This window comes from Coccinella septempunctata, chromosome 1 (assembly GCF_907165205.1).
Source record: "Coccinella septempunctata chromosome 1, icCocSept1.1, whole genome shotgun sequence".
Taxonomy (NCBI): Eukaryota; Metazoa; Arthropoda; class Insecta; order Coleoptera; family Coccinellidae; genus Coccinella; species Coccinella septempunctata.
In genome coordinates, this window is record NC_058189.1 from 36,238,849 (window position 1) to 36,302,606 (window position 63,758).

Here is a 63,758-nt window from a genome sequence, read left to right on the forward strand (position 1 = left end):
TCCACCAATTACTTCGTATTGATATTAGAGAAATTTGAGTATCTCATGAATGATATATTTTTAGGTTTGCCAGTGGCTTGCAGCGCTTGGTCTTGAACATCATGTGACTAAATTCGTAGAACTCGAAGTAAATGGGCCGTCACTGTTGCTCCTAACCTCGACAGATTTCAAAATTTTAGGCATAACGAGCGACGAGAAAGCTCGTCTGAAGAGAAAAATAAAAGAACTGAAGGTTCAGGCGGAGAAAGAAAGGAAACAAATGGAAAAAGAGAGGAAAGAAAAGGAGAGAATGAGGAGAAAAGCTGAGAAGGCCAGTAAAAAAAATAAGTAACTTGTGAACCTTCGACGAATTGCCATATTGTGGGATTTTTTTCTGGCCTAACTATATTTTTGAGGCCCACTTTTGTTTCCTACTTGCCATTTAAAATTTTCAAAGTTCTTGAAAAATTATATTTTCATGTCAGGTGTAAATATGTTTATATATTTCCTATTTATTTATTTAAAAACAATATAAAATGAATTTACTCTTATTATTTCTTTCTTTTATAAAGAGTACTAACCAAAGTTTTTCAATATCTTTGATATTGTTGGAAATATGCATATAACAAGGTTCAGGATTGACTTCGTACTGATTTATACTCTTTTTTTTTAGATAAGTGTGTATAATAATACTGTGCTCGTGTTACTAGTTAGTTACATAATGTAAATATTCTTACGACGTTGATATATTTATGTGGAAGAATAATTGAATTCCACTAATCGAATTGAATGAAGTTAAAAGAAAAATGAATTAACATTATTGGGGATTTGAGAGAGTATCGTTCTAAGAATTCGTCGTGTTAGTTTATTTGGTTTTTTAAATTTGGAGGAGGTTCTGTATAAGAAAAAATTTTGGATTCATAAGGTACCCCAATCATACTGAGAATAATTTCGACTAAACAGGTATTTCATTAACAATTTTCCAGTTTAGCTGGAAGAAAATAATAATTTTAATTCCTGTGCAGGATGTTCAGGGCAGATTTATGTTTTTGTAATATGCAGTATGTCAGTATGCACTCAATGCAGAATTTTCTATGGTGAAAGAAGCTGTAGATCTTTTGGGATGATTGTAGTGACATCGAAATATACATTCAGCGCTCACCAGTACTGCTGTTGGAATTCGCTAAAAGTCGCTTCTGTCAGTCAAAAACTTATACCTGCCACTGATATCCTGTCAATCTACAGAATTTATATATTCAACACATAGACATAGAGACATGGACTGAGCAATGCCAGCATGAAATTGGCTATTTATTAGAAAGAGAGAAAAGCTCGTCGGGACATACCTTTCTCTTTTTTGTTCACATAGAGGTGAGTGTAGACCAATCAAAATTCTAGAAAAAGACAACTGCATTCCCGACGTGTTTTTCTCTCTGTCACTTTTTTTGACCATATTTCATGCATAGATATAAAGGGAAGGCACAGTCCATGTCTCTATGTCTATGATTCAACATTTCACGCGCTTCTTATTTTCAGGAAACTTTTACATCTGATTTAGATTTATACAGACCTCGATTATCTTCCAATCGATAAAATACCTTGAAATTTTTTGAAATTTTAATCGTCCCTTGGCGGCTGTGAAGAGTATATGTTCAATAAAAAATTGATTTTTATGTTCATCTGCACAGGTGATTCATTACATGCCATCTTTATTTCACGGAAAATGCTCTCGCCATCAATATTTTACAGAATGAACAGTGCCAATAATATTAATATTTGAATAAGAATAATTCATGAAAAATATCTCTGGTTATTACAAGAGATGATTTGTGCAAAAAAATATTCAAACATGTATATCTTATCTGAATAAGGCCCGGTACTTTCACCTTCGAATAAATTTTATTCACTGTCAATAATTTCCTATCTGAAGGATACCTTATTTCGGTGCTTTCAGATGAAATTATTTGACGAATAACAATTCTGTGAAAACACGGTATACTACTTTTCACTGATTAATGTAAAATAAGAGACCGCATTGTAGAAATTGTCATAATTCCAACTAGAAAGCAAATATTCCGTGAAAATCACACAAAAAATAACCATACATCCAGAATCTTAAAAATTCAACCAATAATGACCTACCGACATTCGGTCTATGACAAATAAAATTTTATTAACGAGTTTCAATGACAGATTTATTCGATGAATAACACTATCTGAAAGTGAAAAGACTGCATTTTTACTTATCCTAAGAATAAGACTTATTTATCGAATAAATTCAGTTATTCGCACGTGAAAGTACCGGGCCTAAGAAGAAGTTACCAATTTTGCGGACAAGTAAAATAAATTTACGTTTGAGTCGCCGATCATTTTGCACTTTTTCAAAATTTTTCAGAAGAAAATCCTTAATTGATGCTGATCTGAAAATGGACCAATCAGAGTGCTTCAAAATAAGGCTGCTTCATTAAATCTTATATCTCCCTGCTCGTGTCACATAGAATTTATCAACCATAATAATAGCTATAATATTCGACAGCAGTACTATACATGTCCACGATTGTTGAAAGATTCCATCTAAAATATCTATCTCATTCTCATTAACATCTCATCCATTTCAATACTTGCTGCGACACCTACTGGTGTTTCAAAACTATACAGAACCTTCTTTTTTATGTCGTACTATTGGCATCTCGAAAAAGGTTAAAGAAGATCGAAAAGTCGTATTGAAAATCAAAGAACAACACATCAAAGCACTTTTAAAACTGCGAAGGAAGTTTCTTGAATCCATTTCCATATTCCTAACAACAAAATCGCAAAGAATAAAAAACTGCCATTTCGTTTTTCCCCTTATATTTCAAAAACGAAAACAGTTTTTTAAATTATATTGATCACAACCACAATACACGATCTAAGGTGAATAAAGACGTTTTCGGAAACTTACTCGGGTTCATTCGATCCCTAACCTTTGCGTTCGTTTACCTAACCCGAACATCTAACCCGTGTTCGGAAAGTACGGTGCTGCTACCTCGATCACTGACTCGGGTTGATTTTCCGTAACCCTACACAAAAGCAGGGTCGTTCGAATCGCTAGAGTCACCGCATGCGCACTGCAGTTTAGTTTTGTATCTGAAAAACGCGGGAATAAGCTTTCTACTCTTATTCTCAATATTTATGGAAATAGAAGAGAATTCGGCTCAATGTGAAATGTGTAGTTTCATTAGCTAATTCCACTATAGCTGCAATTTTCTTCTTGCTCCTAATTTTGATAAATAGATATTGATATTGATCACACTACAAATTATAAGATATGGCAAACGCCAATGAATTCAAGCAAAGCATCAGAAAATCCAATTATTAATTGGGAACAGGAACCCAGAAAAACTGACTGGGAATAAAATCATCCCATATTTTGTTATTTATTTATTTATTCTTGAAAATTACAACGCTCAAGCTAGCAGCCCCTCCCGATTTCGGTAAAATCTTGGTTATTGTTTTCTTGAGGTCCTGGGGAACAGCAGATTCTAGGATGATCCAATCCCCAAAAAAACTTCCAGATCTTTACATTTCAACGATCTATTATTGACGAAACACTCAAGTTTTTATGAATTTCTTGCTTGTTCCTGGAGCATCAAGAGTCTTGTGTATCCAATAATCCCAGAACTGCCTCTGGTAATATAAGGTTTGTTCGTAGAGTGGTTTGCAATGGTTGTGAACTGTACAGGGTGGGCAAATTTCGATGTTTTAGCACTACAGCTTTTAAACCAGAGGAGATAGACAAAATCTGATACCCCATTCTCGTTCTCTTTTTCTGAGAAACTTACAATAGTAGTAGTGATTTTTGGCCACTTTCTTTTGTTTTCGAGTTATAAGCAAAAATTGGAAAAATGGCGATATCAAAATAAATTTATATCTCCGCTAATACTGATGATAGAGCTCTGAAATTGAAACATTATACAGGCACTTTTTTACGTAGAATCCAGTGGCGTGGTCGCCTTTTCAGCAGGATTTTCAATTACGAAGCTATGACCCAAAATTATGTTTTTTTAAATGGGAACATTAGATTTCTGTGCAATTTTTTGAAAGCTTAATTTTTACTGATTTCAAAAATATATAACATCATATGGTTTGTATCAATATAAATAATAGAAAATGGTCAAAAACACTTTTTCCCAATATTTCTATGGTTTCAACTTTTGACGAGCACAGAGAAATGGAGTTTCCTATAACAAAAGCAGTCTCCTTCCGGCAATGTCATTATTTCTATGCTTTTTACCAATTTTCACAAAATTTGAATCAAGATATATTTCATAAATTTTCATAATAATGAAAGTACTTATAGAAGGAGACAGTGGTAATCATACGATGCTATATATTTCTATGCTCATCAAAAGTTGAAACCATAGAAATATTGAGAAAAAAGATTTTTGATCATTTGCTATTTTTTATGTTGTTACAAACCATATGATGTTATATATTTTTGAAATCAGTAAAAATTAAGCTTTCAAAAAATTGCACAGAAAACTATTGTTCCCATTTAAAAAAACATAACTTTGGCTCATAGCTTCGTAATTAAAAATCCTGCTAAAAAGGCGAGCACGCCACTGGATTCTACGTAAAAAAGTGCCTGTATAATGTTTCAATTTTAGAGCTCTATCAACATTACTAGCGGAGATATAAATTTATTTCGATCTCGCCATTTTTCCAATTTTTGCTTATAACTCGAAAACAAAAGAAAGCGGCCAAAAATTACTACTACTATTGTTAGTTTCTCAGAAAAAGAGAACGAGAATGGGGTATCAGATTTTGTGTATCTCCTCTGGTTTAAAAACTGTAGTGCTAAAACATCGAAATTTGCCCACCCTGTACAGAGCAAGAGCAATTCCATTTTAGGGTAGCGAAAATTCAATTACGCTTGCTCTGTACAGTTCACAACCGTTGTGAACCATTCTACGAACAAGCCTATAATGTGAACAGGCTCTGTATCGTACATAAATATTCATCCAAGAAACGGAGTTCTAATAGGAATATAAAATTTCTCTGCAAGATTGCAAGAAGATTCTTACGACTTTTTCTTATAAACTCTGTTTCTGCATCAATAAAATGTGTAAGGTTTATAATAAATTTGAATGACGTTTTGGTTATGTTATTCTCACGACTGACACTTCCAAATCCTAACCTGATTCTAACCTGAAGTTCGTGAACTTAGAACCGGGTCAGTGATCCGAGAAGATCCGTCACGTGACCTCAATGGATCGAGTTTGTAACCCTGAGTAAGTTTCCGAAAACGCCTTAAGATACTTCGGAACTCAATATGCCTCAAAAACGATATACCAGAGGTCATTTGAGTATTTGGCTTGTAGGCTTTATAATTTTCTTTCAGTGGATTTAAGGCATTCGGTTTCTTTGCCGATATTCAAGAAAAAGGTGAAGAAGCTCTTTCTGATGGATCAACCTGACATAATATCTAGCCTATTCAAATTTAATTGAATCTCCATTTGCTGCATTGTTTTTGTTTGAATTTGCCCTCCAAGTATACTTGGAGTTGTTTTTTTTTTCTTTTTACTTGTGTGTTACTTGTGATGCCTTGTTTTTTTTTTCATGTTGCTTATAAAAGGAAATTAATTCGATGGTTCACCCCACAGACAGGCTAGGTCTTTGTGGAAATTTTCTTTATTTGTGGAGTGTATGCTTATAATCCCTGCAAATAAATTTTTTATTATTATTATTCCCGATTTGAAAACATGGTTTAATTTTTCACTTAATTAGGCAACTTTTGTCTAATTTCACCAACTTAGGTATAATCTATTGTTTTCGAGATGCCAATAAAGGTACAGCATAAAAAATCCTTCAGACCTACTCAAACCCAGAACCCAGTCGAATTTTCTGTATTGTGACTGAAGAAGTATTGTAAGAATGACATTTGACGGACCATCAATGAATAACGACTCGTAAATCACAAATGATTTCTGAATGTCATAATGCTCCAGGATAGATAGATAGATAGATTATGGTTGCTTTATTCAATCCTCGTAAACATGAGTATAGTATTCAATTAGCATGTTATGATGGCCATAATACACATGAAGAATAGAGTACTTTATCCACTATTGTGACAAGAATGACCGGTGAATAATGGCTCATTAATCACGAGTGGTTGATGAATGTTTCTTAGGAAATCAGTGAATGACGGCTTATTAATGAAAATCGATTTATAAATAGTATAATGTTCAAGGAAACGCATGGATGGTGATCACTTTATGCATCAATGGTGGATAAAATTATTGTGTTTGACAGAAATTATATATTATTGAGTTGGCTTAAATCTTACTCGCATGGATGGTCAGGAAGAGTATCCCTAAATGGAATAGTCTGTTAGTTGGCAGTCCGAATTATGTATGGCACGTCGCAGGTTCGATTCAGCAGGTAACATTGGTTGATATTTATACTATCCGATAGTATCTCTCAAATTATTCGTAAAAATAATATTGTTCTTTGAATTAATTTTATTGGATAATTCGAACAAGGTAGGTGAATTTGAAAATGTAAATTCTATGTTGTCACTACAGTTGGTATCAATAATATAACTTTCAAAGAGAAGTGTCACAAGCACTTTCGATACAGTATCTCAATGTCGAGTTCCTTTAACCAAGAATTTCTACTCAATAAATAATTCATATAATAACGCGAATTTACTGAACCATTGTAAACAATGCAGTCCTGTGCGAGCATCTGCCGCGAACGGTTGATAAAAGCAAGGCAGTGTTATTTGGATTTGAATTAATAATTTAAATTCCCAAAGTAGTCATGAACTTGTCAAGTGACGGCGAGTTTAGTGAAATGGAGATTATGGACTGTGGCGAATGGAAAAAAGTTCGTTACAAGCGAAAAAGAAGCAGTGAACCATCCTCTCCCACACAATTAGGTCCCAACAAAAAAACATCGAGATCCAAGAAAGAAAATCAACCAACAATAATACGTTGTGATTACCGTACACATCTGGATACAACAGCTGCTGGGAATTCCCAGATAAGTAATCAAGGGATTTCCTCACAAACGCTACCCAACACAAATGTTGCCACTGATAAATACCAGTCAACATACGCTACAACCAAAAGAAACTATTCTACAAAAATGAGAGAGATTACAAACAAACAATTTTCCACAAGAATGAATGAAATTCGAAACACAGAATATAAAAATTTATTCTATCTATCAGTAGATGAAGCAATAATCAAAGATAGAATAGAAATGGCAGAAAAATGGAATGAAAAATTCCCAAATTCAAAAGATGTCATATTGAGAACAAAACTGGGATATCTACTTAAATCAAATAGCAAGAAGGAGGAACTACAAAAAGCACTGGAAGAGATGAAAGTCATTAAAATTCTAACTAAATATAATGAAACTAAATCTTACCTAAGAACAAAAGAGAGAAGTGATCCGCAAAAAACATTTTCGGTGGTAATTACAGCAGTAGAGAAAACAATTGATGAAAAAGAGATAAGTCAACACCTTGATAATTTAAATTTGCCTCACAGATATTGCAAAAGGATTGTTTCCAAAACAACAAACAAGAAAACTGGAATCATAAGAATAATAACAGGAGATGAAGCAACATTTGAGAAACTTCTGAATGAAGGTATGTTTTTCAAAAGCAGACACTACTTAGTATTCCCAAGTCACCCACCAGAACCTACACCAGTACCATGCAGCAAATGCCTACTTTTCGATCATACAACTGTGAACTGTAACAACCCATTGAAATGCACTAAATGTCAGGGCCCACACAAAGAATCACAATGCAAGACCAATCTACCACCAAAATGTAGGGCATGCGGCTCCGAAGATCATCAAGCATGGTCACCTAAATGTCCAAACCACCCCAAAAAACCGTTAGAGGGTATACCCAACGTTGCTATTAAGTCCTTAAACAAAAAATCCAGAAACATAGAAGAATTCCACAAGAAACAAAACAGAGTGCACAGCCCAGTTACAATACATGATGAGATAATTAACACCTATATTAGGAAATTGAACAAACCTAAAAATACCAACAGAGAAGAACTACTGGATAAATTGAAACGTAGATTCATAAATCAGTATAATATTGACACTGTTGCTGTTTTCTCGGGAAACAGGGTGTATATCTTGATGTTCGACATTGAAGACCCCGATGAAGCATCCCCTACAGAACCAACAAACAACAATGGCCAATTTGATATCTAAAATAAAATTCCTCTACAACAACATCAACAGCTATATCCCCAAAAAGCATTTGATCAACAACTTTGTGGAAAAAAATGAGATCCAGTGTGCAATGTTTGTTGAAGCGAAAATAACAGAAGAACAGTGTATTTCATACAAAGATTGGGAAACCATCAGGAAAATCGGGAACAAAATGATCAACACCAGAGGAGGTAGCATTGTGCAGTGCCACCCACGGCTGAAAATGGGAAAGGAAAACCCTCCTACTATCAACAACAAACTGAATGAATGCCTGCATTTCACAATACCCTTCCAAGGAGAGAAATTACATGTTTTCCTAGTGTATATACATCCCCATTCAAAGATAGAGGAGACAATCTTAACAAAGGCAGCAGTATATAAATATTCAATGATTATCGGTGATTTCAATGTCAACATAGCAAAACAAAAACAGCTCACTAAATTTATGCAAAATGGGGTATTTTCGAAATATTTGACAGCCCCAACATTTATCATGGAAAATAACCCAGATAGTACACCCGACCTAATCCTTTATTCCTCTAATCTAAAAAACAACATACTGGATGTTGAATTGATCCCAGACCTTGGATCAAACCACTTAGGGATGATGATAAGTCTGGACTTGAAAGAAATACCTGAAGAAATACCCAAGAAGACAATATACAAGTTCCATGCATGCAAAATAAAAAAAGTCAATAGAGAAGTTCTGGACTTCATTAAGGATAATCATACTGTACATATTGACGGAGATTATATAAAGAACTTCAACGACACCCTATCAAATAGCATAAAAAAAAATACTCCCATAGCCAATTATCATACGGTACTTCACGAACTCCCACCATATATTATAAACCTGATAAAACTGAAAAGAAAAATGTACAGAGAATACCTGATTCAACCCCAGCCTGAATTTAAAAGAAACATCAATGAAATCAACAAAAGCATTCATATCATGGTCCAACAATACAGACAACACACTTGGATAAACGCATGCAACAAAATTAACGAAACAAAAGGAAAAACATTTTATCAAGAGGTTAACAAACTCTCGAAATACAAACAATTGCATAAGATCCCTACGCTCAAAGATAACAACAAAGAATATAGGTCAGACAAAGAGAAGGTAGAACAGTTTGCTGCCTACTTCAGAGGTACATTCCAATATGATGGAAATATCAAATATGACTACAGTCAAGAAACCAAAGTAAACACTTGGTATGAAGGTTTTTTCAGGAATGCTGACAGTACCCACCAAAATGAAAATGTCAATATTTTGGAAGAGGAATACTACGATGTCCTTTCCAAAAGTAAGAACAGTGCCCCAGGATCAGACAATGTTCCATGGAGTATTGTAAGGAAATTAGACAAGGAAATACATGCCAAAATTATTCAGATGTATGAATACTGTTTGAGGTCCGGAGTATTCCCAGAAATATGGAAAAAGGGCACCATAATCACCATTGCCAAACACGGTACAGACCATCATAAAATACAAAATTATAGACCCATAACACTGCTGCCTGTATTGGGAAAACTTCTTGAAAAAATAATTAAAAGAAGACTGGAAGAGAAAATTAAGAACGCTATCCCAAAGAGCCAATTTGGATTCCGCTCAAAAAAGTCAACAATTCATCCTCTTACTATATTTGTATCCAACACACAAAACGCCCAAAGAACCCGGAAACAGACAGCTGCTGTTAGTTTGGACATCAACAAGGCTTTCGACAGCGTGTGGCATAAGGGCCTACTTTTTAAGTTACACAAACTCAACACTCCAAACTATTTAATAAAAATGGTGAAAAGTTTTCTGGAAGAAAGGAAACTCTGTGTAAAAATCAATGAGACAACATCCACCTCATTCTCACCAGAACAGGGTACACCACAGGGTTCACCCCTTTCCCCTTTGCTCTTTAATATTTTCTGCTATGACATACCTGTGAACAATAGCAAAGATCAGTATCTCCTGCAATATGCCGATGACACCATTATAATCTCGCATGGAAAAACCGTAGCTAAGTGCATAAAGGCATTACAACTTTACATGGACAGATTGATAACCTGGTTTTACAAATGGAGGCTACATCCCAACCCTGAAAAATCTAAATTCATAATCTTCAACCACAAGATCAGACCAAGTTCTCCTCTAGTTCAGATAGACAGTAGAAATATAACTCCGTCTCCGTCAATAAAGTACCTTGGCATACAAATCGACGGTAAACTAAATATGAAGCTTCAATCAAACCTCTCCAAGAAAAAAACAATTGCGAGAGCGAAACACTTCAAATGTCTCACCTACAAGAACGAAGGATTAAGCATTGAAAATGCCACAAAAATATACAAAACAGTTTGCAGACCAATTCTGGAGTACGGGCATACATTATATGCAAATGCCACAAATTCGGTATTAAAAAATCTAGAGGTAGGGGAGAGAACATCTCTGAGAACAATAACACGAATGAGACACCCCCTCAATAAATTACACAATCCATCCAATGAACTACTCTACAGAAAGACCAAAATACAGCCAATAATAGAACGACTGAAAATTTTAAATGGCAGATTTTTCAACCGGGTCAAAGAACTGGAGGATATATATGGCATGTTCCACAGAGATACAGCGAGCAACCCACTCAGAAAATTTCCAGACCAAACAATCATGGACAGTCTCACGTCCATGGCTATGTAGATCAATAAAAAAAAAATTAACCCAATTTAGTATATAATAGTCTAACCTTTTTTTTTTTTTTTTTGCTACATCGATGTATCTAAATGTACAAGGCTGAAGGACTTTGGTCGATGGCCTTTGACTGTGGTCAATAAATGACAGTTATTATTATTATTATTGTAAACAATGAAGTTAAAGCCATCTCTCCAGTCAGTCCCTTACTTGAAATCTAATCAAATCGCATTGAACTTGAGGGGGATGATATTTCGCCAACTTGAATATTTTATATAGACGATTTTTGTGATAATCAAATCAACACATGTTACGATGTAAATAAATCTAACAAACTACCATCACTCAATCAAAGTATTAACAGAAATACCATTTCTCAACGAAATGGTGTTAGGGGGTGTTATGCCTCTCTATTTCGTTTATTCCAAACACAGAAATGTTGTTCGTTTATGTTAATACATCTGCATTTCGCAGAAATCTGCGATCCGCGAAAATTTTCAATGAAAAATAAAGATTCATAAAAGATATACTGTTTGAATATATTAATTCACAATTGAATATTTTACAGTTTACCTATGGAAATACACTGAACTTATTAGGTTTCTTTTAAACATAAATCATTTACACTGTGATGGTTGATTATTCCAATTGATCTTTAAGATTAATGACTGATCATATACAATATAAGGTATGTGTGAATGAATTCATTAATTACATATTATCAGGTCTTTCAGCAATGTTGTTTTGATTACATATATACCTTTGGTCACCTCTTCAGTCATCAGAGGTTCGCGCTACTGTACTCAATCATCCATTTTCTAATAATAAGTTTTTTCTGTACATATTTCCAATTCTTACCGAGTTTCAGTCTATTTTTTTGGGACCAATAGTTTCAGTTAACATTTCACTCACTTCTCAGACGTTATTTCCAACTGGTATTTTGTATGAACAGATTCATCACCTTATTGTTAGTTGTGATTTTACTTTTTAGACTTTTGTAATATTTGAAAAACTCATTGAATTTATTAAATTAATAAATAATATGTAATTTGTTGAATGACTTTTATTCTACGGTGATAAAGACATGGTGAAATTGAACTAAATGTATGGTGTAAACAAAGAAGAAGGTTCCTCTTTGGTGTAAATCACCACTCTGGATATTTCTGCTTATCAAAACCTTTCCTTCCAGCTTGCTTTATTATGTAGAAAGGTATATAATGAAGATACCTCCCATAATTTATAAAGGTTAAGTAAAAATTTTCTAGAGGTAGCAAATCAATGAATGGAACAAAGGTGTATAAGCTGTGACTAGGGGTGTGGTCCGTATATACACTTTGGTTACTTCTGGTTAGTAAGTGGGCGGTCCGTATATATCGAATTCCTGTCAATTTGGTTCAATATCAGTCACCAGAGTAACCGCTCTGGTAACTTTCGGTTACCAAATGTGTATATACGGACCATACGCTAGAGTCCCGACTCGGGATCTGTGTCCAGTCCCGACTGACGAATTCAAATGACTCAATTACCAAACGAGTCTCTTGGACTTACTCGGAATCCTTGTTCAGTCCCGACAATTGTAAAAGGGTTTTGAGGTTATGTTCGCGAATCGTATAATATTATTTATGAATAGTTGCGACAAAATTCAAGGATTGATTCCTTATCAAAAAATAGTGTGGGCTTTTTCTGGTAAAGTATGCAATTCTAAATGGTGAGAAAGTTGGGAATTGCTTAGTGTAAAGCTACATTCACAATCAATTCACGGGCCGAAGTGCACTTCGGCACGGAAGCTTAGCAGATGGCGTTCTCCGTTACCATTCACAATGAAATTCAAGACAAAATTTCTTGCAAGTTGCAAACTATCACTTCGGCAAGGAATTTCGTGCCGGCTATAGATGATGCTGATGCTTATGCTTTGATCAATTACATTTTTGATTCATTTGAGTATTTGGTACCAAGATTATTGCGAATGGTAAATTTCGTGCCGAAGTGCACTTCGGCCCGCGAATTGATTGTGAATGCAGCTTAAATTGATCCAGAGGAATTGACAGACGTAATTTTTGATTCAGAAGTACCTCTTCCTTAAGGCCATTCTTGACTAAAAAAATGTGATCGAGAAAGGAAGCTGCCAAATATATTTGTGAAATGTATGATATTTCAAACGAAATAATGATACAATGCTGCGGCACCTCAATAAAATGTATTTTTATTTTAAGTGTATGAAAATTTTGCCAAAAAGGTAAAGGTAGTGGTTCTGTTTAAAATGTTCACCTCAGATGTTTCATTTCTATTCTTTTTTCTCTTTAATGTGATGATTTGAAAATAAAATATACTTTAACAACATATTTATCTTTAACTACATGCAAGATTGAAATATGAATTATTGTTTCTATTTGACTGGGTATAAGCTTATGATTTGTACTGAAAATTGAGTGTTTCGCTACTCCTTTCACTGCTTAATAATATCAAAGGACCAGTGCAGTGCATCGTTGAATTAGGGACCGAATATCAGTCACGAATTTAATGACGTCACTCGGGACGGGACTCTAGTCACAGCCATAAACAAAATCAGGCGCGAAATAAAAGAGAACAAAAATTTTTCCCACCATTTCTCCTCAACGAATATCGCGACTGATTATGAGAGGTGTTCTCTTCTCCATGAGTTCATTTCAATTGGGCGTTCAACAAAGTTCAAGCGGGGAAAATTGTTCTAGAATTCTTTCTTTCGTTCAACTGATGCGATTTGCCTTTAACTTTCTTCCCATGGGTTATTACCTATCCCTATATTACCCTTTACTATACCTGTATAAAATAAAAGCCACCAATTTTGTGAGTTACACCATCAATAACTCAAGATTGGCTTGACTGTTATAAAATTTGATTCGTTGAATTTTTCTACGGCCTGTTCATTATAAAATAAATTTGAACTTTCGAAAGATTGTTGAAATAATTGGTGATCAGAAGATTATTTGTCTTTGGAGTAGGGTCATTATGCCTGGTTAATGTTGCCGTAAAGGTTCAATAATTGATACCAAAAAGATATAAAAAGTAGAGGTAATTCAGTTCAAAGCAGGTTGGAATGGTGATGAGGTATTGGGGAGGCCAGGTCAAACCCTATTTTATAATAGCTAGCTAATGCAAGCTTTTATGGCGTAACGAGTAGCAACACTCGAGTGACCCCGAGTACTTCCGATCTCTTTTTGTGCTTCTTTTCTATATCTTCTTGATTGGTACCACGGATTATAGACCAACAGGATGGCTCATTCCTTATCTCCGTACATTGGAAAAATTTCCTGGTGTCTGATGGGGGTACATCGAACTCTCGACTATCAACGACTCAAAATGCTGTTACAAATTTACACCGTTATTACATTTGAGGTAGGTATTATCCATCTCACGATCGCAATCCAATTGCTCCTGCCATTTAGATGGCGCAGTGATAAAGTGATATTTATGAAGTATGTTTTTAACACTTAAAAGCTCACTTCCTCTCAACATCATGTAAGTATACGTTAATGAGAATTAGGAAGGTGAAAAAAATCAGCAAATCTTAGCTAATGCCAACGTTTCACAACATATATTGTCGCTTCTTCAGGGCTAAAAAAAAAAATTATAGTGAATTAAAACGAAACGACAACACACACAGAAGAAAACAAATCAACATGAATATAATAAAATAGACAATTGCAGAGTCACGATCCGCACTGAAACACACTTACCAAAGATTCAATCACTAGTACCGAATGCCGAATTAATACAGAATCAATTTGATTAGCACAGAATGTATACGGCGTAAGAACTTATGGAATGACTACTCAATACAGAATGATGGCCAGGCGGAGGAACATCTTTTGTACGCACCTGCGATGCCTACCGTATGCATTAAGACATTCCGTACATGTATTTGGCACCCAGCGGGGAAAGCGCTGGTTGCCAAATACGTATACCGGGTGTCCAAGAGCTTTTAGGCCAGCAGATATCTCAGTTACCTGCGGAAAAAAAAAATTGAAAAAAATACTTGTCGTAGGAGACCATACGCTCTTTCATGCAGCATAGCAAAATCCACCCCCTGACAAACAACCCCTGAGAAACAACCGCTAACTTTTGTTTTTCAAATGGCACCCCCATGTTTGTTTGGCTTCAACTGACAGCTCTTTTTTAATTCTCAATCAATGATATATCATAATATGTAGTTGTAAAGATAGTCACTCGATAAAATTGAATTCGTTAGTGGGTACTGTTAATTGGACTGATCGAATTAGTCCACATTGTAGAGACAAGAAAAAGTGGATGTTGAAAAAAAAGAGTCAATAAAATGTTAGAACAACATTTTGAACATTTTCTTTAGTATAATGTTTCAGTAACAATACAGCTGAGCGTATAAATTCGTATTTCATTTGTATTTTTATTTTCCATAATTCTGCATGCCATTCTAGCTACCATGATACATCATTGAATGAGAAATGAAAAAAACTGTAAGTTGAAGCACAACAAACATGGGGGTGCCATTTGAAAAACAAAAGTTAGGGGTGGTTTCTCGGGGGTTGTTTGTCAGGGGGTGGATTTTGCTATGCTGCATGAAAGAGCGTATGGTCTCCTACGACAAGTATTTTTTTCAATTTTTTTTTCCGCAGGTAACTGAGATATTTGCTGGCCTAAAAGCTCTGGGACACCCGGTATACATCCTTGGCAATATCCTTGTTAAGAAAAAACATATAGGAAATCTTAGCTAATGCCAACGTTTCGCAACATATATTGTCGCTTCTTCAGGACTAAAAAAATACAGATTATCGTGAATAAAAACATAAGTACAAGTACAAGCAGAGTCTCTTGTACCATCTATTTTTGAAAGCATAATTTGGCTTTGGTAAGTGTGTCTCAGTGCGGATCGTGACTACAATTGTCTATTTTATTATGGCTGTGGTCCGTATATACACTTTGGTTACTTCTGGTTAGTAAGTGGGCGGTCCGTATATGTCGAATTCCTGACTATTTGGTTCAATATCAGTCACCAGAGTAACCGCTCTGGTAACTTTCGGTTACCAAATGTGTATATACGGACCATACGCTATATTCATATTGATTTGTTTTCTTCTGTGTGTGTTGTCGTTTTTATTCACGATAATCTGTATTTTTTTAGCCCTGAAAAAGCGACAATATATGTTGCGAAACGTTGGCATTAGCTAAGATTTGCTATATGTTTTTTCTTGACAAGGATATTGCCATGGATGGATATACGTATTTGGCAACCAGCGCTTTCCCCGCTGGGTGCCAAATACATGTACGGAATGCCTAAATGCATACGGTAGGCATCGCAGGTGCGTACAAAAGATGTTCCTCCGCCTGGCCATCATTCTGTATTGAGTAGTCATTCCATAATTTCTTACGCCGTATACATTCTGTGCTAATCAAATTGATTCTGTATTAATTCGCCATTCGGTACTAGTGATTGAATCTGTGGTAATTTTTGCTCCGTATTGATTCTTTATTAGATCTTACTGCGTATAAATTCTGTACTAATTCGACAGTCTGTACGAGTGATCATTGTATCTATGGATCATTGTGCATTGAGTGTCATGCTAGTTTGAGTGCCAATTCATTTTTTTGCTTTTCGAGTTATCATAGTCCGATTGAAGAGTCACTCAGTCGGTATTCGTTAATTCCATAGCTCTGCTATTTTACTGTTTCTTGCTGCGGATCCTTTCTGTACATACAGAGTATTTGATGCTCATAGATTCTTCACTTTGCCGTTTGCTCTAGGGTTGACAATGATCGCGTCTATAGCACTGAATCATCAAAATGAGACCTGGGATTTCTGTAGGTATTGATAAGATGTAGAAAGATTTAAATAACAGTTTTATTTAAAATAGGCACATACAATAACTTATCAGTATTTTCTACTATTCAATCTACAAAATGATATTCTACAAAATACATTATGTTAAAAAAAAAATTAAATTACTAGTGAATTCAAAGGGACCCTTTAAATGTGGTATAACCGTTGGGGCTCAAAATCAAAGGAATATGATAATTGGTATTGAAATTCTTGCAATCAAAAACTATCTGCAAAAGAAACAAATTTAAATGTATAATTTTTCAATTTTATATAATGATATTTTAGTTTAAAATTCAAAGTTTTTGAATAAAATGAAATTCATAGTATTCACACGCAAGCAAGTGCACTAAATTAGTAATTTTGCGACTCAATATTTTCACAAAAAATGTAAATTATGAATAACCAGGTGATTTCATTCCACTTTTATTGCACTAATATCAACAGATCTTACCTCAATGAAAGGGTAAAGCGATGATTGCTTCTTGGATTCAAAGTACTTATCAACATCATAATGCAGCTTGTATCGACCAGATGTAAAATTAGAACCTTCAATAAATTTCGAGAAACGACCTTCATGATTAGTATAACCTTCATTGATGTAGGTCCATTTGCCTTCTATCAATTTATACAAACTGATAGCCAATCCAGAAACAGGACATCCCCTAACAGCATCTGTCACCTGAGTTGATATATGGGGAAATATTTGTTGACTGCTTGATGTTGCTTTAGTATCCTGAAAATTGGCAGAACAATTTCAAGTACAATTACTTTTCAAAATATTACTAATGTGCCTGGATACTTCATACAGAAGAAACAACTGAAACCCTAATTTGATAAGACTCTATCACTTATAGTCTATTCAAGAATGAATTGACATCCCAGTAGGTCTTGAAAGTCCAGAACTGGAATATATAAATATAACCTAGAAAAGTATTTGAAAATGAGAAATATTCAACTTCAGAGCTTATTAATCAGTATTCAGAATTGATACAATAATGTTTACAATTTGTAAGAATAAATAAAGGACATAAACAGCAGTACACAATTCAAATTATCGACGGTCAGTGGCTCAGTACATAGATTCACATATGATAGGTCACTGTTCATTCACCATTACTAACTTAAATTCGATTTTCCATAGCCACCGGAGATGTCAATCATCCTTGAATGGACTATACATTTCAAATACTTCTAACTCCAGAACCATGGAGCGAATTTTCACCATTAATGAACTTGACCCTGGAAATATATCCCTAGCTTCGTACACAAGTTAACGTTTAGAAGATTTTTGCAAAATTTGAGAGTATGTAATCAGGCGAATAGTTTTTGAGAATAAACATTTTTTTTAGTGGAAATCCCTTGGAATTTGCCCTAATCTTCCTATCGGTACTTTAAACGAAGTTTATGCATTTCAACTCATTTGGATATATGTAATCTTAAGAGTTCACTTGTAATTCAGAGCACACAGGGTTTATTTATTGTTCAATTTGTTGATTATGACTGGTAATCATCTGAATTGGAAGTTCTCAAAACCTCAATCCAAATAATGGTTATACTGCAACTTATACTGGAAACAGCATACTACTTTCTTATTTCAAATAGCACGCCCAGTATATCCTTTCATCGATGATAGCTGATTTGATGACAATTTCAACAGTGTGCCATACTTTTTTGAAAACTAAACACTTTATGAGTTATAGAGATTCTTATGAAAAAAAAAGTGAAAATGGAAAGTAACACATTATTGAATATTTCTTGAAAAAAATCTTTGCTATCAGAAGTCAGAAAAATCTATGTTAAAAGTGGGGCAATGCCTAAAAAAGCCCTTTAACTATAATGAAAACTTCCACTATTATCAAGGAAAAACTTAGAATAAGTAAAAAGGATCAATTTCGAACTGCTTGATCAGACTGTGACTTTAGGAAGCTAAATTTCGATGTTTTGTTTCGATCCAAATAAACTTCTAGTGGGAATACCGGAATTTTTTTTTTTAGAAACAAGGTTTATTGAAATGAAAGTTTTAGCGGCATGCAGACAGGAATTGAATTCTGAAAAAAGTACCACCCAGAGCAGGATTCGAACCTACGACCCCCCGATTACCGGTCAGGTACTCTCCCAACTGAGCTACCCGGGCTGACGTGAGGATCCATCTGCATTGTCTGGCTACCACTATCTTCAGAATTCACATGTTAGTATTATCACTTTCGAACTCCGGCGTTCGAAAGCGATTGGAAATGTTATAGGTGGAGGGGATACACATTCGCTTTCAATGATCTTCGGGATTCAACATATCCATTTCCCGGTGCGTCGTCGACATATAGCGATATCAGCGGGGATCGGATGCGAACCTCCGATCATTGAACAAATTAAGCCGAAAATATAAATTGTGATGATAGTTTAAATAATAAACTATCATCACAATTTATATTTTCGGCTTAATTTCCCCGCTGATATCGCTATATGTCGACGACGCATCATAGCCATAAACTCACACACCGTTGTGTTCAACTTAAGCTGTGGATACTGTTGAAATTGTCATCAGATTTCCTATGAAACATGCAAAAATATACTGCTATATATATATGCTAGGCTGTTTCCGGTATAACCGGAAGTTGCAGAGGTCTGAAAATATTATAAGGGGAAAGTTCATTGTTGCAGACCGCAAAAAGTTCAACAATTCTTCCTGTAATCACAAAAAAATACATATGAAAATGTTTCCAAACTTATTTCACTGTGAAATAGGAACTTTTTACAGCAAACTTTAGAAACAAATAATGGAATTATTTCTAAAAAGACTAAAACTTGAGAAAAAAAAATTCCAAATTTAAGATGTGAGAATGTTTTTTCTGAATATACTTATTTCGTAAGCACAGAGTGAGGGAGGCAAGAGGGGAAAATCAGCTGATTTAGAGATTTGGGAAATCTCCATTTTCACGAAAACCGCAAACCGCTGCACCTCTATGTACGCAAAATGCCAAATGAAAGAAGAATAACCGGAGCATAAGCACCTACTACTCTCGACTCTGGAAATAGATCGGAAATAAGAAAGAAAAGTTTCAGAAATTAGAGATTCTACAATGCTACTGTAAACACATCCAGCCTCACCTTGGGCCTGTTGTTAATGCTCTATGTGTATAAAAGATTATTTTTTTCTGTTCAGGGATAACAATCCAAGGCAGTTATGAACAAACAATTCATACAGGGTGGGCTTTTTAAAATGAATTTATTTCGAAAAAATGCTCGGATACGTCGATTTTTGTTTTGAGGGGGACCACTTTTAAGGTCAAATTCACAACTATATCGCTTCAACCCTTAGTGTTAGAACACAAACCCCTAAATGAAAGTTTTTAGCGGCGTTCGAAAGCGATTGGAAATGTTATAGGTGGAGGGGATACACATTCGCTTTCAATGATCTTCGGGATTCTACATATCCATTTCCCGGCGCGTCGTCGACATATAGCGACATCAGCGGGGATCGGCTGCGAACCTCCGATCATTGAACAAATTAAGCCGAAAATATAAACTGTGATGATAGTTTTTGTCTGAAAATATAATGAAATGAAAGTTTTTAGCGGCATACAGACAGGAATTGACAAAAACTATCATCACAGTTTATATTTTCGGCTTAATTTGTTCAATGATCGGAGGTTCGCATCCGCTGACGTCGCTATATGTCGACGACGCGCCGGGAAATGGATATGTAGAATCCCGAAGATCATTGAAAGCGAATGTGTATCCCCTCAGCTCAGTTGGGAGAGTACCCGACCGGTAATCGGGGGGTTGTAGGTTCGAATCCTGCTCTGGGTGGTACCTTTTCAGAATTCAATTCCTGTCTGTATGCCGCTAAAAACTTTCATTTCATTATATTTTCAGACAAAAACTATCATCACAAACCCCTAAATTTTGAATAGGAAAATAGGGTGAGTGATACCTCATTTGAAAGGCCTTTTTATCCCGAATTCAGCGTACTAATTTTTTTTTTCATTTAATGCATTCGTTTTCGAGATATTCAATTTTGAATTTCGTACAGTACCAGTCATCAATTATTTGACTAATTCATTCTGTGGTTACGATGATAACCGTTAATTGTCAACATTAGACAACGAAATAATTATTATTGGTAATTACTTCCTTCAACAATTAAGGTGAAAATGGTTTATTCTTTGGCTAAAAGAACTGAAAGTATTTCTTTATTTTTCAATAATAACGAATTCGGGAATCGTACAGCAGATTTATTCAATCGATTGAACCATGGGCGTAGCCAGGGTTGAGTTTCGGGGGGGGTTTGAAATGAAATTTCTGTGATTTTGACATATGAAGTGAGACCCTTTGAAACTGATATTATGTACCTAAATTATTTCGGGGGGGGGGCTGTGGTGGTTTGAACCCCGAAAACCCCCCCCTGGCTACGCCCGTGGATTGAACCCAGAAAAGCACGTCTGCAGGAAGTACGTTTTAGAAGAAAATTTCAGGAAACTGGATCAGTGGCCAGTAAGATGAAAAATCCCAACCGTGAAAACCGTGTAAGAAATGAAGATGATGTTAATGAAATTGTAGGACAAGTTACGGCTGATCCCGACATAAGGCACGAGAAAACTAGCCGATATCACAACTACTAGTAGAACGGTTATTCGAAAAATTCTGAAAAGTAACAAATTTTACCCTTATAAAATTCATCAGATACATGAATTGAATGAGGATGATTTTGATCGACGCAAAGAATTTTGTGAGAATATGGCTGATCGTATAGCGGCCGATGAAAACTTTTTTTTCAACATCTGTTTCTCTGACGAATGTACCTTTTTCGTCAATTCAACTGTTAACCGCCAAAATTGTCGATATTGGTCAGATGGGAATCCAAGGATTTTTCATGAAGTCCATACTCAAACACCAGAAAAATTGAATGTATGGATTGGTATTTATGGTGATCGACTCATTGGGCCAATCTTTATCGATGGAAATCTATCAGGTGAAAAATATTTTCAAATGCTGGAAAATATAATATACCCTCTAATTGTGGATATTATCGAAAATGACGATCGTAATTTAGATGATCATTTTATGTTCCAACAAGATGGGGCGCCTCCTCATCATGCACAAGAAGTGCGAGACAGAGTGTTTCCTCGAAACTGGATAGGACAAAGGGGTGCTATAGAATGGCCACCAAGATCGCCAGATCTTACACCGCTCGATTTTTTTCTCTGGGGTCATCTAAAGAGCGAAATCTACGCTACACAGGTATCATCATTGGAGGAGTTAAGGCGACGAACTATAGAGGAATGTGGACGAATAGACCCAATAATGCTACAAAACGTGAAGACTAGATTCGAGCATAATCTCTACATGTGTATGGGCGAGGGAGGAGGACCGTTTGAACACTCATTTTGATATTTTTTTCAAGTGACTAATAATCCTTATTAAAATTTTAACTTTGTATTCAATTTGTGTTCTTTCACTGTTTATAACATAAAATTAAAATCCGTAAACCAATATGCTGAACTCAGGATGAAAAGACCTTCTAAATGAGGTGAAATTTACCCCATCTTCCTTATTGGGGTAATTTAGGGGTTGTTGTTCTAACACTAAGGGTTGAGGCGATATAGTTGTGAATTTGACCTTAAAAGTTCATTCCGCCCGTTATCTCGTCTGTTTGGTTTTAAAAAGCCCACCCTGTATATAATTTGCACAGAGAAAACTTACTTGTACAAGGTGAATCTCCTCAGTTTCTCCATCATCCTCCTCTTTAACTAGATAAACATAATTTTCCACTCCTTCATCATCTTCTTCTTCCTCTACTACTTCTGACTGTTCTTCCATTTCCTCGTCATCTTCTTGAGTACATGTTTCATTCTCATCAGTTGTATTAGAATCTTGATTGTGTGATCCTTTGATGGGTTTAATCTGAAATTGAAGAATATGCCCCATATATTTATAGATATTTTGTATGATTTGCTGAGTATTTTCTCCCATTCATATTGGGACAGACTAATTCTTTTAATAAAGGTAAAGTGGTAAAGATCTACTATTTTACCCATATCTACCTCATCTGGAAAGATATAGCATCTGATTCTTAATCACTGGTGTGAGCATCGTTTGTTGCCACTATTACAGGAAAAACTTGACTTCATGAAAAAATCCTGTAATCTACAAATGCTGTGAGGTTTAAATCTTGATTTTTCTTGTCTCAAATAACAGAGAATCTTCAGAAGGATACAAGAAGAAAAGTTTGAAATTTGGAACATTGGAAGCTAAGAAAATGGAGCTCATTTCTTCCAGCAAAGGTTGATCAATGTGCATCATTCATATTTCAAATCTGATCCTGATCCTAAACTCCTTTGAATATATTGAAAACAGATGATCAAAAGCGATCACTCACCTTTCTTATTTGGTGCAATTGAGCTGCTTTTTGATGTCTAATAGTACAAGTATGCTTCAATAAACTAAGGCGATGGGCATGAAGGGTTTTTTGGCAATAGATACAAAATGCTCTAGTTGGCTCATCTTCAACTGCTGTCAACCACCCTACAATTAAGAGCATAAAGAAAATAATTCAGAAATTGCTTGAATTCACACACCGGCAAAATCAGGCATTTGTTCCCAAGCCCGTCTATAGGTTTGTTTATAATATTTCGTTCGCTGCACATTTTCAACGGTTCTGAAAGCTTGATATGATTCACCATCTACTAATTCAACAGGAATCACATCTAAAACTTTTACATCACTGGGATTAGCCTCGGATTCGACTTGAGTTATTTCCCCTTCCATGGGAAAAACTAAATATCACTAATTTTAAATAGGGAATAAACTAAATTTTAGTTATTTTAAGAAAAACACACCAAATGAGCAAAATAACCAAAGTCGTATTCGGGTTCGGCTTTCTGACAGTCCGAGAATTGTTCTAGGACTGCGCAAAACTCTTGCGCCCTAGTATAAAATCCTCTGCGCAGTTCTAGAACCATCCTCGGACCGTCCAAAAGCCGAACCCGAATACAGCTCAAATCTTCCCTCACTTTAGTCACTGATAAACACAGAACACACACTTGACTTACTTTATGCTGATAAACTTGAGCGGTGTGAAGTTGGCTGACAATTTCTAGCTGACAGAATCCCGAAGATACCCGAAGCGGCGACGGCCGCCAGTGGCGCACCCCTACTATTATTTTCGCCGAAAAATCGCTTCTGCATTACGAAATGAGATTAGTAGTGGAAATAATATAAATATTTGATGTTTGCCATATATAAATTTGATAATTCGAACAATTCGTTGGAAAAATGAATTTGTTCGATATAATTTTTCGATCAATTGAACTGAAATCGTCTAGGCGCGAAGTTTAATCTATATAACTTCTATGTTTTTATCAGTTTCAAGATGAGATTTTCACTCAGATGATGGTCAACTATTCAGGATTCATAATCCGTAAAAACCTTTACTTGCACCCCTTGCAAACTACCCTTTTTCGACCCTTTTCCGTATAAAACACCGAATTCGCGCTAGGAAGCGCGCAGTCAGCTGACCATAACTTCTATGTTTTTATCAGTTTCAAGATGAGATTTTCACTCAGATGATGGTCAACTATTCAGGATTCATAATCCGTAAAAAACTTTACTTGCACCCCTTGCAAACTACCCTTTTTCGACCCTTTTCCGTATAAAACACCGAATTTGCGCTAGGAAGCGCGCAGTCAGCTGACCATAACTTCTATGTTTTTATCAGTTTCAAGATGAGATTTTCACTCAGATGATGGTCAACTATTCAGGATTCATAATCCGTAAAAAACTTTACTTGCACCCCTTGCAAACTACCCTTTTTCGACCCTTTTCCGTATAAAACACCGAATTTGCGCTAGGAAGCGCGCAGTCAGCTGACCATAACTTCTATGTTTTTATCAGTTTCAAGATGAGATTTTCACTCAGATGATGGTCAACTATTCAGGATTCATAATCCGTAAAAAACTTTACTTGCACCCCTTGCAAACTACCCTTTTTCGACCCTTTTCCGTATAAAACACCGAATTCGCGATATAAAGCGGCGCAGTCAGCTGACCATAACTTCTATGTTTTTATCAGTTTCAAGATGAGATTTTCACTCACATGATGGTCAACTATTCAGGATTCATAATCCGTAAAAAACTTTACTTGCACCCCTTGCAAACTACCCTTTTTCGACCCTTTTCCGTATAAAACACCGAATTCGCGCTAGGAAGCGCGCAGTCAGCTGACCATAACTTCTATGTTTTTATCAGTTTCAAGATGAGATTTTCACTCAGATGATGGTCAACTATTCAGGATTCATAATCCGTAAAAAACTTTACTTGCACCCCTTGCAAACTACCCTTTTTCGACCCTTTTCCGTATAAAACACCGAATTCGCGATATAAAGCGGCGCAGTCAGCTGACCACCATAACTTCTATGTTTTTATCAGTTTCAAGATGAGATTTTCACTCAAATGATGGTCAACAAAAGGTTTTTACGGATTATGAATCCTGAATAGTTGACCATCATCTGAGTGAAAATCTCATCTTGAAACTGATAAAAACATAGAAGTTATGGTCAGCTGACTGCGCCGCTTTATATCGCGGATTCGGTGTTTTATACGGAAAAGGGTCGAAAAAGGGTAGTTTGCAAGGGATGCAAGTAAAGTTTTTTACGGATTATGAATCCTGAATAGTTGACCATCATTTGAGTGAAAATCTCATCTTGAAACTGATAAAAACATAGAAGTTATGGTCAGCTGACTGCGCCGCTTTATATCGCGAATTCGGTGTTTTATACGGAAAAGGGTCGAAAAAGGGTAGTTTGCAAGGGGTGCAAGTAAAGGTTTGTACGGATTATGAATCCTGAATAGTTAACCATCATCTGAGTGAAAATCTCATCTTGAAACTGATAAAAACATAGAAGTTATGGTCAGCTGACTGCGCCGCTTTATATCGCGAATTCGGTGTTTTATACGGAAAAGGGTCGAAAAAGGGTAGTTTGCAAGGGGTGCAAGTAAAGTTTTTTACGGATTATGAATCCTGAATAGTTGACCATCATTTGAGTGAAAATCTCATCTTGAAACTGATAAAAACATAGAAGTTATGGTCAGCTGACTGCGCCGCTTTATATCGCGAATTCGGTGTTTTATACGGAAAAGGGTCGAAAAAGGGTAGTTTGCAAGGGGTGCAAGTAAAGGTTTGTACGGATTATGAATCCTGAATAGTTAACCATCATCTGAGTGAAAATCTCATCTTGAAACTGATAAAAACATAGAAGTTATGGTCAGCTGACTGCGCCGCTTTATATCGCGAATTCGGTGTTTTATACGGAAAAGGGTCGAAAAAGGGTAGTTTGCAAGGGGTGCAAGTAAAGTTTTTTACGGATTATGAATCCTGAATAGTTGACCATCATCTGAGTGAAAATCTCATCTTGAAACTGATAAAAACATAGAAGTTATGGTCAGCTGACTGCGCCGCTTTATATCGCGAATTCGGTGTTTTATACGGAAAAGGGTCGAAAAAGGGTAGTTTGCAAGGGGTGCAAGTAAAGTTTTTTACGGATTATGAATCCTGAATAGTTGACCATCATTTGAGTGAAAATCTCATCTTGAAACTGATAAAAACATAGAAGTTATGGTCAGCTGACTGCGCCGCTTTATATCGCGAATTCGGTGTTTTATACGGAAAAGGGTCGAAAAAGGGTAGTTTGCAAGGGGTGCAAGTAAAGGTTTGTACGGATTATGAATCCTGAATAGTTAATCATCATCTGAGTGAAAATCTCATCTTGAAACTGATAAAAACATAGAAGTTATGGTCAGCTGACTGCGCCGCTTTATATCGCGAATTCGGTGTTTTATACGGAAAAGGGTCGAAAAAGGGTAGTTTGCAAGGGGTGCAAGTAAAGTTTTTTACGGATTATGAATCCTGAATAGTTGACCATCATCTGAGTGAAAATCTCATCTTGAAACTGATAAAAACATAGAAGTTATGGTCAGCTGACTGCGCTGCTTTATATCGCGAATTCGGTGTTTTATACGGAAAAGGGTCGAAAAAGGGTAGTTTGCAAGGGGTGCAAGTAAAGTTTTTTACGGATTATGAATCCTGAATAGTTGATCATCATCTGAGTGAAAATCTCATCTTGAAACTGATAAAAACATAGAAGTTATGGTCAGCTGACTGCGCGCTTCCTAGCGCAAATTCGGTGTTTTATACGGAAAAGGGTCGAAAAAGGGTAGTTTGCAAGGGGTGCAAGTAAAGGTTTTTACGGATTATGAATCCTGAATAGTTTACCATCATTTGAGTGAAAATCTCATCTTGAAACTGATAAAAACATAGAAGTTATGGTCAGCTGACTGCGCGCTTCCTAGCGCGAATTCGGTGTTTTATACGGAAAAGGGTCGAAAAAGGGTAGTTTGCAAGGGGTGCAAGTAAAGGTTTTTACGGATTATGAATCCTGAATAGTTGACCATCATCTGAGTGAAAATCTCATCTTGAAACTGATAAAAACATAGAAGTTATATAGATTAAACTTCGCGCCTAGACGATTTCAGTTCAATTGATCGAAAAATTATATCGAACAAATTCATTTTTCCAACGAATTGTTCGAATTATCAAATTTATATATGCCAAACATCAAATATTTATATTATTTCCACTACTAATCTCATTTCGTAATGCAGAAGCGATTTTTCGGCGAAAATAATAGTAGGGGTACGCCACTGGCGGCCGTCGCCGCTTCGGGTATCTTCGGGATTCTGTCAGCTAGAAATTGTCAGCCAACTTCACACCGCTAGAGAAAAGAGAGACCACAGAACACACCCATGACTTACTTTATGAGAGAGACCAGGTTGTCTCTGAGAGAGACTGCCGAATAGATAGGCAACACGGGGGACACCAGATACTCTGGTCTCTACCCAAAGATATTACACACCAAGATGGAGCATCCCTATACTGAATGCATGGAATGTTTTGTCCGCAAAGTAAACACTGAATGTTTACAAACCAACGCGGCAATAGTAAACAGAAACCAGTGGCGTAGTTGAAAAGTTGTGAATAATAATATGTAATATCTTTTATTATAGCGGTGTGAAGAATAGTAATGATGGGTGTATATGAATTTGATAATTACATCAATTCGTTTGGAAAATAAAATTGTTTGATATAATTTCTCGTTAAATTGAACTGAAATGACCTGAGGCACGAATTGTTTTCGATATAACTCCGAAGTTTTAGAAGAAATTTTCGCACAAATGGTTATGATATTCCGTAAAAAAATTTCTTTTACTGCTTGCAGACCGCTCCTATTCAACCCTGGGATATCAATTCGGGTTACCAATCTGAAGCACGAAGTTTTGCCGATATATCTCCGAAGTTTTAACGAGAGTCAAAACGAAATATTCACACATATGATTGTCGACTATCCAAACTTCAAATTCCGTGAAAAAACTTCCTGACTAAGATTGGTTTCTTCCAAAAAATAAATATTTGTTTAGTATGATCCATAACATTGCCCATACATCAAGTTATTTCAGGTTTTGCACTAGGCCGTTCGCTTACTTTGTCAAGGGAAATTTTTTGATAAATTAATATTTCAAAAAAAAAATGATAAACCACTGATGTGAGGAAAAATTTATTTTTTCAATAATTCCAAAAATACAGATTCGTTCATGTTGATAGCTAGTATTTCAGTAGAAAATAATATGTGATATAGCCTTAAATATCGTTTTCTACATTTTATTTAGAAATTAATTGCAATAATTCATTAAAATTTGCTTTTGTAGTCGAACAGGAATAGAAGAAATATTCCTATAGAAAAAATGAACAAAATCTGATAAGAACAATTCTTAATTATTATTATACAACTTCATCCAGAAAAACATTACAGTACAATGACATAAATTAATAACAAGACTCAGACAATTCTCAAAATAGTTAATGCGTCTATCAAAATTATACTTAAAATTTAAATGATTGAATGTTCTTATTAAATGATTGAAAACTTAATACTGACAAAAAATTCCTTTATAAAAACATATCACAATAATCCAGTAGCTCAACATTTATATGCAACATTTATAATAAGAGGGACTAATTAGGAAGCATAATTCTTTTATTAGATTACTGAATTCATTGCTGAACTTGAATCAAGTATTATTTTGTTTTCAACCATTTTGCACAATTGAAAATGTGGTGAGTACCACACTATTACAAGATAAAAATTATCCATCATTTTTAGTACATATAGATCTGGAAAATAGAATATATAAACGAAACAATAGGATTCTGAAAGTGTGACAACATGACAATGGACAGATACTACCAAATTTGAAAATAAAAGAAATACACGTAGTTTCTTTGATGAGGGGTATCAACAGACTAGTGCAATCATTGCATGTAGCAGACAAATCTGAAGCTGTTGAAGTTTTAGATAGTTCAGACCACTCTGTTTTGGAAATTCCTCTACTCTACCAATATCTGAGAGAGTCTGGGTCACACTCCTTCCATCTGAAGCAGTCGATGTGCAACATGAACTGAAATGAAAACATATCAACATAAATTATGGTTGGAAATGATCGCAAGACAAACACTTTTTAAATGATTGTTTTCACCTGATGCATTCAAAATAATATTCAATACACTCACGTTTTTGTATGTGGTGCTGCAAATTTTTCAGTATCAAATACTTCTAAGGAATCCACTTTGCCTGATAAATCTGGAGCGGCCAAAGCAACAGACATGTCTGTAGCAGATAAATCGGAAGCAGTCAATGTGGCAGATAAATCTGAAGCACTTGCGGTAGCAGACAAATCTGAAGTTTCTGATAATTCAGAACCAATCAATTTTGAGGACTCCCCAACTTTACCAACATCTGATGGGTCCTGGGTCATATACCTTTCGTCTGAAGCCGCTAATGTGTTACTTGAACTGAAATAAAATATAAAAAATTAGGATTCTTCAATAAGAATTGTGTAATCCCTTGATTTATTATAGTAACATTATTTAAATGATTGATTTCACTCGATACATTCAAAATATTCAGAATACTCACCAAGGATCAGGCAATGAAATCCTGGATGAAATAGCTTCCGTTTTCAAACATTTTTTTCCAAATTTAAGGATGAAATCTTCGTCACAGAAATGGTCAGAGCAAACATATACCCATTTGGAAGATTCTGAAATTTTCAGTTTTAACTGGTCCATCCATAATTTCTGTCGAGCACTATCAGTAGGCATTCTAATGAGAGGAAAAATTCTTTAGTGATGAATTAAACAATACGAAATTAGTACGAGACTAATGAAAAAAGCTAGGTATCCCAAGTTACGCCTATGGAAAAATATCGTTTGTTGTTGTTTACTTACCGGTGCATGGATTTCCATTGCTTTTACTGCTGCTTTTTTTGCACACCACACAGCGATTCACCATTTTTGCAGTTTCTAGTTATTGTCTAACACCGTTTTCACGTAAATCGTCCAACAATAACGTTTGTATCATTCAAGATTCGAGAATATGTAAACATGTGGCCATTCGAAGTGGGTTGTTGAATAAACAACGTTGCCAAACTTCTTTCTTCGTCATCTCCTTATTTTTTTATATTAAATTTATGAACATAATTTCATTATGTAACTTGGCTTAGAACATATCCTGAATTCATCAAGCATTAGTATTGTCAGTATTATCATTTATTCAATAGCCGATACATTTTACATTGAAATAATTATGTCATATTTCCTCTCGAACGGAAGCGAAAACCTGGGATTATATACTTTTCCAAAAATATTGCCAACGCTGCTTGACAATTCAGCATCATTCGGATAGCTTCGGAAAACACGATTCTTTCAACCAATCGTTGTATGTGGTTTATTGTTTTGGTTTTGATCATCACTTCGGATAACTTCGGAAAACACGAGTCTTTTCAACCAATCGCTGTATGTGGTTTATTGTTTTGGTTTTGATCAGAATATAAACATATAGCTATCTTATTTCGAGGACGTTTTCTCTCTCACTATGCTCTATCTTGGTGTGTAATATCAAAGAGTAACAACAGTTACTACTTACTTACAGTTGTTACTCTTTGGTAATATCTTTGTCTCTACCAGAGATTTTCTCTATGCATTTAGCTGCTGTCAAGTCAAGTCAAATATCATAGAGAAAGTCTCTGTCAAATATTGTCGAAAACCGTTCCTCTATCTACATAGTCTATCTACGTCGAAAACGAATATTATTGAAGAATATCTTTGTATTTAGCTGATTCGTGTGGTTTTATTAGTTTTTTTCGCTGAACACCTGGACATTTGTACTCTGTAATCTGTGACATTTACGATGGCTTACTGTTCGGTAAAAAAGTGCAGGAATAACACTAAGTTTCCGCCTGCGAAAAACATTAGTTTTCACACGTAAGTATTGAGTTTTGCTAATTAGCAAACGGAGTTTACGGCCCACCCGTATTTCCAATTTCATTTCCCGATTATAATAGTATCAAATAGTAGTTTTTTTATTCTTGTTCTCTTTCAAAAATATCCGCTCATTTACCCCCTATTTTATCAAGAAATCTATCAAAATACTATTTTGACACTATTGGGACCGATGAAAATCATACTAATACTAATACACTATAATATTATAATTATATTATAACTAATCGTTGCAGCTTTCCAAAAGAAGAACAGACTTTGAAAGAATGGCTTCAGATATTGGGTATCCCTGTTGAGGCATGGAAATGGACGAAAAATTCTGTAGTATGTTCGGAGCATTTTAGAAAAGAAGATTATTTGAATGGAAAAAGATTGATGTATAAGGCTGTTCCATCTTTGAAAATGAATATACCTATAAATTCATCAATCTGCAGTTCTGCGCCTTCAACCAGTAGATTGGATGACTCTTTGCTTGATACTTCAGCTAATGAGGAATCACACACTTCAACTGTGATGAGGCACACAAGAAAAACTGGGAATATGTAAGAAACCAAGATTATTGTTAAGAAAACAATGAAAGTATATTTTGGGCATTTAAATCATGATACACTGTGAATTGCAGGTCTCAAAATGCTGCATCTTCATCACCATCAACAACTTTTAGTAGTGATTCTAAAGAAAAAATAATTGCAATGGTTGAATCACTTCACAATTATAGGTAAGTTCCCAATTATATCAATTTTTGAATATCTTTGATAGATTCACAAATTTTTTGAACTTGTTTCAGTATTTCTCCTTCAAAATTGATGAATAGAAACATCGAATTGAAAAAATGTCAAGCATCATATAGAAGGAAATTATACAATGCCAGAAAAACCATTAAGTCTCTAAGAAATAAAATACAACAAATGAAAGAAGTGATGGACTTTTTGAGACAAGATCAACGTATTTCTTAAAATGCTGCCCATCATTCAGAGAAATCTTAAGTGCCACATTGATAAAAAGATATTCGAAAAATGTAGAGAATCATACTGTGACCAATAAAAGTTAACCTCCAGACTTGAGGGAATTTTAATATCCTTCAAAAATAAAGGTGAGATGAGATCATTTAATATGAAACTGAGATGATTTTATTTTTTGTTTGTTTCAGGGGGACTTCATGTACCATCATATGGAGTTATAAAGATATGACAAAATGTAGAGATTTCAATCAGGAATTTGATGATTTTAACAAAAAATAGAGATGAAAATTCACTCGAAGCATTTGCAACTATTCAGTCCCAAAAATTTGATGATCGAGTTGATGATTTGTTCCCTTTCTTGAAAGAACATTTTTTATAGATTCCTCAGCGATTGACAGACATCATGGCTTTCTTTTAGTGAAAAATATTGCCAGATCTTATTCTAAAATAAGAATATTCATTCTGTGTAAAAAGTTCACTGAAAAAATTCAAGGTCCTGCAATTAGAAGACTTCATCACTGGATTTTATGCAGCAATCAATAATGGATATACAATATTGTATGAATAAAATGAATAGAAGAATGTTTTTTTTTTCTTTTATATATTTAATGCCATTCAAGGTGAAGCATCTGCCGCGAACGGTTATCATTTACGCTCATATATTGACGCGATAAAATCGTACTCGCGGTGAGGAGAAACAAAAAAATTTCTGAACCAACTTTCATCAACGGTGACCTGAAATAATTGTAGCTCAACAAAAGACAATTTTGTGCTAAAAATCAGTGGGAAAAGACACAATCAATTAAGTAAAATAGTAAACACTAGTGAGAAAGGACTTGAAAGTGAATAACAGATGTTATCACTTTGATAACGTCTTCGCCCAGATTCCAGTGGCGTGCTGCTGAATCGGCTAAACTAAATGAACCCGATATCAAACCCCGATCATTTGGAATCACAAATATATTCCAGCCAACCAAAGCACCAACCAGGAACATCACAGGATGTCCCCGCAAATACATCGGTAAATGATACTCCAATGGATGAGACAAATACATACTATCATCGAATGTCATCAACAAGCGACGAAGAATTTCGAGGATTTGAGAAAATAACAAATGGCAGGTAATCAAAACTACAACTACAAAAAGAAGGAAAATAAAAGCCAATAACACAACAAAAATAGCTACTACTAACAGATTCAATGCTCTCAGTAACCTGAACGAAGATACCCAACAATCCAACAATAGCACAAATAGTTTTCCTAAACCACCTCCGATATTCATCTATGGAGTTATGGATTATACAAAAGTGGTAGAAAGACTGAGAACAGTTGCAGAGGACGAACAATATTCCACTGAATGCTTGGCATACAATACCATAAAAATAAACAGTTCAACACCAGAGACATATAGGAAACTCATTAAGTTTATGCGTGATAACAATATAGTTCATCACACATACCAGCCAAAAGAAGAGCGCGCTTATAGAATAGTGATAAAACACCTTCATCACTCAACAGATCCTAACGTAATCAAGAACGAATTAGCAAACAAAGGACACCAAGTCAGGAATATAATTAATGGAAGGCGTAGACAGACGAAAGAACCACTAAATCTCTTCTTTGTAGACTTAGAACCAGCCACTAACAACAAAGATATATATGCACTAAAGTACATTCACAACATAGCCATACAAACAGGAGGACACACAACGATGAGCAAACAACGTTCTCAACACAAACACAACATACATCACCCCCCATAGATAATCAGCAATATCCAAAATTACAATCTCGCCAGGAAGAAACAACATTCCCACATCACTACCAGCAAACAACAAGAAGTTATGCCACTGCAGTTAAAACAAAAAATCAAGAACAACCAAATGATCTCACAAATGTAATGAACAAATTTCTAGAAGAATTTAAAACAATGTTTCAACAATTAATTCAACAGAACACCATGATGATGAACATGCTAACAACCCTTATGAGTAAAATTCACTAACTTCATTAAAATTGCCGAGTGGAATGCCAACGGTCTTCTACAACACAAAAATGAAATAGAAATTTTTCTCCATTACAACTCAATAGACATCTTACTGATAAGTGAAACACACTTCACAGAGAGATCCTACTTCAACATACCCTAATACACAACCAATCATCCCGACAACACCGCACATGCCGGCACCGCCATCATCGTCAAAAATACCATCAATCATGTGGAACTACCGAAATACAATAAAGACCTGATACAAGCTACAACTATAAAGGTATAGCTTGCATCATACAATATAAAAGTTGCTGCAGTGTATTGTCCACCACGTCACAACATCAAAAAAGAGAACTTCAGTGACTTCTTTTCAACACTGGGTCCTAAATTCGTAGCAGGAGGAGATTATAACAGCAAACATACCCTCTTTGGGTCGCGACTCACCACAACTAAGGGTAGGGAACTTGCTAGTCTCATACAACAAAATGGGTACAGTTTCTTATCAACTGGCACTCCCACATATTGGCCGACTGATCCCAAAAAGATTCCAGACCTACTGGACTTCTTCGTTACAAACGGCATCTCTTCTACAAACATGGATATTGTTCCAAGCTACGACCTATCATCGGACCACTCCCCCATAATTGCAACAGTCGGTGCCTTTGCAATATATAAAAAAACAATTCCAAGACTACACAACAGAAGAACCGACTGGGACGAATACCGAAACAAAATTGAAGAAACGGTAAGCCTTGATGTGAGCCTGAAAAACCCAGATGAAATTGAGAAAGCGCTGTGCACATTCAATAACCTGATTATACACTAGAAACGATGAAGAAAAGGCCAAATTATTTGCAGAACACCTAGCCGGAGTGTTTACCCCCAACGACGACGCCATAGATTATGAAATAGAGAGGGAACTTCTGAATATACCTGATTATACAACACCTATCAAACCTCTCAGAACAGCCGAAGTTCAAGAGGAAATCAAATACCTCAAAATAAAAAAAGCAGCAGGATCTGACAAAATGAAATGCTGAAAGAGCTACCAGAAAGGGGGGTTATCTTACTGAAGAATTCATACAACGCCATACTTACACAAAACTACTGGCCAAAGCAGTTTATAACAGCAGACGTCATTCTCATCCCAAAACCTGGAAAAGATCCAAACTTTGTTACCTCATATCGGCCGATCAGTCTGCTTCCAGTCACATCAAAAATCCTCGAACGACTCGTACTGGGAAGAATCAACTCAAATCCAACAACAGAGCAATGGATACCAGATCATCAATTTGGGTTTCGAGCAGCTCACTCAACAGTGCGCAGCAAGCACACAGACTAAGCCACGTAGTTAACCAAGCATTGGAACAGAAAAAATACTGCACATCCGCATTTCTGGATGTGAGCCAAGCATTTGATAAGGTCTGGCACCCTGGCCTACTTTACAAGATCAAAACATTTCTTCCAATAGCGTATTTCAAACTTCTGAGATCCTATCTGAACAGCAGAAAATTTAGAGTGAGAGTGAATGACAAAATATCGACAAATTTACCCATAACATCTGGAGTACCACAAGGAAGTGTTCTTGGTCCCTTACTGTATCTATTGTACATAGCTGATCTACCAACCAATCCACATACTTTAATGGGAACATTTGCAGACGACACCGCTGTTTTAGCAAGCGACGAAAACCCTATAAAAGCCTCTCACATGTTGCAGAATCACCTGGACGATATACAAAAATGGTTGAGTAAATGGAGAATCAAGATCAACGAGACGAAATCTGTACAAGTGAACTTTACATTAAGAAAGGGCAAATGTCCCCCAGTGCATATAAACCATACACAAATACCTGAATCTCCCACAGTAAAATACCTGGGCATGCACATGGACAAGAGACTAACATGGAAAGAACACGTCATCAAAAAGCGTAAACAAATAGATCTCAAAGTTAAAGAATTGCACTGGCTCATGGGAAGAAGATCAAAACTGGCAATAGACAACAAATTACTGATATATAAAACCATCATAAAGCCAATTTGGACTTACGGAATCGAGATATGGGGTTGCACCAGCAAATCAAATATTAAAATAATCCAAAGAAGTCAGTCCAAAATTCTTAGGATGATAGCAGATGCACCATGGTATGTTTCCAATGAGACCCTACACGATGACTTGAACATACCCTACGTGAAGGACGTCATAAAGAATGAAAGCGATAAACACCACGCAAGGCTTGAGGAACATACGAACATCCTGATACACCCACTGACCGAACCTCAGCACAGTAGGAGCAAAGAGTTGGTAGGAGACTCAAACGAAAATGGCCAGCAGACCTGAAAGAGTTTTGAGACGGAACTGTCAATGGACAGTTCCTCATCACGATAACTGAGAGCAGCCTGCTCTAACGCCAACAAATGAGCTTAAAGAATAGAATATTCTGATTGCTTGTAATATTGATACAATAAAAAAAAAATATTTAATGCCAGTAGCTACTGAAAAATTTATTGACTTTTTGTTAGCGTTCATCATATCATGGCTTACTCTCAGTAAAAAATATCAAATCAAATTATCCACTTTATGCAAAAAATTTAGAGTCCTTCAGATAGACAACATCGTGTTACCTTAGAATTAGAAAATAAAAATTAAAACTCAATAGCAGAATTGCATCTCGAAGGAAAGTAAGCGAGCAGATTTTCAGGTTACTTTGCTCTGATCGTAATTGAGGAACGGTAGTGCTATAACAGATTGAAAAGATGCGATTCTGGAACGAGCCAAATATAGGTGACCAAATTGCTAGAATCTTCGAAATCATGGATTTCATTTTGAAAACGTTACCTATTTTGATATTTTATTTCATTTTTTCGTTGTAGTTAGTTCTTAGGAAACAATTTTTCAACCAGAATCAACATAGAAGTATTTCTATTATTTGAAAAATTTCGAAATTCAGTTAGGTTCTGAAATATCTTTATGGTCAGAAAAATCACTAAACCACTCTTAAACGGTACAAATAAAAGATTTCTAAGACTATATAATTCAAAATTTGACTACTTATTGATTCAACATACATATATCTAACAAGGAATTGGCTTTGGTGGTAACTGCCTGCGTCGTAGGCGTTATATACAGGGTCCGGCAAAAAAACCTCCCTGATTTCAATAGGCATTTGCAAAAAGAATAAGAAACATACAGAACAATTACTTATATTTGTGAATACCCTATATGATGCCATTTTACATCACTTAGTATACTTTACTTGGTTTTGAAAATTATGTCTGATAAATGATGTCCCCCATTGTTAAGACATTCACGAAGTCTTTCCCTGAAGTTGTCCATAGTTCTTCGTGTAACTTCCCTTGGAATGGCTGCCACTTCCTGCCTAATGGCATCTTTTAGTTCTTGCAGAGTTCTGGGACGATGTTTGTACACTTCAGCCTTTAGGTACCCCCACAGAAAGAAATCACAAGGTTATAAGTCGGGTGACCTTGGGGGCCAGGAAATGTCTCCTCTTGAAGAAACAAGACGTCCAGGGAACAACTCTCTTAACATATCCATGGACCGCCGAGCAGTGTGAGCTGTGGCTCCGTCCTGTTGGAACCAAACTTCAGGGAAAGACTTCGTGAATGTCTTAACAATGGGGGACATCATTTAACAGACATAATTTTCAAAATCAAGTAAAGTGTACTCAGTGATGTAAAATGGCATCATATAGGCTATTCACTAATATAAGTAATTGTTCTGTATGTTTCTTATTCTTTTTGCAAATGCCTATTGAAATCAGGGAGGTTTTTTTGCCGGACCCTGTAGTTCCATAACTTTATAAAGGATAAAAGAGAACTTCGAAATTAAATAATTGGATGCGGCCCGACCGTACATGTTGATCATAATACATTATAGAAGGGAATAACTCGAGATTTAATTATCTAAATTGACCACTCAGAATAAGTATAAGAGAACAAAATTATAATTTTTTTTATTTCTCGATTATTTTTGGGTTGGCTCTGCCGACTCTGTATACCCTGACGAGCCTTCATTGAATTATTACCACTTCTATAGGAAAGGAAAAAAAAAACTTGAGAAAACATACACTTTATTTAACACACATAAAGTAATTGTCATCTAACTGGAATCAAATATAATTCTACCAATATATTTAAATGAATTCTTCTGGTTCTCTTGGAGCATCTAAATCTCTATAATGAATTACAGGCCTGAAATCAGCTGGACTTCCCCTGAAAAAAAACATTGATGATATAATGAATCTAAATTGAACACTTTGTCAAGGAAATATATATTTTAATGAAAATCTCACTCTACCTTGTCCTAGGAGCATAACCTCTGGCCCTAGGTGGATAGTAATTGTTGTAAGGTTGTGGACGTCCATAACCCCCACCATACCCACCGCCACCTCCGTAATTGCTGAAACAAATTGAATAATATAACCAAGGGCAATAATCATTCAATTAGATTAAAATGAAAACTTCGTCATTTCAGGAATCATTTGAAACTATGGAAAGTTCAACTCAACCAACAGGATTAACAAAAGTTAATTTTTATTAGCAAGTTACTCAATTATATTCTTGAATAATGTGATAGTCTGAAGAACTTACTTTGGATGATTAAAAGGAGCCTGTATTTCTTCTCTTTTAGTTTGTGGGGCATCGGTTAACATAGGCCTTTTTGGATCTTTTAAATAATTATTGAAGAAGTCTACCTCCTTTTTTACTTCTTCAATTTTCTCACCATGCTTGTTGAAAATATGTTTGCGTACAAAATCTGGACCTTTGAATTTTTTACCGGATAACGGACATAACCACTTATCTTTCGCCAGTTCTCTTGTATTAGCCTGGATAAACTTATCAATTTCCGTATCCTGATCTTTAAGACTAAGTTGGATCAATTTTGCTTCGTTCTTGTTCTCCTCCTTCTTTTTTTCTGGCAAAAAGTTCGACATTTTGTTTTCGATGGGCTCACCTATGAACTGAGTCATGTCGGTCTGAAAAAAAACTTGAATAGATTGCGCCCTACAGAAGGTCTGATTAAAGTGTCCGTCTTAAACAATCAGAGTTGCCGCGTGTCCGGCGTAGATGGTTTCCTATGTAGTCACTACACCAGTAAAATGTTATATAAGACAGGTTTTCAACACTGTGCTAAGTTGCCGGTGCACTAGCGATTTATTCCAACAGTTTTGTTTTGGTTAACTCCATAAACTTTGAATTGGGCCGTTTTCGATAAATTTTCGTCTGTTATACGTATATTTCATCAGTTTTTTACAATCAGTTCTTTTCAGAAGTACGAAATTTTCATACTGAACTCAAAGTACCTTTAAATTTAATTATGAGAGAACATAAGTAAGCTAGAAAGAATGTTACTGAAAACAATCAATAAAAGTAAAATGTTTATCATTCATTTCACTGGAATCTGAATCAATCATAATATAGTTATTTTCCTATCAAGTGCGAAAAGTGATACTTGCCCGCACTCAACTGCTTACCCGAACTCTGCTTCGCATCGTTCGGGCAACGGCAGTGTGGGCAAGACACTTTCCGCAAGAGTTAGGAACAATATTTTTTCTACAAGCGCTTGAAATATATAAATATATCCATTTCACGAAACAGATCATATCTCATTTGATTAATTCATATATAATGACAGACATAATTCTGCATGTCGTTACCATTGGTAACGTCGTTGGTTTTCACCAATATTTCTATAAAATTATTTTCGGAGTGCCAAAATAGGACGCGGCAAAAAGTTGTCAACTTGACGTCCTGACAACCATTTGAAACTCCTAGGTGATGTCGACAGAGAACTCCCAGTACGTTCGGGTTTGAAAATGACCGGGAACGAAATCTAATAATGACGTCACGTTCCCCGTGCTCTCTCCGTTCGATCTGTAGAACTTCAAGCCGAACTCAGCCATAGAGACATGATAGAATTTAATTTACTCTATAATATTTGCGTGCGGGAAAAACCCCTGCTAATCCATTCCCGCATTTGCGTGCGGGAAAGAAATAGCAGGCGTTTTTCCCGCACCTTTTGGGAAAGTGACTCTTTGCAACTTGAAATGCGTGCGGGAAAAAGGTTGAACGCGCACGCTTGTAGAAAAATTTCTTTCGGGATTCGCGGGGGCTTTTCCCACACGCAAATATTATAGAGTAAATTGAATTCTATCATGTCTCTATGCACCAAACGCATATTATGCATAGATGCATAATTACGTCTGTCAAAGATTATAGAGTAGAAAGATAGGAAACGAAGCGACTAAATACGGCCATTAAGCCTAGTTGCACACACACCGATTTTGGACGTCCGATTTTATATCGGTCGTCCAAATCCCAATAGTGAACCAAGTGTGTGAACGGGACCTGGCACACACGCCGACCAGTGAACGGTGCCGGTAAAATGCCGGTGAGCAACCGTCCAATACCGGCAATACTGGGATGTAGTGGCGTACATGTATAAGAACACGTTTGTTCTAGCACCGATTGTTTACCATTGAACTCAAGGAAGAGTTCTTTCTTGAGTTCAATGTTGTTTTCCGACCATATCAGTCGAATTCGTTTGGCTGATCGTTTGGCCGGTAAAAATCCGGTGAGTGTGCTCGCAACTGCTACCGATAAAATATTGGCCGATTTTATTCCGGGCCGTCCAAAATCGGTCTGTGTGCAACTAGGCTAACGAGACAGTGGCGACAATTGTCGTATCGTTTTAGCAAGAATATGGCGGATTTGGTCACGTGATGTGACGTGAGCCAATCCGCATTCCCAATTAGAGATCTGTTCTTCTAAGCCGCCATATTCTTGCTAAATTTCCAATTGTCGCCACTTTATTTGATAGAGTCACTGTACGACTAAAGTGATGTGAGCATCATCTGTGTTTCAAATGTGTTTTTAAGGCCCTAAGACATGAAGAAATTATACTGACGGGCTTGAATACAGGTCTTGTATACCTCTGTAAGGTTTTTTTCAATTGTGATTCTGAAAATTTTGTAAATATAATATGTAAGTAACGGAAATGTGTATCCTATGACGATAAATTGAATATTGGTTCATGTCAATTTCTGATATAAACTGTACAAATTCAATTAAGTTTATTAATTCAAAACGTTTTCACAGAAAAAACACCTCTTATCTATAGCAGATAACCATATACTCTTGTATCCTAGTCAAAGCTCTATTCGTTGTCCATAATTTCAAATTTTTGTAAATTTTTTATAGATTGCAAATAAAAATTTATCACATCCAACATCGTATTTCATCGATACCAATCGATTCTAAACAATGTTCAGACATCCTGGTCACAAAACAAAACCATCCTTTTGTTTTGTCGCTCAGGATGTTTGTTTTCTGGTCTCAACAAGTTCAATATTGAAATTCAATACAATAGAATTCGAATTTCGCTCCCCTCAATTATAAAACAGAAAACTGTTATTGAACAGTTTTTCTGTATTGATAATACGTTTTCAGCGCCATCTCATTGTCAAATGTGTTTTCAACGGCCAAAATGTAGTCGGTTTTTAGTACTAGCGATATAAGGGCGTTTCCTATCTTTCTACTCTATAATCTTTGTACGTCTGTCATTATATATGAATTAATCAAATCAAATTGGATCTGTTTCGTGAAATGGATATATTTATATATTTCAAGCGCTTGTAGAAATAATATTGTTCCTAACTCTTGCGGAAACTGTCTTGCCCGCACTTGATAGGACAATTAGTATTTTCATTCCACACGAAAATTGTTTATAACTAATGTCACCTGTAAAAGTTAGGATAATTCTGACGATAACGGGTGCTATACATGTAACTTTTCACATCAATTTATTCCTACTATGAATCGAGTATAAAAAGTATTCGAAATTTATGAATGAAAGATTGCGATGTTCTATCTGCGTGCCAATTTGTGTGTTGTAAAACGCGCCTACGCTGCCTGGACTGATTTATCGTAATCGTAATAAATCTAACATCACAGAAAACGCACCGGACGCCTCGCACAGGACGGTTATACGTTGGACACAGTGTTGAGCTACTATGTTTCCGAACATTTTTTACACTTTGAACCGCTCAAAAACTTACCTTAGCGGTTGGGGCTGGTCCTCTGGCATGTAATATTCCACATCTGTTGGGCATTTCATCTTCATTAGGATATTCACAATGATTGTAGTAATCAATGGAGTGAACGATTCGCAGATAAAGAATTATTCTATCTAGAACATTTATTAGAGTATCATCTCTATCCACTATGGTCGACTCTTGATTATCTGCACACGGTTCTAATCCCAACAGTTCTTCTTCTTCAGCACTGGCTTCCTCTATGAGGTAGTCAGTAATATTGTGTAGAACTGGATTATTCGACTTCAAACCAAATGACTAGAAAGGAAATAGTAAATAAATATTTAATGAAGAATTTTTTATACTTTCATCAAGATAGCTTTCATTAGGTTAGAATATGATTGAGGTTTTTTTGGACAAATAATGGTTTGTAAAATCGAACTGTTTTAAGATTTGAATGACGATTTTTCTGAAACTACGTAGTAAATTCTTCGAGGCGCTCTCTTGAAAAAAAAAAACAATTTTCCCTTTCTGTAATTTCTCCAGGATGTGCATGGTGTCCCAAGTTCTTTAATTTCGACTGTTTCTTGTAATTCTAGGCAAGATATGTATGATTACACAGTGCGAGTCTTTGACTTGCGCATATATTTTGACAGAAGATTCTCGCACCTTTTCGGGCTGATTTGCCTTGAAAACTAAATAATAATGAAGTTGAATCGGTACTACCCACCCCTGGTATAACATACCATAAAAATAACAGAAATTCAAAAAACCTGTCTAACAGACAATTTCACCAAACGGTAATAATCTCCGCTTTATTTAAACTCAGATTAATATTCAAAGAAACTGTTTCAGACATTGACTTATGCTATGTTTATGTAGTGAATTAAGGAGGGCAAAAAAATCCGCAAAACAGAGACATTCGATTTTCACTGAAGCTAATTGACATAAATCTTTGAGTTTTTTTCCTTGACGCCAATTAAATATAATCTTAGTTTTTTATATCCTCGGTGAAATTGGCTCTTAAAAGTAAGTTAAACGCTAACTAATGAATATTGGACTATTTTGGTAAACGTATATGTAGTTTGTCGTATATTGCGTAGTTTTGGAGTACGTTGCTTTTCAAAAATAAAAAATATCTGTAAAATTTGAAAAATTGGATACTTCAGCTGAATGCAACTGTTCGAAAGATTCACAGATTTAACCATAAAACATAACACATTACAGATATGCAGTGTCACAGACTTTGTTGTCATTATAGAGTTCCGTATTTGCCAACTAGACAATGTTTGGACTTTGACAAACTAATTTTCGTGCCCAATCGGTTCGTAGCCCAACTGGAGGCAGACGAGATGATGGGCATGATAACTGACCAACTAATTACAAGAACCAGTACGGATGGAACATTCAGTTCTCTGATTCCAAGCAGAGACGAATGGCCCTGTCACAAGGAATTCTATTTACAAGGACTTTGTTGGTTTACTCATGGCTCCAGAACCAAACAGGACTCTGGAGCCGGAGTCAACACAATCTCGCGTTTTCAACAGATGGCAGACCTAACTTGCGGCCATTTTTTCACAGGCAGCCATATATCATATTCGAAAAAAAAATTAGCTTTAATTTGATATCAAAAACATCCGTGTACTTTATGAAGGTAGAAATACATCGAAATGTTACCTGCTTACACCTGGCTGCGAGGTAGTTGCGGCCAAGTGTGCAACGGCAGCCATGGATTTTAGTATTCTCTACATGCATTGCTATGATGTGGATGATATTTTATTTCAATACGGAGTGAACGAAATTTCTCTTCGAATATTGATTAACATTAATTTAATTAAAATTACTTGCGGCCACTTTTGACAGGCTGCGGTGTTATCAGTGTATTCTCCTATCCATAAACGTATGTAAAAATGTGTGTTTGACTCTGTACGTAATGAACGTAGTGATTCTGCAGCGGGATCTCGTACTATAACAACGAATAATTTCCTGACAATGACATCTGAAAATTTGAATCAAATATGTAATGCTTTGAAAGACAACTGTGATAATAAGGTTGAATATACTGACAGAACGGAAAGTTTCAAATACAGATTACCAATTTTTGATGAAAATCCAGAGGACTGGCCCCTATTTAATAGCCAATTTGAACGTTCTACCAAACTTTTCGACATGTGTGAAGAGGAGAATTTAATACGCCTTCAAAAGTGTTTGAAAGGAAGAGCCAGAGATGCAGTGTAACCACTTCTTGTTGCACCAGAAAACGTGAAGAGAATCCTAGAAACTCTAGAAGTCACATTTGGACGACCTGAGTTTATAATTTCAAACTTAATAGACAAAATGAGACGAGCCACTCCTCCGAAAGAAGGAAAATTCGAAACATATCTACCTTTCTCTAATGTTATTGAGAATTTAGTGAGTACCATGGAACTCTTCAATAACACTGGGCATATGACGAACCCATCGATATTAAGCGAAATCGAGTTTAAATTACCACCTTTTTTACGTCTGAAATGGGCTGAAGAAAGATTTCTACAAAAAGACGTAACTCTGAAAACATTTTCCGTATGGATGAGAAAAATCGCAATTTCTGCCTCAAGCTGCGTGGACTTCAATAGTTTCAATTTTCCCGAGAAGAAAGTATATGGAAATGATAAACAAAACAGAAGAAATGTGAATGTTTTTTCTGTTTTGTTTATCATTTTCATTACCTAAGAAAAATTACTAAACTGAGAAACCCTAATAATCCACTGCATAATCCTTCAAACCAACTCTTATATGACACAACGAATATAGAACCTATACTGAAAAGAAACCAACTTGGCAAAAAGTTCATCTCAAATCATATGAACAGATATGTTGTGGATCCATTGATACATCATTACTAAGAAGAAACTAAAGCTGCCAGCTTTCGAATATTTGAAATCATTATAATAACTCTTTTAGAATAATATATTATTTTTGTTTAATATAAGCAAATGTAACTGGCTGGAAGACCTAGGTCGATAGCAGTTTGACTGACTGGTTAATAAAGTTTTTCTCTCTCTGTGTCTCTCTCTCTCTCACTCTGCAGACTCTGCTTAGAGGAGGACGAAACGATCGAGCACATCCTCTGTGATTGCCCAGCGGCAGACAGGGTCAGACTTTGAGTCTTTGGCCCTCCCAAGCTGAATCTAGAGGAACTCAAGAATTACTCCAACTCATCATCTCGCTTCTGGGTTTGATGGGATTAGACGAAAAGGTTTAGTTCTATGAGCTTGTTTGTGTGCTACAATAGACAGTTTTAGTAGCGGTGGCAGGTTTGGTTGGTCCAACCAACATACCCAGCAATCTGTCAACCTGTTAAATCTATTATACGATAATCAGAGCAAATATGGGTGATTGCAAGGTGAATTCGTTATAATCATGGAAAATTAAATAAAAATCAAGTAACTCATTTATTCGTTCGCCGATGAAAAAGGTGAGTTTATGCTTGGAAAAATTTATCAGGTTTCCAGGAGTGGCATAACTAATTATGAACACTTGAAATTTATGACGAATTGGAAGAAATGGTAAAAAAATCAAAGACTCGCCTGGTATACAAAATGTTAGAAACGATAAATGCACATGTTATTAGAATTACAGGAAGCGAGATATTCGCAAAAAAAAGATTTTTGTACGGACACGAAATATAATAAGAATTTTGAGACAACTTTCGGAACGCCAAAAAAAAGGTGCCACCCACCTATTCCATCTGTATGATTTTTCTGGTCAATATTTTCCAGGAAGTCTCAAGATATTTAACGCCAAATGGCAGCTCTTTCACGCTACGAATTAATCTCAACCCCCCGTTAATGACCACCAATAAAAAGTTTCTCCTTACCAATTCGTTTCCCTCATCTTCCTTACTCTCTCTTCCATCCAGCCATAAACCAGCTTTTGTGTCCATGTGGAGCACCACTCTGGAAGCGATATTTATGTCAGATCTCACAACTTGCTTATGAGCCGTTATACCGTTAACGGCCCTGATTCTCCGGCTTAGATCCCTGTTAACTATCGCCCCTAGCTCGCAATCGCGAAGTCTAATATTATTCAAGTTCCAACAGATTTCCTTTATATTGGCGTCGCGTTTGAAAGTGACCCATCCACGACGGAGCCACCTCCTTTCCGGCTGAGGTTCAGCGAGGGCTACTCGGAGAAAACCGGCGTATCTGAAAGAGGAAAAAAATTTAAAGGTGAATGAATCGAAATCAGAAAAGTATTCGAAATTACCTAGCACAAATGGCTTCTACTTCTTGTTTTGTTATAGTAGGAGCCAAGTTTCTCAGAAATATAGAGGTAGTTTTATGAAGAGCTTTCGGTTTTTCTGGTTTATCCTCTTCAATCGTCTCCACCTTCTCTTCCTCTTTCACCTCTTCCTTGTCCTCCTTTTCTTCCTTCTTTTCCTTAATTTCTTCAGTTTTATCTTCCTTCTCGTCTTCACTTTCACTACTGCTGCTACTCGAACTGCTACTGCTGCCAGAGTACGATCTAGAACGTTTCCTTTTTTTCTCTGAAAGGAAGGATGAAAACTTAGTAGGCTCTTTTCCTCGATCGGGGGAGATAATTTAACACTAGAATTGATATACAAATATTTTGCAGGCAAATGCCCGCATATCCATAGCTGATAAGCACTTATTATAGGCTCCCTTAAAAATTTCTCAATAAAAAAATATGGCGAAATCCATTTCAGAGGACTGAGATTAAGAATACGTCGAAAGAATTTTCTTTGTGTTTAATGCTTCGTTGTGGACGCAATTTTGAAGCTATCGAGCTCAATTTCGGCCAGGTCATGCGATATTCTCCGGAATTCAAAAATTTTTATCATAATTTTTTATTATGATCAACTTCAGTTAGTAGCCTGTTCAAATTATTTTTTTTACAATAAAGGATATTTAACTTCTCAAATTCGACATAAAATGTATTTTACCTTTCTTTTTCTCTGGTTTCTCTTCCTTTGTATCATTCTCACCATTTTCGTCGGCATTTACTTTTTCATCTTCCGCTTGTTTTTTATCATCGTTGTCAATTTCCATTACTTCACCTGCTTCAGCAGCAGATTCCGTCTTTTCTTCCTCTTTCTTATCCTCGCTCGATTCTTCTTTCTCCTCTTTTATTTCCCCATTTTCCTCTTCTTCGTTTTTCTCGTTTGCGTCAGATTTCTCTGATTGATCCTCGATCTCTTCTTTCTTCTGCTCATTTTGTTTATCAGCTTTTCTCTCTAATATCTCGTCCCTAACTTTCTGCTGTTCCTTCGACTTCTCTTCCAACTCTGAAAATACATTTTATTTATATCTTATGGTACTCGTAAATGTTTGACTGATCCATTTTTCTGGTAATCATTGCTTGACTCACCAACATATTCTTGATCAAGGGTAGCCAAATCTTCTTCTGCGCCCCCTTCAAGTTTTACAACAACAGTGTCCATAAGATGTAATAACTGATTTGTTTTGCAACAATCGACTGTAACTCCCGCCAATTTTCCAGAGTTATATAAATCCAAAAATACTTCTACCCTTTTCTAAAAAAAATTACATTTTTTATTCAAACATTTTTTTCACAATTCATTTAGTTTTTTTTTTTACTAATTTTCATTAGTAAATATTTCTACACGAAAATCGAAAGAGTTAAAAATAGAAGAAATGAAAGTCGAATAGTTTCCCTAGAAAAACTTACCTTAAGTGCTGCCATTTGCTCTTCTTTGCGTTTTACAGAATCTTCAGGATGGTATTTCAGCCGAAACCTAAAAATCGATGATTAAAATTAGTAAAATGGAACTTGAGCTACAAAACCACTTCGGAAGACCTTCAAAAAATCCACTGAATCATTTACCCAAAAAAGAATTTTATTTTTTCATCCTGCCAGAATCGAACTTTTTTGCAATATTGAAAAAATCAACTTCACCAATGCAAAAAAATCGAATATTTTTCACTTTACATGAAATTATTGTAAAATTGCTTCAGGATTGTCGAATGCAGCTAAGGCTTTTATTACTAATTTATTTTAAAATGTTTGTCTAGTCGGAATAATTTGAACTGTTACATATTCAGAAATGTTCAACAAAAGGAAAAGGAAAATTTAAATTGGACCGATACATCTCAAGCCAGGGTTCTTCAACCATTTTGTAGTAACGGATCATTAAGAAAATTTGGGAATCCCTTCCAGTTCCAAGTTCACAAGCGACTGCGGACCTTGTTTTGGGCCCACTCATCTTTAGAAAATAATTCTTTGGAAAGAATTTAAACGATAATAACATTCTCCCAGAGCTGTGAGAACTGGCAACTACGGCGGCGTAGCCGAGGTCAGCAAATAGGATTACTTCCTTTCATAAAGGTATGCGAGGTCGACGAAAAAATGCAGTCTTTCTATGCTGTGGTGCGGTAAAGGGAAAATGTGAAGTCGCGATTTTGAAGCTATCGAGCCCAAATTCGGATTATGCGTATTCATAATGCTACGAAATCTATTGATTTTGGGGGAAATAGAAAAATGCTTTTTGAGTTATTCGAATTTTTCAATTGTGAGCACGCAATAGTTAGCAATTTTAAATCAATCGATTTGAAATTTTGCTTGTTGTAGCTCATCTGAAGCGTGTTCTTGGTTAGAACCGACAGAGTCGTTTTCGAGTTCCGAGTGTGTTAATTCTATCGATCACCTCATCCCCTTTGAAGATAGATATACTTTTAAACTTGTTAACCCTTTCAGGCCCAAATTAAAAATTTCATTCAAAATAAACTCATATTTTGAGGTCGAGAATACATGAAATTCAATATATTTCATTGAATATCTATTTGCAATTTTTTTTAAATGGTGGTTTCTACATGTAACGACCAGGACCCAACTTATAATACAAGTAATATTATTATTTCTTGTGGAAGGCAAGAAAACATTTTTTTTGTCACCTAAGCAAAGACCAACTTTACACGCTGTACAGCGCCATTTTGCAGAACTATTGCAACCCAATCCAAGAGGAAGCCTTTGACTTACCACTGTTGCAGCTGTTTTGAGATGTAACCATAGGGATGCGTGGAATATATATTATTAGAGGTGGTTTCATAGTGAAACCACTTGGACTGAAAGGGTTAAAAACAGGGTATCATATTAGTAGATAATTTCATGTTTTCAATTTATATGAAAATAAATTAGATTATTACCATAGGCATAATATGCCCTTTTTCCGTTTGGGCCAATCAGAGTGAGACAGGCGTCAACCTTGTCTCTCGACATAAACCCCAGGTGAAAAACCCCTGCCTTGAGCAATTTTTTGATCGATTAAGATAAAAGGGAAAACTTCCTGAAATTGCAGGAAATTGTTGATGTTGACATCTTTCAATTACAATTATCATATTTGTATTCTCGTGTATAGATAGTATACCTTGTTTATTTTTCTGTTCTTGATGCATTCTTCCGGAACAAACAATTGAAAATAAAACTACAAGCTCCGCAATGGAGGCGAGTTATTGTTTGCAATTCCTTCGCCAATCCTGAACAATGCAAAATTACAAGTTTCAAGAATAACCAACTGACATAAATGAATTTATTTCCATACACAAAATAGCTATTAAAATTAGGTACGTCGTTGTTGAAAAATCTCACCTGTATGGGTTAACTAACCCTTTTACAACCAAAATCGCGAAAGCATATGCATTGCGCGCATAGCTTTTTATGAAACGGTACGCATATAGGATAAATCCACAAGTATTCGATTTTCAGATTTCATTTTTATAAACATTTATTGCAGAGTTGAAATTCACGTTTTATTCGTTTCACACACAACACATTTAATATATTTTTGTAAATGCAGAAGTTTCAGGGTGTCTCGATTCTCAGTGCTGTAGAGAAAAAGCTATTTTAAACATGTTGGACAACCAAAGTTCTCCAATTAAAAATCGGGAAAGTGTATGCAATGAAAGCGTCCAATGGTTATATGAATAAGAATATATGATTTTTGCAGTTAATCATTTCTTCTTTGCATCTCCGTTCACCGAAAACAGGGAAAAACACTCAAAAATTTCAAGTTAGATGTAACTTTTCAATCAAGTCAATATGAACTTTATTTTCTTTTTATTTAATTTTAGTTCATTTAATTGGCACTTTGTTTTTGACTAGACGGATAGCCTCTGTGGTTACATACTTGCCATAGGTTTTCCTCAGCCAGTTTTCTTTATATTATTTTTTAAAACAAAGGCCTGTCAGATAAGCTTTCAAATAGTAATAGGGAATATCTCCCGAATAGGGCAATAGTAAAAAAAATAACGCTAATCAAAAGACGAATGATAAGAAGAGAATAAAAGAGACATTCATATAAGAGACCTAAAAAATTATACAAACAAGTTACTTTTAGTTTATATACTTTTTTTATATAAAAAGCCTGTTAGAGAAACCAACAAATCGTTTAGGAATATCTCCCAAACTAGAGAATAGAAAACAAAAATGTGGCTATAAAAAATATTTATTAGAAGTGAATGAAGTTGTTTTATGCAGACTTCCTTAGAACAGAGATCCGGGAAAAGTGGCAGATGGCAATCACGTGAGCGCCAGCTGCCAATTAGAATGGTTTGTTTCCTAAGTCTCAGTCCTCAGTCCTGCATAAAACCACCTTTATTTGCTTTATATGAATATTTCTCCCAGCTATGAAATTAATGGAAAAATGTCTGAGCGGACATCTGAAGTCTGGAATAACCCTAGATAGCAAGTTTCAGTGGAAAAAACACATTGAGAATACTGATAGCAAAAAAGCCTATGAAACCGTGCAGAAGTCTGTTTGGTAAAACTCAGGTATATAACCCAAAAATACTGGGATGGATGTATGTCACAGTTGTGAGACCAATAAGCACTTATGGGACAAAAGTCTGGCATGCCATAGAAAGTAAGAACAGAACAAAAAAACCTTTGACAGAATACAAAGATTACCCTATGATTGCATCGCCAGAGCCATGATTGCGCAGCGGAGAACATTACAGATGTCACACCTCATCATCTTGTGACAAATAGATTGGTCCATGAGCCAATTCTGACAATATCCAGGGAAAGTACAGGTTGCGGGCAAATCAGGAATCACAGAGCCTGGGCCTCTCTGAGCAAGACATCCCATGAAATATTTTACTTTTACTTTTTTCTGTTATTATTTTACTCGAAGTTTCGCGTAGAAATCAAAAAGACATTTCTGCAAGACTTGAAGAAATCATTCTTCAAGTTCCTTCTATCTAATTATGGATAAATTGGTTTTGAAACCAACCACCATGAAATAGTAAAAATTCAAACCTTCACCAAGATGTAGAAAGAAAAATAATATTTTGAAAAAGAAAAGGAATTTTATTTTCATGAATTTTGTTGGCTTGTTGAGAAAGATGAAGCTTAGTTACATATATACAAATCATAACATCCAAGAAACGAACTAGAATATTTGATATTGAAAAGTACAGTACCAAAATTATCATTTTTTTGCAAAATAAAACAGGAAACCAGGAAATGAATTCTGATCAGAAAATGTATTAAGTTGCTGCAAATTGAACATTTCTTATTTACATTGAACTAAAAGTAAGAAAATAAGAAGAGTATAAGGAAGCAATTTATATACAACAAAGCTTTAGGTGAAATCACATACACTTTCCCGAGGAGAAAATAAAACAAAATTAAACAAAAAATAACTCGACTCACCATTCATCATCTTTGTGTGCAACGAAGAACTCGTTGAGCTGTTGCCTCTGAAATTCCAGTTTATAGTCATTGTATTTTTCAATTGCTTCACTTTCGGAAATGTTATCATCCTGAGTTGCTAAGAAGGCCTTGAAAGACATCATAGGAGGGGTGGAACCTTCACTTTGGGTTGAGACAGGTTCTCTGAAGAAATTAGCAGCTCTTCAAAAATAAGGTTTTCATTAAAAATTGCATAGTTGGTTTTCAATACGAACACAAAACACGAATTCTACAATACTAGAAAAAAGAGAGAAATGTAAAGGAGGAAAACCAACATGCCATGAATTTGATAGAACAAAAATATAATCCAAAACATGCTTACATGCTTGTGTGAGTTTGCTGGAGATAATACAGCGAGTAAATAGGCTCATACAGGTCAATTTCTATTTTAAATTACTCAACTATTCATTTATAATTGAGAAGTTTGTCTTGCACCCTCTACGAGGGGTGGGAGGTAGTTAAGGTTTATGAGATGACAACCCTAACTTTTAGTACCAGAACTGGACATAATTTACATTGTTATGGAGGATTTGGCCATTCATGGTTTTTTACCAACTCATTGATCATTATAGGGTTAGAATGCTTCAACTCATTAAATTGAATATTTTCAATATTCTTGTTTTTTCCGATGTAGCCACGATTTGCCGGAATAGAACAGTAAACCGTCAAGTGTTGTTACTGGTCTCGAACAACTCAACTTTGGGCACATGAAGTTTAGATGCAGCATTGTTAGAAAGTTCATTGTTGGATCAATAACAATAATGATAACAACAAATGAAAACATTTAGTACCAAAACATGAGGGAAAACATACTCCGGCATCAATATCTGAAACTTTATTGATGAAACGTTTCCCGGCAGATGGATCGGTAGAAGAGAATCCATCTCCTTCATCCCCTGCTTGATCCTCGATTCCGGATTTCACACCATTAGAAGAAAATGAAGTTTATGCACAAAAACTTATCACATTGGATAAATTGAAGGTTCAAATAAAGCAAGTATACCGCTCGAAAGAAGGTGCATGACAAATTTCTCTATATAAATGGTGTAAATGAATAGTTGCGAAAAAATGTATTCCTTTTCAGAAAGTGTAGGTTTTTTAAATAAAATATTTTTTGAGCAGTCCCTGGTTAGATAAGAGCCCCCCCAAAGATGGAACCTCAAAATCAATTCTGAATTTTTTTCATAGAAACCAAAAGAGTGGCAGAAATTAAATTGAGCAGACATTCTATGGGAGCTAGAAGGCAATAACAAAAAAATTAAAATTTTGGTGGTGTTCCCCCCATTATTGCAAGACATAGAAAAAGTCATCCCTACATATTGTTTTGCAAAAAACGTTTTTCCTTATTCATCTTATGCCATTGAAAAATTAATTTTTGATAAATTGATTCATTTTGAACAAATAAGGTCTCTTGCAATTTCTTGCTAAATGTAAGGGTTTTTGAGAAAAAAATAATTTAGCTAAGAGTAGGTAGGGTGAGTCATATAGGCTGGAGTTATCTTCAAATTGTTCTGCTGACATTGTCGGAAAATTTCACAAAAAAAATTCTTCACTTTCTACTTGCTCCCAAAGAATATCTGAACAATTTTATTTGTCAGTTTTTTGATTTCTAAGGAATTAAAGATTGCTTTACTGTTGCCATCTGCAAGGGAATGTGTTTCTAAGCAGAGACATTGACATCCACGACCCACACTATATTTCGACAAGAAATCACCCCTCTAATTTTTTCTGTCAATTAGATTTATTGCCTTCTTAGGAAGCCTACATAAACTCGACATAAGTTTTTCATAGACATTGGCATATAATAGACACTGTTTAAAAAGGAAGGCAATTCCGGAAATAAAAATATCATAGAAATTGCAGGGTGGGTAGCATGCAAATTAATGTTCAAAACCTGCTAATATTTTGAATGATTGCTATAGAGTGTATTCATTTTTGGAAAGGTTTGAACAGTTCATTTTGCCTTAAGTTAGAGTGCAGACACTCAATCGATTGAGTTAGAGAAAAACCAGTTAGTCTTTATAAGCAGTTTGATTTTTGTCTCAGGATAATATTCCAACAATTCTTCATTCTTGAAGAGTTTGCACATTGCTGTATGCACAGCAATGTTTGAATAGGTATGTGAGTTATCAAATTGTTTAAAACTAGAGTTCAAGAAAGGTTGCAATGGACACTTCTCTATTTTGAGAAAAATGAATAATAAAATAATATCAATATTTTACTTGCTTGACCAAAAGAAAATTACCTATGAGATGGCTGATGATATGGTCCATAATGTCCATAATAACCATCACCATAGTAGTCATGTCTCATCCTTTTGGGAGCAGATTCCATGCTGGGTGAATAACCTCTATCCCTCACACCACCACTTCTATAGTCTCTTGGCCTTGGACGCGACCAGGAATCTCTGCCAAAAAAAAATAGAAATGACAAAATATATTATCTGATATTATAACATGCATTTTACAAACTATTCAGTTTTTTTTATAAAAAAAATTTTTGGTCCATAAAACAATTTTGCATGATTACTTCTCTCCAAAGTAAAACAGAATATATTTGTGAAAACCTTTATATAAAAATAATAACCCATTCATAGTCAACTGGATATCAGCCAACACGGTATTTTGTTAAGAAAATTATATATTAAAAAACTGTAACTTAATTGTTCCAGCACTGAAATATAACAATAAAATAGTAGTTAAAAAAACAAGCATTAATATTAAAATGAGCTAAAGGATTAAAAATCAATATCTGGATAATTCTCATCAAATTCCGAAATTTAACTGCCGCTCTCTTAAATCAGATTTCCATGTATTATTTATCTTGGGTTCGTAGTTTAAAGGAAAGTAACTCTTCTTTCAATACGTCGAAAAACGAGATATAATTACTGGGAATAAAAAAGTTATGACTGACTTCATGTCATAAAAATCATTCCCTCATATTGTCCCTTGTCCCAGTTAGTGTCTAAAACTTCATTTTTTCATCAGATTCATCAATTTTTCAGTATATATGTTACGGCTAAAGATAGGTGTGAGCATAAACTTAAGATTAGCCGGCTAAACTTAGGGTTATATTCGAGGATCGGCTAAAGTTCGATAAAATATTCATCTGCGTCAGGGCATTTCATCTTTAGCCGGCTAATGTGCACATTACCCAAAATGGAACGGCTAAAAATATATTCGATGGACACGCAGAGAGGTGATGTCTCATGAATGGTCGGATGGGAGAGGACGAACGCACACGGCCACTTTTTTGTTTGAATTTTTAGAATTGAAATATGCAAAAGAGCATCGAATGTATTATGGTTGTATTACATAACGTCCATGGGTTTTCAATTCAACATTTAACGAGTTATTTTCATCTGTTTAGGAGATTAATTCTCTTCAAACCGAGCCTAATTTGTGAAAAACCATAATATGACCCCACAAGAAAATGAGATATTAGACATAGAAAATTTTTTCCGTAAACGAAGATTATAGAGTTAACTCTATAATCTTCGAGGCAAATAGTCCGGTTAACTACAAACAAGATTGGGTACTTCTACTTATATTTTTCTAGAATTTAACCTTTGGTATTTTGATGGAGAAGTTCGCGTCATCATCCTTGTCTTCATGCTCCTTCTGCTCATTCAATTCCCTTCAAATTATGAATGATAACAAGATGAAAAATAATCATTAACATTACAGTTTTCCCTCACACTCAAAATAGCATGTCATGAATTTTGTCATCAAGCGTTTAGATTTTTAGATTCGTCAATAAGAATTCGTTGAGACACAGTTGAAACAAATATATATATTCATTCTCCAATTCCTCAACTGCTTAACAGAATGCTTTTCTGCTTTTAAAATATGTAAAATTCATACAAAAAATGCATTGCATTAATAGATTGATTATACTCGTATTACTATTTCTTTACATTCTTTTAATTGCCGAAAATTTGCGCCCCTCAAGCCTTCTACATTTTTAGCCGATGGGATGTGGTTACACTTAAAAGTTTAGCCGGCTGAAGATAGAAGAAACTAACATTAGCGAACACCCGAAGCTAAACCTAAGTTTAGCCGGCTAATCTTAAGTTTATGTTCACACCTATCTTTAGCCGTAACATATATAATATTACTAAGATATTGATATGGTAATGTTCGTTATATTATATTGAAAATTTAAAATCTTTCCCTCATTATGTTAGAAATATCGGATTTGTGTTTGTACTGAAAGGATTATAAGAACGCAAATTTCAGGTTTTCAAACCTGTCAAAGAACAAATTATGGTGCTATGGTCATTTTTGTTCAACTTCAACGCGGTTTTGTGCAACAGTCTATTCAATAACAATTATTTCGATAATACATTTTTTCACGTCACTGGACGTTAATAAAAGATATGTAGGGTTATTATGAATGAAACTCACATTCTTCTTTAATGTGTGTTGAAAGGTAGTATTCATGGTTCATAATGATGTTTCAAGGTCTGGTTATGCACAGGGTGGGCAAAATTCGTTGTCTACTGAGAGGATTTCGAGAACTATAGCAGCTAGAAGAAAACGGATGACACATTACCGAGCCCATTTTCGGAGAAACAAAGAATGGTGAAAACTGCAGTCTCCTACGATACTCCGTTTTTGAGTTTGACAATTTCGTAAAGTTCTCATAACTTTTTTGTCTTTGAAGTTTCAAATCTGAAACTTGAACCTTCTACAGGCACTTATTTACGTAGAATCCACTGATGAGCTGAAAAAATGTTTTCATTTCGAATCATTAGATGATCTTACATTTTTTTTAAATGCAAACTCTTATTGAAGTTGTTATTTTGAATTCGAAAAAAAATCTTTTGTCAGTAGATTCTACATATGAAAGTGCCTAAGAAGGTTCAAGTTTCGAAGACAAAAAAGTTATGAGAACTTTTCGGAATCGTCAAAATCTGAATATTTGTTAAGTCGATTTCTAAAAATGATAGGCCGATTCTGTTCTCAGATTTGGATTAGTCATGAAAAATAACTCGAGAATGTGTGGTCCGTTTTCTTCTAGCTGCTATAGTCCTCGAGATCCCCTCAGTAGACAATGAATTTTGCCCACCCTGTATACAAGTTATCTCAGCTTTCATGTGAATTAGTCATTCCCTCACTATTTTAAAAATGAGGGAAGGACGATTATGTGAGGGAATTATTTATAAACCATAATCAGTGTGAAAAACCTTGATATCCTATACCTATAGAAACTCAACATATTTATATTGGATGATTTTTTTTGTTTCGAAGAGATGTTTGTAGCGATAAGGATGGCATGACGGAAGAAGTTAGATGAAAATGTTCAAGAGTTTTGATGTTTTAAAATATTTCCAATAATTATAGTCTTCGAAGATTATATTGTTATATGAACTAATTATTTGTTTCTGATAAAAAAATCATTTTCTCAGTCATTCCCTCATTTTGCTCTCTTTATGAATCCAATTTTTATATCTATTCAATTGAGGAATTTCTATATATGTAGTTGAAATGTTTATTTTGTTTTTTTTTTTTTGACGTAGCATGTAAATCAAATATACTTATTATTATTATTATTATTATAAGGTATATATTTTTAAATTTTGCCATTTTTCCAATTCGACAGTGACAAATTCATTAATGAAGTGGCTTTAAACAACAGAATTCAAAATCTGAAAGGAAAAATTTTTTCTACAAGCGTGCGCGTTCAACCTTTTTCCCGCACGCATTCCAAGTTGCAAAGAGTCACTTTCCCAAAAGGTGCGGGAAAAACGCCTGCTACTTCTTTCCCGCACGCAAATGCGTGCGGGAATGGATTAGCAGAGGTTTTTCCCGCACGCAAATATTATAGAGTAAATTAATTCTATCATGTTTCTATGCATAGAACGTCAGCGATGAGAAACCCATAGTAATGACATGCAGAATTACGTCTGTCATTATATATGAATTAATCAAATGAGATATGATCTGTTTCGTGAAATGGATACATTTATATATTTCAAGCGCTTGTAGAAAAAATATTGTTCCTAACTCTTGCGTAAAGTGTCTTGCCCGCACTTGATAGGAAAATAACTATTCTGTAGTATGTTTGCTACTTGGAGGGTTTCAAGTTTGAAATATATGCAGCTTCATAGAATAATGAGAATTTTTGAAAATCTTCTAAATCTCAGATACCCTACTACAGAGACATCACCAACAATGTATACTCCAAAATAATGTCAGGTTGGGATGAACGGACAGAATGTATTTAATTTTCATATGTAAGGTTTCTTTGTGGTTATACTGGTTATCCAAACAGATTTGTTTTCCAAATACTTATGTCCCCAAATTAGTTCGGCGAATCGAATTCCTACTGAAGTTCAGTACGGAGTCGAATAGTTGAGTAAAACTGCTGACTGCATCAACATTACCGGTATTCACATGAAATATTTGAATTATGTATTTTGTATACCTTTCACTCCAATCATCTCTTGGTCTCGAAACTCTTTCGGCTCCTCTATAGCTTACTTCTGCTCGCTCTCCTCTAAATTTATCCCGCCTTTTCCGATCATATTCATCATCACTGTCTGCCATCTTCTAAAAGCGAATACGATAACCAATAAACACCTTATGGAAAAACTATGGAGGTTACCCTTTTATTACCTCAGAAGAATTTTAGAATATATATAGAAACTCAACAGTCCTCAATGAAAATTTCGTGACGAAAAAACTGAAGCATCCAAATTCATAATTTTCTTCCAAATACGAATAATTGTAAAAGTAAACGTCAACAAAGTAGGCAGGAAAATGGCGTTGCTGCAGATTATAGATTGAAATATTCAGCGTCGTTCTTTTTCTTTCATAAACACAAATTTAAGGATAATGACATTGAGCAGTAGTACTTTTTCTAACAAAAAAGGTAATGTTTTAAAAGGCTTTCTATTTGTTCTGTACAAATTTTATACATAAAAAAATATGTTTCATTCATGCAATTGAGTACACCTAGCGCCCTCTATGAGATACAAACCTTGAAATGGGTTTCAATAAAAGAGAGTCAAAGATCAAAGAACTGGTCAAACTAAAGCGTTTCACCAAAAATCACCTATACAAAAACTTTCAAAATTCCAAAGTTGAAAAAAATTAAAAATGATTACTGATATAAATCTTAATACGACGTCCTAGACCATTTTTTGTCTGAATTATCACAAAGCAATGGAAAAAAAATTATCTCAACCATATGCTTTCGTTTAGGCCTGTTCGATTTTTACGTGGGAAAGAATAAAATGGAAAGTAAGGATTGCCGAATTTTTTCATTACATATTTTGTAACTTGAAAACAATCTTATGAAATGACTCATTTCGATACCAACTAACAGAAAAATATATAGTTAGGACTAAGTATAAAAAAATAGAATATTAGTTCAAAATCTGATCAATAAAATTCGTCAATAATTTTATTGACAAATTTTTTCCCAATCTTACAATCGTAGTAGCACTTTGCCAACATAAGCACTTTAAAAAAACCGACTAAATTTTCTTCGCTGTTTTTACACCAAATCGCACGAGACAACCATTTTTCAAAAAGTGACTTGATGCAACTAATCAGATAGACTCGGATATGCTGAACCATTCACTATCCAGCAATATCTTTATGTTTTGTTTCGTTTTTCCGATGCCGATGTCACCTTTCCACAGTCCCGTTGTAATGCCTTTTTCATCTGGGTACTCGAGCGCCAGCTATTCTTTGAAGGGAAAATGGTACATCTACTCTGGTAGCCTCGACTCGAAGACAAGGTTTCGCGGAGTCTGTTCTATGGTGTCTGGGGTGTTAGTGACAACCAGTGATAGTCAAAATCAAAGTACACAAATTTTATTTGTCGGCTCGTAAGGGGGACACAAAAGACACTATATTGCAAAATTCGTAAAGTGAAAATCGCGATATAATGGGTTGAACAGAAATAGTATACTTTACACATTTGAAAAGGTTTTTCTCGGAATCAGCTACAAGTAACAATATCAAAAATAGAAGTGGTGAATTTAAAGAGTGAAACGGGCGGAATGAAAAAGGGGGTCCAATATCAAACGCGATACGGAGTTTACGGACTCGTTCGCCTGCCAGAACCTAAGACTCACACTTAACGGACAATAATATCGGAACTCAGCAAGGTTGGTGTCTGAGTAAGACCTACGACACTTCACTCCTGGGTAATTTCTGCACCCCCCGGGTATCCACACCAGCAGAGTATCGTAGTAACAGTAGGGGTGTGCGCTGGAAAGATAGGGAAAATTAAGGAAGGGCAGCAACCCCAAAGTGCGTTCTGTACCCCGCGGATATCCACACCAGAAAGGTATCCAACTAACAGAAGGGCTGGAACTCAAAATGTGGTATAGGATGGACGAGAGTGGAGGCTGTGGTTCCAAGATAATAATACGGGGTATTATGGACTCTGGGAGGTTCGGTTCTGGGCGTGCACTTGCACCAGAACAGAAATCTACTTCCGCGAAGCAAGAAAAAAAATGCGAACGAAAAAGGAATCTCTCAAGAAAAAAAAACAAAATTATTATTCCAATATTTCACAAAACGGTTCCACTGAAAGGTTTTAAGAGTAAAAATCTCGAATTCGCGTAATCGACACTCGCAGCATTAATCGGATTATTCGGATTCAATGAATTAAATCACCTGCGGAGGCTTTTATACCTCGTTTTATACCCACCAGGTGGGAGTGTGCAAACTAGATATGCCCCGAATGTCGAAAATCGGTCAAATTTGTATAGATGAAGACGTCTTTATGTTCCTAGTGCTAAAATCGAAACTGTAGCTAGAAACATGATAAACCATCACTATGCCAAAAATCTTTAAAATCAATCAGTGATCAATTAACTGCATATTATTTAGTCATGACCTCCACACTTGGATGAAATAGGTTAAAAGATCGGATATGTCTACAACATTGAACTCATAGAGTTCAATGGTCTACAATGTGTCGCGAGCACACCCTTTGCCGGGGGAATTACCGACTCATCCCCATCTCATTTGGAACTAAGGGCCAAAATTTCCTATTTTCTACGGACCATAACATGAAAACTAATCCTTTCAGCAAAATTCTGTTTGCATATTCGTAATCTACGCCATCGATTTAGTAAATACACCAATTTTGGTGGAAATCGGAAAGATTGAAAATTTTCCAAATTTTATACATGTATGGAAAAATATTTTTGGTCTCCGATCAAAACCAAATTCATACTGTACACTAATTCGCGGGCGTAGAACATGAATATGCAAACAGATATTTTTTAAAAAATTTATTTTTCAAGTTATGGTCGATGGAAAAATCGGAAATTTTGGACCTTCGCGGAAAAAATCATAAAATCTCAACTGTTCACGGTAGATGAATGAAGTGTGGTTTCTTCTACCCTCAAAGAACCAGTCTAACACCAAATAATTAGCATATGACTAGTGCTTTTTTCTGGCTGCTACAGCTCCTCAAAGCACTAAAAGTGATTTAACCTACAAAAAATCTAATTGCGTATTCGTAATTTACGACGCTGAATTAATAAGTAGAATGACGATATAGCTAAAAAAATAAATTTTCGTTCATAAAGCTCGGGTGAAAACGATAGGCGAGCGCGAGATGCAAACGTCATACTTATTGTAAATACATACATACAACCATTTTTAATTTTCGAACGATTTCAACCCGAGACATTTTTTTTCAACTAATTCGAGGTCGTAGATTACGAATATGCAATTAGATTCTTCCAAAGATGGAGTATATTGAAAAAAAAAATTACTTTTAATAGAACAATTAGAAAAATAAGAGTGATTTTTTTCCCAAAGCACTCATCCCAGAAAAAATCTAATTGCATATTCGTAATCTACGATCTCGAAGCAAAAAATAACTCGGGTTGAAATCGTTAAAAAAAAAAATTTTATTCGAACGATTTCAACCCGAGTCATTTTTGACTATAATTCGAGGTCGTATATGACGAATATGCAATAAGATTTTTCCTAAAAATTTTAGGAGGGGGGCTCCATCATGAATTTTTGCCCCGGTCAGAAAAAATCGTAGATCCGGGCCTGGCTTACCTATCGGTACTGGCGAACAAAATCTCGGTTATCTTCCAATTCAGGATGTTTTATACGGTGCGAAATCGTGTTTCAGAACTAAAAGATGTCGGAATCCTGAATTGGAAACAGAAAATATTCCCTTCAAAAATTAACACGAAATAAAAATTATTTCAAACAAAAAGTCTATTCTACCAAGAGGGTGCAATTTTGCCAAAAAAAAATGAATCTTCATGACACACCGTACTTGAAATTTCATCGAAATTCTAGAAATTGTATCTCAGCCATATCTTGAATATTTTATTTCTGGTGAAATGACCTAAAGACTCACCTGTTAAAACACCCTGCATACTTATTTTTAGATTTTCGCATTCTGTATATCCCGCTTACTAGCAATCACATTTATAAAGGATAAGTTTAGCAATTTTCATATATTTGATAGTGCAGTACCTCCAGCTTCTGAATTTCCCTTTCATTTTGAATCATCCCGTATTACCTTTCTTCCACTTTCGTGCGACTTTAACTGATTTCTCGACCTTACTTCAGTTTCGAAAGTATATTACTTTTCTGTATTACCATTCAGTACTGAAGGAAAGTGACTATTACTTATTATACGGCTAAAGATAGGTGTGAACATAAAAACTTAAGATTAGCCGGCTAAACTTAGGTTTAGCTTCGGGTATTTGCTAATGTTAGTTTCTTCTATCTTTAGCCGGCTAAACTTGAGTTTTTATGTTCACACCTATCTTTAGCCGTAACATATAATAAGTAATAGTCAATAAGTGTAACCACAGCCCAACGGCTAAAAATGTAGAAGCTAATAGAAAAAAAGAAAAGTACTCGTATTGGCAAGACTTGAGGGGCAAATCTTCGGCAATTAAAAAAATGTAAATAAATAGTTATATAATCAAAATATTAATGCAATGCATTTTTTGTATGAATTTCACATGAGATGAGAAATTGAGAATGAACATATACATATTATTTGATTCTACTGTGTCCCAACGCATTCTTGTTAGCGAATCTAAAAATCTTAAGGCCTGATGACAAAATTCTAGACGAACATGCTATTTTGAGTGTGGGGGAAAACTGTTAAGTTAATGGTTATTTTTCATCTTGGTTTTATTCATAATTTGTAAGGGAACTGAATGAGCAAAAGGAGAGAATGGGGAAAACTGTTAAGTAAATGGTTATTTTTCATCTTGGTTTTATTCATAATTTGTAAGGGAACTGATTGAGCAAAAGGAGAGAATGAAAACAAAATACCGAAGGTCAAATTCTGGAGAAATAAAAGTAGCAGTACCCAATCTTGTTTGTAGCTAACTGTACTATTTGGCTTTACGATGACTGCAGTGACTGCATCCTCCGGGATGCTTCATCAAGGGTGGCGACAGGCCGTATTTTGGAATCCGTATGTTCAATGACTTGGGAAGGACTATTTAACAAAATCAGCTAGAAAAGTGTTTTCAACTACATATTTTTATGTTCATATTTTTTTTGTTCTTTTTTGCTAAAGTATTGAGGTTGGAAAGAAGTTGCAACATATATAGAACCTACCATTTCTATTTTCTAGAAAATTTTTCCATAAACTCAATTATTGTATGGTAGGGAAAATATACTCCTTGTTTACAGAAAAAATAATCTATATCTACTATTAGATATAGATTATTTTTTCTGAAAAAATAATCTATATCTACTATTATAGATTATTTTTTCTGTAAACAAGAGTATATATGCCTAATATTTCATTACCTTGTGAGGTTATATTCTGGTTTTCCACAGGACAATTGACCATCAACGTTATGTGAATTGGTTTCAAAAAACTTTGGCTCGATTTTAAGTGCATCCTAATCTCCTGAACAGATGAGAATAACTCATCAGATGTTAAATTGAAAACCAATGAGCTTTAT

At 35.3% G+C, this 63,758-nt stretch overlaps 5 protein-coding genes across 12 annotated transcripts in view; 2 read left to right on the top strand and 3 right to left on the bottom strand.

The window, feature by feature from the left end:
• The window catches only part of LOC123322992, a 115,677-nt gene extending 115,147 nt beyond the window's left edge, over positions 1–530 (top strand). For all 5 annotated transcript variants that reach the window (XM_044911147.1, XM_044911150.1, XM_044911149.1 and 2 more), the window contains one exon: positions 65–530. In XM_044911147.1, coding sequence (XP_044767082.1) covers positions 65–331 — 267 coding nt within the window. In that variant the 3' untranslated portion in view covers positions 332–530. The remainder of the gene's footprint in view (positions 1–64) is intronic.
• A 16,191-nt stretch (positions 531–16,721) lies between these two features.
• LOC123312514 lies at positions 16,722–23,750 on the bottom strand. Its single transcript, XM_044896982.1, has 6 exons — positions 23,718–23,750; positions 23,294–23,575; positions 23,095–23,240; positions 22,419–22,619; positions 17,170–17,451; positions 16,722–16,945 (listed from the first exon to the last, which is right to left on the bottom strand). Exons 2-6 carry the CDS (start codon positions 23,481–23,483, stop codon positions 16,853–16,855), a joined length of 912 nt encoding a protein of 303 aa, XP_044752917.1. The 5' UTR covers positions 23,484–23,575; positions 23,718–23,750; the 3' UTR covers positions 16,722–16,852.
• Positions 23,751–29,061: 5,311 nt separating this feature from the next.
• On the bottom strand, positions 29,062–30,025 carry LOC123306389 (THAP domain-containing protein 5-like). Its single transcript, XM_044888370.1, has 3 exons — positions 29,743–30,025; positions 29,337–29,618; positions 29,062–29,224 (listed from the first exon to the last, which is right to left on the bottom strand). Exons 1-3 carry the CDS (start codon positions 29,925–29,927, stop codon positions 29,062–29,064), a joined length of 630 nt encoding a protein of 209 aa, XP_044744305.1. The 5' UTR covers positions 29,928–30,025.
• An 874-nt stretch (positions 30,026–30,899) lies between these two features.
• On the top strand, positions 30,900–32,591 carry LOC123315145 (THAP domain-containing protein 6-like). The gene is made up of 5 exons (XM_044900727.1): positions 30,900–31,088; positions 31,343–31,648; positions 31,729–31,824; positions 31,894–32,199; positions 32,257–32,591. The coding sequence occupies exons 1-4, from the start codon at positions 31,015–31,017 to the stop codon at positions 32,060–32,062; spliced, it is 645 nt and encodes a 214-aa protein (XP_044756662.1). The 5' UTR covers positions 30,900–31,014; the 3' UTR covers positions 32,063–32,199; positions 32,257–32,591.
• Positions 32,592–38,135: 5,544 nt separating this feature from the next.
• Positions 38,136–58,596, bottom strand: LOC123311798 (serrate RNA effector molecule homolog). 4 transcript variants are annotated; one of them, XM_044895916.1, is made up of 13 exons: positions 58,436–58,596; positions 58,256–58,380; positions 54,072–54,233; positions 51,788–51,970; positions 47,807–47,873; positions 47,486–47,651; positions 47,061–47,402; positions 46,364–46,643; positions 45,975–46,302; positions 42,140–42,433; positions 38,673–39,058; positions 38,380–38,481; positions 38,136–38,294 (listed from the first exon to the last, which is right to left on the bottom strand). In XM_044895916.1, the coding sequence occupies exons 2-13, from the start codon at positions 58,375–58,377 to the stop codon at positions 38,216–38,218; spliced, it is 2,511 nt and encodes an 836-aa protein (XP_044751851.1). In that variant the 5' UTR covers positions 58,378–58,380; positions 58,436–58,596; the 3' UTR covers positions 38,136–38,215. The 4 variants fall into 4 exon arrangements, with proteins under 4 accessions (XP_044751851.1, XP_044751826.1, XP_044751833.1 ...); XM_044895891.1 differs by having other exon boundaries at positions 51,788–51,988; XM_044895898.1 differs by having other exon boundaries at positions 51,788–51,988; positions 58,447–58,592.
• Between the last annotated feature and the right edge of the window lie 5,162 nt (positions 58,597–63,758).

Bases quoted from the DNA above. Each gene is read 5' to 3' on its own strand.
- LOC123312514 (XM_044896982.1), bottom strand. From the start codon at position 23,483: ATGGAAGGGGAAATAACTCAAGTCGAATCCGAGGCTAATCCCAGTGAT. The intron at 22,620-23,094 runs GTGAGTGATCGC...CTTCAATTTCAG, and splicing joins AATTGCACCAAATAAGAAAG to ATTAAACCCATCAAAGGATC. The intron at 17,452-22,418 runs GTAAGTTTTCTC...GCCAATTTTCAG, and splicing joins AGGAGATTCACCTTGTACAA to GATACTAAAGCAACATCAAG.
- LOC123306389 (XM_044888370.1), bottom strand. From the start codon at position 29,927: ATGCCTACTGATAGTGCTCGACAGAAATTATGGATGGACCAGTTAAAA. The intron at 29,619-29,742 runs GTGAGTATTCTG...ATTTTATTTCAG, and splicing joins ATTTCATTGCCTGATCCTTG to TTCAAGTAACACATTAGCGG. The intron at 29,225-29,336 runs GTGAGTGTATTG...TTTTCATTTCAG, and splicing joins GCAGCACCACATACAAAAAC to TTCATGTTGCACATCGACTG.
- LOC123315145 (XM_044900727.1), top strand. From the start codon at position 31,015: ATGGCTTACTGTTCGGTAAAAAAGTGCAGGAATAACACTAAGTTTCCG. The intron at 31,089-31,342 runs GTAAGTATTGAG...TAATCGTTGCAG, and splicing joins AAAAACATTAGTTTTCACAC to CTTTCCAAAAGAAGAACAGA. The intron at 31,649-31,728 runs GTAAGAAACCAA...TGTGAATTGCAG, and splicing joins ACAAGAAAAACTGGGAATAT to GTCTCAAAATGCTGCATCTT.
- LOC123311798 (XM_044895891.1), bottom strand. From the start codon at position 58,377: ATGGCAGACAGTGATGATGAATATGATCGGAAAAGGCGGGATAAATTT. The intron at 39,059-42,139 runs GTAAGTTTTTGA...GTTTTTTTTCAG, and splicing joins GACCAGCCCCAACCGCTAAG to ACCGACATGACTCAGTTCAT. The intron at 38,295-38,379 runs GTAGAGTGAGAT...GTTTTTTTTCAG, and splicing joins GGTTATGCTCCTAGGACAAG to GGGAAGTCCAGCTGATTTCA.